The sequence below is a fragment of the Heterodontus francisci genome, unplaced genomic scaffold, assembly GCF_036365525.1.
Source record: "Heterodontus francisci isolate sHetFra1 unplaced genomic scaffold, sHetFra1.hap1 HAP1_SCAFFOLD_545, whole genome shotgun sequence".
Classification (NCBI taxonomy): domain Eukaryota; kingdom Metazoa; phylum Chordata; class Chondrichthyes; order Heterodontiformes; family Heterodontidae; genus Heterodontus; species Heterodontus francisci.
In genome coordinates, this window is record NW_027141258.1 from 301828 (window position 1) to 373916 (window position 72089).

At 41.9% G+C, this 72089-nt stretch overlaps 1 protein-coding gene across 1 annotated transcript; it reads right to left on the reverse strand.

The window, feature by feature from the left end:
• Positions 1-4573: 4573 nt before the first annotated feature.
• LOC137362548 (serine protease 33-like) lies at positions 4574-59197 on the reverse strand. The gene is made up of 6 exons (XM_068026936.1): positions 59155-59197; positions 23156-23182; positions 21656-21818; positions 13195-13463; positions 11330-11499; positions 4574-4876 (listed from the first exon to the last, which is right to left on the reverse strand). The coding sequence occupies exons 1-6, from the start codon at positions 59195-59197 to the stop codon at positions 4574-4576; spliced, it is 975 nt and encodes a 324-aa protein (XP_067883037.1).
• Positions 59198-72089: the final 12892 nt, after the last annotated feature.

The following is a 72089-nucleotide window of genomic DNA, read 5'->3' on the forward strand; positions in this document are numbered from 1 at the left end:
ACGAATGCTTCCTTTTTCTTTTTGACTAGGTTCACAATATCCCGCGTTATCCAAGGTTCCCGAAACTTGCCAAACTTATCCTTCTTCCTCACAGGAACATGCTGGTCCTGGATTCTGATCAACTGACATTTGAAAGACTCCCACATGTCAGATGTTGATTTACCCTCAAACAGCCACCCCCAATCTAAATTCTTCAGTTCCTGCCTAATATTGTTATAATTAGCCTTCCCCCAATTTAGCACCTTCACCCGAGGACTACTCTTATCCTTATCCACAAGTACCTTAAAATTTATGGAATTATGGCCACTGTTCCCGAAATGCTCCCCTACTGAAACTTCGACCACCTGGCCGGGCTCATTCCCCAATACCAGGTCCAGTACGGCCCCATCCCTAGTTGGACTATCTACATATTGTTTCAAGAAGCCCTCCTGGATGCTCCTTACAAATTCTGTCCCATCCAAGCCCCTAGCACTAAGTGAGTCCCAGTCAATATAGGGAAAGTTAAAATCACCCACCACTACAACCCTGTTACCTTTACATCTTTCCAAAATCTGTCTACATATCTGCTCCTCTACCTCCCGCTGGCTGTTGGGAGGCCTGTAGTAAACCCCCAACATCGCGACTGCACCCTTCCTATTCCTGAGCTCCACCCATATTGCCTCGCTGCATGACCCCTCCGAGGTGTCCTCCCGCAGTACAGCTGTGATATTCTCCTTAACCAGTAATGCAACACCCCCACCCCTTTTACATCCCCCTCTATCCCGCCTGAAGCTTCTAAATCCTGGAACATTTAGCTGACAATCCTGTCCTTCCCTCAACCAAGTCTCTGTAATAGCAACAACATCATAGTTCCAAGCTCTAAGTTCATCTGCCTTACCTGTTATACTTCTTGCATTGAAACAAATGCACTTCAGACCACCAGTCCCGCTGTTCTCCGCAACATCTCCCTGCCTGCTCTTCCTCTTAGTCTTACTGGCCTTATTTACTAGTTCCCCTTCATTTATTTCACTTGCTGTTCCACTGCTCTGGTTCCCACCCCCCTGCCACACTAGTTTAAACCTTCCCGAGTGACGCTAGCAAACCTCGCAGCCAGGATATTTGTGCCTCTCCAGTTTAGATTCAACCCGTCCTTCTTGTACAGGTCCCATCTGTCCCTGAAGAGATTCCAATGGTCCAGATATCTGAATCCCTCCCTTCTACACCAGCTGTTCAGCCACGTGTTTAGCTGCACTATCTTCCTATTTCTAGCTTCACTGGCAGGTGGCACACGGAGAAATCCCGAGATTACAACCCTAGAGGTCCTGTTTTTTAACTTTCTTCCTAACTCCCTAAGCAGGACCTCATCACTCTTCCTGCCTATGTCGTTGGTACCGATGTGTACCACAACCTCTGGCTGTTCACCCTCCCCCTTCAGAATGCCCCCTGTCTGTTCAGAGACATCCTTGACCCTGGCACCAGGGAGGCAACATACCATCCTGGAGTCTCTTTCACATCCACAGAAGTGCCTATCTGTGCCCCTGACTATAGAGTCCCCTATAACTATTGCTCTTCTGTGCTTTGTCCCTCCCTGCTGAACAACAGTGCCAGCCGTGGTGCCACTGCTCTGGCTGCTGCTGTTTTCCCCTGATAGGCCATCCCCCCCCAACAGTATCCAAAACGGTATACTTGTTAGAGAGGGGGATAGCCACAGGGGATTCCTGCACTGACTGCCTGCCCCTTCTAGCGGTCACCCATCTATCTGCCTGCACCTTGGGTGTAACCACTTCTCTAAAACTCCTGTCTAGGACTCTTCCTGCCACCTGCATGCTCCTAAGTGCATCCAGTTGCCGCTCCAACCGATCCATGCGGTCTGTGAGGAGCTGCAACTGGGTACACCTCCTGCAGATGTAGTCATCCGGAACGCTGGAAGCGTCACGGACCTCCCACATCTCACAGGTGAAGCACTTCACCCCTCTAACTGTCATTTCTAGCACTAATTAGTTAATTAATATAAAATAAATAAAGACTTATTAAATCCTCACCAAATTGTTATAATTAACTATATGGTCCCTACTGCTAGATTTCTACTATAAATTTTAAATGCTAACTAAATACAGTAATCTCCTCCCTCTGGTTTAGTTACTCTACTTATTAATTAGTTAATTAAGGGTTTTAATCAATTTTTATCAGTTTTATTTTCAAATTCAGTACAAATTCCCTACCAGCCTACACAGCTTTCCTGTGACGTCACTTTTCAGTTTTTTTTTACCATTAATACATATCAAGAAAAGCCAGAGTCCGAACACTGATTCCTGGGGAACTCCACTACAAACCTTCCACCAGCCTGAAAAACATCCACTAACCACTACTCTTTGTTTCCTGTCCCTCAGCCAATTCCGTATCCATGTTGCTACTGATCCTTTTATTCAATGAGCTGTAACTTTGCACACAAGTGCAACTGTATCAAATGCCTTGTGAAAGTCCATGTACACCACATCAACTGCATTGCTCGCATCAACCCCCTCTGTTACCTCCTCAAAAAACTCCAGCAAGTTAGTTAAACATGATTTCCCCTAAAGAAACCCAAGCTGGCTTTCTTTAGTTAATCCCCATTTCTCCATGTGACGATTAATTTTGTCTCAATTATTTTTTCCAGAAGATTCCCCAACACCGAAGTTAAACTGACTGGCCTGTCGTTGCTGGGCTTGTCTTTACACCCTTTTTGAACAAGGGTGTAACATTTGCAATTCTCCAGTCCTCTGGCACCACCCCCGAGTCTAAGGAAGACTAAAAAATTATGGCCGTTGCTTCCACCATTTCCACCCTCACTTCCCTCAGTATCCGTCGATGCATCTCATCTGCTCCTGGTGCTTTATCTACTTTAAGTACAGACAGCCTATCTAATACGTCCTCCTTATCAATTTTAAACCCTTCTAGTGGCTGAATTACCTCCTCTTTCTCCATTGCCTGGATGACATCTTCTTCCTCGGTAAAGACAGATGCAAAGTATTCATTTAATATCTCAGCCGTGCCCTATCCCTCCATGTGTAAATCCCCTTTATGGTCCCTAATCGACCCAACTCTTCCTTTTATTGCCTTTTTACTATTTATATGCAAATAGAAAGCTTTGGGATTTCCTTTAATGTTAGCTGCCAGTCTCTTTTCATGCTCTCTCTTTGCTTCTCTTATTTGCTTTTTCACCTCCCCTCTGGACCTTCTATATTCAACCTGTTTCTCAATGGTATTTCCCACCTGGCATCTGTCATAAACATACATTTTCTTTATCTTAATCTCTACCTCCTTTGTCATCCACGGAGCTCTGGATTTGTTTACCCTACCTTTCCCCTTTGAGGGAACATACCTTGACTGTCCCCAAACTATCTCTTCGTTGACGGTAGCTCATTGTTCAGCTACCGGTTTTTCTGCCAATTTCTGACTCCAGTTTATTTGCCCCAGCTCCGTTCTTACTCCATTGAATTTGGCTTTCCCCCAGTTAATTATTCTTACTCTGGATTGTTCTTTGTCCTTTTCCATAGTCATCCTAAACCTTATGATACAATGATCACCGTCCCCTAAATGATCTCCTGCTGATTCTTGATCCACTTGACCCACCTCATTCTCAAGAACCAGGTCTATCAGTGCCTCCTTTCTTGTTGGACTGGAAACATACTGATGTAGAAAATTTTCCTGAACACACTCTAGGAACTCTTGCCCCTCACTACCCTTTACACAATGACTATCCCAGTCTATGTAAACCTACTCCTGCCTCCATTTCTGATCTTCCAGCTTTCTTGGGACTTTATACAAGGGTGGATCGTACAAGAACCAAACGGAGTAAAGCAGAACGGAACAATCAAACAGCGTTTTTATTAATACAAGTAAACTCGTCATCAATTGCAACGTGCAGCAAGGACGGGGAAATTATTCTCCTGCGTCACCACTTCAGAGATTAGGGAGTTTGGCGAAGGCAAAGGAGCAGGGGGCGAGTTTGTACACAGGCTGCGCAGTCCCCTACGCGAGCCACACGCAGCCTCCTGAGAACCCAGATGTAGCTTCCCTGTGATTCCGATCGAGTGATAAGACATGTCGACTGTTGCTGGCCTCGTGGTCACCAGGACTGTGTGCACGTGCGAGCCATTAACTCCTGTGCGTTTATGGGGAAAAGCCAGCACATGGCCTGTTGGCTCTGCTTTCCTTCCAGTCACCAAAAGGCAAGACTTTGAAGCAAATGTACACGTGTGACAAGCATGTTAACCCGTGTCACGTGACGGGCATGTAAGGGAGTTAGGATTAAGCAGGCGCGCAGAATTAAAACAAACAGCTGCCACGCCCAGTCGGCCATTTCCTATTGGACAACGATGGTACGAGGTTACTGAGGCCATTCTGGCTCGGAGGGTTTCCCAGTATTCAGTCTGTCTGATGGCGTTGCACGGCTTCCCGAATCGATTCTCATCCAAACCTTTACACTTCGGCTCAATTTCACTCGCTCCCAGTTACAATTTGCAATCTATTTTACCCCTACCCCTTGTACATTTTTCAGCTACCCACTCTCCCAGCACCCACCTTCCCCCCACCGCCTCCCCATCCCCAGCAATTACTGGGTCAGCAGGAGGACACAGAGCAGTAAGGAGAGGAGGCTGCCCCCGTGTTGTGGGAGCCCCCTCATGCTTCCCGGACGAGCCCCGCTCAGGCAACCGTCCTCTGTCCTTTTCGACACCACCGTCGGCGAGATGTATTGCAGGTCGGGGACTCTCTCGCTGATCCATTTCTGGAAAACCGCTATGTCCGTGTAGATACCGGGGCGATTAACCTGTCCACAGTTCTCGGCTAAGCTCACGATGCCCATCTGCACCCAGACGCCATTGTGCAGGTAGACCAGGGGCCCACCCGAGTCCCCCTGTCAATCAAAACAGAGAACACAGTTAGAACAGACCCATCAAACACTCCCCAGGACAGGTACAGCACGGGGGTTAGATACAGAGTAAAGCTCCCTCTACACTGTGCCCCATCAAACACTCCCAGGACAGGTACAGCACAGGATTGGCTGGGCAATTTGGAGCACTTCCTGTGTGCGATTAGTCGAACCAGCTGTACCTGAGCAGGCTGTGGGAGCTGCAACTGGAGAGGAGACAGCAGAGTGGAGAGAGTTGCATTTACTGCTTCAACTGTGTAACAATGTACTTTTTACAAGGACAAAGGAGACCTGCAATTCATTTTGGAGAGGTGCGTGTTGGAGCACCAGAGAACTGTTTGAACTGTTGAGGGAGGGAGGAGGCATCGGAAGATCCAGGGGTGGGGCTGCCAAATTCTATAGGGAGCCCCTGTACTTGCTCTTGTGTTTACCTTCCGTCCTGCACAAAAGGGGCTCCCTCCCCACCCCCAACTGTGTGGCTCGGGACAGCTGGAGCTGCCCGGCTGAAGAAAGTCTTCACAGTCTTTACAGAACAGCGGAGAGGAGAGAACCGGGCGGCTCCAGCCGACCCGGGCGAAGAGCCCTCCCCTAACTGGAAGACAGGACTGTGAACTCTGAAGTAAGGTGCTCCAACCACCGAATCACAGCAACATCCTCGCAGCTCATTTCTCCCTTCCAACACTCGGCTGTCTATCCTCTCTCCTTGTCCTTTTCCTTTGCACCCCTATTCTCCTCTACCCCCACCACTCCCATCACATTGCTTTAGTTTAAAAACTGTTATTTCTTAAGGGTGGGCGTGGCTCTCAGACCCCATGGCAAGTCCTTTCCCGTACATATGCTGCTGCAGCTACTGCAGCTGTTACCCCATCAATGTTTGCACGAATAACATCAAAGCATGGGGTCAAGAGCTACGTCCATCCGAACATGACGATAGAAGTATGTGTTTAGGCAATGGCCGAGGTTGTCAGCCCTTCGGCCATTGTTGCAGCCTCTGAAATGTACGGGAAGGCAGTGTTCTTCCTGAGGACCAAGCAGGCGGTGTCCCTGGCTCTGAGCAAGGGGCTCACCGTGGGCGGGACGTTTCTGCCAGTGGACCCCCTGGAGGCCACTGCACAACGAATCATTTTGTCAAATGTCCCGCCCTTCATTCCTGGTGAGCTCCTCCTTCCCCGCCTGCACCATCTGGGGGAAGTAAAGACGGGGCTCACCCCAGTCCCGCTCGGTCTTCGGGAGAACAGCCTCCGACACGTGTACTCCTTCCGCCGCCAGCTATTCATGCAGCTGGCGCGGGAGGAGGTTACAGAGGGCCATTTCAATGTAGAGTTCCAGGGGACGGTGTCATCTCGACCTTGGACGGGGCATGGTGCCATGGCTGCAAGGGGGTGGGGCATGTTCGTAAGAACTGCCCCAACCTCCCGGCTGCCAATTCCACCTCGGCGGCCCAGGGTGGCACCCTCCTCCCACCCCCCCTCTACACCTCCACCAGATCGCGTTCAGTCGTTGATGGAGGCTGTGATTTTCACGGCCTCCGGCAGAGAGGGGAGGTGCCCGTCCAAGTGGAAGGAAGGTGCGGAGGAGAAATAAACATCGAGAGGCACATCCCCAAGACACGGTGACACAACCCGAGTCTGAGCTCGGCCCAAGGCCCGATCTCGGGGAATCCACCTGCCCCAGGGCTGGGCTCAGGCCCTGGGTAACCAGGCAAAAGGTGGGTGCGGAGGCAGAGGCCCCTGATGACATGGAGGTCTCTGAGTCTCCGCGTCCCTCCTCTGACCAAGGCCCTGAACCACGGGGTCCATCTCCTGGCGTGGGTCCTCAGGCTCCCCCTGCCAGCAGCACGATCAGGGCCTCGAGCCCTGGGCGGGAGCCCTCCACCCCTCGGAACGAAGGTGCGGGAGATGCCCCTATGATCTTGTCAACTCCTGAGGTGGGGGGCCTGCCCTTGGTAGGAGAATCTTTAGACCACACGGGAGAAATCACTCTTTGGCCGATGGGTCGGTTGTCCTCGGTGAGAGCGTGACCTGTGAGGGGCCGTCCTCCCAACAGCCTGACATTGCCGCCCGGGATGTGCCCGACCCAGAGACCAATCTGTGTTATTCCCTATCTGCTGGGCCTGTGGGTGCTGGCGGAGCGGGAGATGGCCTCCTCTCTCCGCCTCCGTTCTCGGCTCCGGCTGGATTTCCGGAGTCAGGAACTTCTGTCTCCCCTGGGCCGCTCATTGGCCTGGGGACGGAGGTGGGGGGGGGTCCTGAACCGCTGGAGCCCACAGTCTCCAGTTCCACCCCAGAACCCAGAGAGGACTCCTCCGCCATCGATCCTGGGGGTGGGATCGTGACGGAGGCGGGATCAGCTGACGCGGCCGGGACGTCCACCCCACAGTGTGTGGTGGGTATGTCGGCCGCTGGTGGTGATGACCCGGAGGATGATGGGGATTCGGTGTGGGGCACGGAGGGCGCCCTTGATTCCATCACCAGTGAGGTGGTGGAGTCCCTCATGCCTCCCACCGAGTCTTCTCTCATTCCCACGGCGGAACTCCAGGATTTCCTCGCGGTTTGCAGGGGTTGCCACAATAAAGTTCAGCTGGCCCTCGGCCATTGATCTAGTCTGGCACTGATCATCCAGTCCGTCCATGCCGCCCTCAAGAAAGCGGGCAAGGGTGTGGGCGTGAAACTGGTTGAGAGGCGCCGATTTAATGTGTTCCTCAATGGGTTGCTGGGGGAGTGGAAGGCCAGGTGCACTTCTGCTCCCTCCTCACAGTGAGGTGTTGGTGACAGTTTTTAAGTACCTTTGACATGAAGATAACCATAGCAAGCCTCAACATCAACGGGAGCAGGGGGTCTCACCGCAGGTTTCACAATATCTCAGTTCTCAGGGAAGGGAGATACGCGGTGAGCTTTCTGGAGGAAACCCACCCCGTTCCGGGAGACGAAGCCACCTGGCTCCTGGAGTGGCAGGGTGGGGTCTACATGAGTCACCTCACCCCTATTTCTAGTGGGGTGGCTATCTTGTTGGCCATGACTTTTCAGCCAGAGATCTTGGGGGTCAAGAAGCTAATGCCGGGCCGCTTGCTCCACCTCGCCGTTCGCCTGGGTAGCGTGCCGCTAGCGTGAATGTGTACGCGCCCAGGCCCAGCGCGTTGCAAGCACGCTTCTTTGAAGAAGTGTCCGCTCCCTTGAGCTCCATCAATAGCAGCGAGTGCATCATCCTCGGGGGGGATTTTAACTGGACCCTCGAGATGGGGGATTGCTCCGGTACCCAGCACGGCCAAGCGTCGGAGAAGTTGAGGGAACTAATCAGCTCCCTCAACTTGGTGGACGTCTGGCGGAATCTCCATCCCGCCTCCAGCGCCTTCACGTGGAGGTCTGGAGGAGGAGGGTCCCGAATCGACCGCCTCTACTTTTTGCTGGCGTACGTCTCCCGTGTCTCGGCGGCGTCCATGTACTGGCACTTTAACAACCGGCTGCTGGAGGACGAGCGATTCCGGGACTTGTTCCGCCAATTCTGGGCCAACTGGAGAAGGAAGTGGAGGGCTTCCCTCCTTGAGGCTATGGCGGGACGCGGGCAAGACTCACATCTGTGTCTTCTGTCAGGAGTACGCAAAGGGGTCGACAAGAGGCAGGAAGCTGAGATCGGGTGCCTAGAGGGGGAAGTGCTCGACTTGGAGTCCCGCCTCGGTCATGCCGTCATAGACCCGGCCCTGTGGCAGGCGTATAAAGAGAAGAAGGGCGCGCTGAGGGACCTGCAGCTTATAGGGTCCCGAGGCGCGTACGTGAGGTCGCAGATCCAGATCCTGGAAGTTTTGGACCGTGCCTCACCCTTCTTCTACTCGCTGGAAAAATGGCGTGGGGTCCGTAAGCAGCTCATCGAGCTGCTGGCCGACGACGGATCCTCCATCACGGATCCGGACAGAATGGTCTGGTCCGTACTTATTGCAGTGCGTTGTTCTCTCCGGATCCGTCCAGCAAGGACGCGTGCAGAGTTTTGTGGGAGGACCTGCCGCAGGTCAGCCCGGAGGGCGCCGAAGGATTGGAGGCTCCGCTCACGTTGGCGGAGCTGACTGGTGCCCTCCACCAGCTCTCGAGGGGCAAAATCCCCAGGGCTGGAAGGGTTGACTGTGGAGTTCCTCAAGGCGTTCTGGGACGTCCTGGGGGACGATTATGCGCGGGTCCTGGGGGAAAGCCTGGCAACCGGGGAGATGCCCCTCTTGTGGCGCACGGCGGTCATCGTCCTGCTGCCAAAGAGGGGCGATCTCCGCCTGCTTAAAAACTAGCGTCCAGTCTCCCTCCTCAGCACGGATTATAAGATCTTTGCCCGGGCTATGTCTACCCGCCTGGGCTCTGTGCTGGCCCACATGATTTCCCCGACCAGTCCTACACGGTCCCAGGCCGATCCATCCAGGACAACATCCACCTGGTCCGGGACCTGATCCATCTTTCCCAGAGGACTGGTCAGTCAGTCGCCTTTCTCTCCCTCGATCAGGAGAAGGCGTTTGACGGGGTGGATCACGAATACCTTTTTGGGACGCTGCGCGCTATCGGACTCTGGCTGCATTTCGTGGCCCGGGTCCAACTTTTATACGCCGCCGCAGAGTGTCTAATCAAAGTTAACGGGTCCTTGACGGCGCCCCTTCACTTTGGGAGAGGAGTGCGTCAGGGATGCCCCATGTCCGGCCAATTGTACACCATCTGCGTGGAGCCCTTCCTGTGCTTGCTTCGTAGGAGGTTGACTGGATTGGCTCTGCGCAAGCCGGCCATGCGGGTCGTCCTCTCTGCTTACGCCGACGACGTGCTCCTCGCGGTCACAGATCCCGTTGACTTGCAGAGGATGCGCAACTGCCAGCAGACCTTTTCTGCCGCATCCTCCGCGAGGATCAATTGGGAGAAATGTTCCGGTCTCCTGGTGGGTCAGTGGTGGGTGGACTCCCTGCCGGAGGAGTTGACACCTTTTGCGTGGAGCACCACGCACCTCCTCTATCTGGGAGTCCTCGCTGAGGAAGCCTGGCCGGCAAACTGGCAGGAGTTGGCGGCAAAAGTCACCACTTGGCTGGGGCGCTGGACAGGACTGCTCCGAGTGCTTTCCTACAGGGGCCGAGCGCTGGTCATAAACCAACTGGTGGCCTCCATGCTGTGGTACCGGTTGGTCACTTTGGTCCCACCCCGTGCATTTGCCAGCAAGATCCAGAAGAAACTCGTCGATTTCTTCTGGGGCAAGAGGAAACACTGGGTCTCTGCCGCGGTCCTGAGTCTTGCGATCGAGGAGGGCGGCCAGTCACTGGTGTGCATCCGCACCCAGGCTGCGACTCTCCGCCTTCGGACCCTGCAGAGATACCTGTACGTCGAGCGTCCTCCCAGATGGTGTGCGCTGGCGACATTTTTTCCACCAGTGTCACTGCCTTCAAGACGACACGCAGCTCCTGGAGGAGACCATTAGCCGTGCCTCTCTGAGGGAGTTGCCTGTCTTTACCGGGATCTGTTCCGAGTCTGGAACATAGTCGCCTCCAGTCAGGGCGCTCGCCCGCCGGTGGAGGAGAGCGCCTCAGCTGTCCGGGCGGCCGACTCCGGGATGGACCAGCGGGTGGAGGAGCAGCCGAAGCCCCCAGGATGCCCCTCACTGTGAGTGGCAAGGGGGCTCGGGAGAGCAGAGTGTTCCCGGCCGAGCTGACTCCCGCTCGGCCGGAACTGCTCATCGGACCCAGGCCCCGAAAACCTCCTTGGGAGCCAGTCCTGCACAACCCAAGTCGCCTCTCGGAAATGCCCTCCATGCCATTCCAACCGGCATGGAGGGGTTTCCTGTCCAGGCTGCTCCTGCACACTCTCCACTTCCTCGCCCTCGTCAGCCGGCCGGACACGTCCTTGCGGTCCGCGTTGCTATCTGGCGGTGAGGGGAATCTCCACTGGAGCTCTCTCGACACGGGAGTCCTCCCCCTTTACATCGGGTCCTGGGATGGAGGGTGTTGCACAGGGCGGTCCCTTGCAATAGACTTTTAAGTAGGTTCACAGACTCCCAGGCCGCCTGTACTTTCTGCGGCCTGGACGAGTCCGTGTGCCATGTATATAGGGAGTGTGCGAGGTTGCAGCCCCTGTTTGAGTATTTGAAGGGGCTGCTCATCAAGTTCTGGCTGCACTTCAGTCCCACGCTCCTGATCTTTGGGTGCGGAGGGGCGTGGGCCGGGAGGAGGATCTCCTCGTCGGTCTGCTCCTGGGCCCGGCCAAGGTGGCAATTCACAGGTCCAGGCTGCGGGCCGTCGGGGGGTCCGTCCTCCCCGATTGCCTGTCTAAGGTGCTTTAACCTCAGAACAGTGTCCCCGTTACTGCACCCGTTTCCAATTCCCTCCTGGCTTCTCGGAGAGATGTGTAGAGTCCGTTTCCAGGACTGAATCCACCTCCATGTTCTACCTCCCCCCATGCACCCATTCACTGTCCCTCACTCTCGTCTTACCTTGCAGGCATCCTTCTCGCCCTGCGGGAGACCGGCGCACAGCATCTTGTCAGTAATCTCGATCTCTCTTGTGGCTGGGTGAACTTCTGTTTCATACATCTTTCTACAAGTCGTGCGTTTCAGCACTTCCACCTCCACCTCTTGGAGCTTCCCCGGTGCCATCGGGCTGACTGTAAAAAGGAAAGAGGTGTCAGGTGTGGCGGAGAGAGCTGAAACCGTCAGCGGACAGAGAGAGTCTGCAACCGAATAAATCCTCCGTAACCTCGGTGCAGTTAACGGACTCGGGTGACCCCTCACATTGCAGTCTGCTGCTCCCCGACTCCGTCGCAAAACAAGGAGCTGGAAGATCCGCACTACTTCGCGAGGGAGAGCGAGAGAATCAGAGTTAACATACCGAGCGTCGCTGCTTTGATTGAATGCTGCGAGAGAATAGAGGAGCTGAATGGCCTCGTCCTTTTCCTAACACACTGTGACACCCGGTCCCAGAGGGGGAAAGGACAGTGTATGTAACACACTGTGACACCCGGTCCCAGAGTGGGGAAAGGACAGTGTATCTAACACACTGTGACACCCGGTCCCAGAGGGGGAAAGGACAGTGTATCTAACACACTGTGACACCCGGTCCCAGAGGGGGAAAGGACAGTGTATCTAACACACTGTGACACCCGGTCCCAGAGGGGGAAAGGACAGTGTATCTAACGCACTGTGACACCCGGTCTCAGAGGGGGAAAGGACAGTGTATCTAACGCACTGTGACACCCGGTCTCAGAGGGGGAAAGGACAGTGTATCTAACACACTGTGACACCCAGTCCCAGAGGGGGAAAGGACAGTGTATCTAACGCACTGTGACACCCGGTCTCAGAGGGGGAAAGGACAGTGTATCTAACGCACTGTGACACCCGGTCTCAGAGGGGGAAAGGACAGTGTATCTAACGCACTGTGACACCCGGTCTCAGAGGGGGAAAGGACAGTGTATCTAACACACTGTGACACCCAGTCCCAGAGGGGGAAAGGACAGTGTATCTAACACACTGTGATGCCTGGTCCCAGAGGGGGAAAGGACAGTGTACCTAACACACTGTGACACATGGTCCCAGAGGGGGAAAGAATGGTGTATCTAACGCACTGTGACGCCCGGTCCCAGAGGGGGAAAGGACAGTGTATCTAACGCACTGTGACGCCTGGTCCCAGAGGGGGAAAGGACGGTGTATCAAACGCACTGTGACACCCGGTCCCAGAGGGGGGAAAGGACAGTGTATCTAACACACTGTGACACACGGTCCCAGAGGGGGAAAGGACAGTGTATCTAACACACTGTGACACCCGGTCCCAGAGGGGGAAAGGACAGTGTATCTAACACACTGTGACACCCGGTACCAGAGGGGGAAAGGACAGTGGATCTAACACACTGTGACACCCGGTCCCAGAGGGGGAAAGTACAGTGTATCTAACGCACTGTGACACCCGGTCCCAGAGGGGGGAAAGGACAGTGTATCTAACACACTGTGACACCCGGTCCCAGAGGGGGAAAGGACAGTGTATCTAACGCACTGTGACACCCGGTCCCAGAGGGGGGAAAGGACAGTGCATCTAACACACTGTGACACCCGGTCCCAGAGGGGGAAAGGACAGTGTATCTAACGCACTGCGATACCCAGTCCCAGAGGGGGGAAAGGACAGTGTATCTAACGCACTGTTATACCTGGTCTCAGAGGAGGAATGGACAGTGTATCAAACGCACAGAGACACCCGGTCCCAGAGGAGGAATGAACAGTGTGTCTAACGCACTGTGATTCCCGGTACCAGAGGGGGGAAGGGACAGTGTATCTAATTAATAGAGTTGCAGGTTGCCGCAGTTCCTTACCACACTCCTCTGTGTCACCCCAACCAGTGACCCAAACCTTGGCACCACAGGGGACCTGGAAAGTTGAGGTCGGGAGACTGACTGGCTTGATGTAATCACTGTAGGTGATTGTCTGCATAAGTTGCAGCAATGCAATATCATAGTTATGTTGCTGTTCACCATGACTCTCATGACGAATGACTTCTTGGATATTCGCTGTTTTCTCTTCCGAATTGACTCCTTCCTGCTGATATCTTCCTAAGTAGAGGGTGTAGCTCGACTTCTTGCTTCTACACAAGGCAACAAGCATGTCAGCATTTTTATCCAGATTAACAAATTTCCAGTTTAAAGCTGCCACGGAGCACTCCCAATGAGGGTTAAACACAGAGTAAAGCTCCCTCTGCACTGTCCCCATCAAACACTCCCAGGCCAGGTACAGTACGGGGGTTAGATACAGAGTAAAGCTCCCTCTACAGTGTCCCCATCAAACACTCCCAGGACAGGTACAGTACGGGGGTTAGATACAGATTAAAGCTCCCTCTGCACTGTCCCCATCAAACACTCCCAGGACAGGTACAGTACGGGGGTTATATACAGAGTAAAGCTCCCTCTACACTGTCCCCATCAAACACTCCCAGGACAGGTACAGTATGGGGGTTAGATACAGAGTAAAGCTCCCTCTGCACTTTCCCCATCAAACACTCCCAGGACAGGTACAGTACGGGGGTTAGATACAGAGTAAAGCTCCCTCTACACTGTCCCCCATCAAACACTCCCCAGGACAGGTACAGTACGGGGGTTAGATACAGAGTAAAGCTCCCTCTACACTGTCCCCATCAAACACTCCCAGGACAGGTACAGTACGGGGGTTAGATACAGAGTAAAGCTCCCTCTACACTGTCCCCATCAAACATTCCCAGGACAGGTACAGTACGGGGGTTAGATACAGAGTAAAGCTCCCTCTACACTGTCCCCATCAAACACTCCCAGGACAGGTACAGCATGAGGTTAGATACAGAGGGAAAAAAGAAAGAAAAGAAACAGGTTCGATAAAGAGTGACGATCCCATCAGACAATTAAACAACTAACAGGAGGTGGAGGCTCCACAAATATCCCAATTCTAAATGATAGGCGAGCCCAGCACTTCAGGGCAAAAGACGAGGCTGAGCATTTATATCCATCTTCAGCCAGAAGTGCCGAGTGGATGATCCATCTCGGCCTCCGCCAGATCACAGATACATCTTCAGCCAATCTGAATCACTCGACATGATATTAAGAAATGTATTCGTTCATGGGATGTGGGCGTCGCTGGCTAGGCCAGCATTTATTGCCCATCCCTAATTTCCCCTTGAGAAGTTGGTGCTGAGCTGCTTTCTTGAACCGCTGCAGTCCATGTGGTGTAGGTACACCCACAGTGTTATTAGGGAGGGAGTTCCAGGATTTTGACCCAGCGACAGTGAAGGAACGGCCGATATAGTTCCAAGTCAGGATGGTGTGTTGTTTGAAGTGGAACTTGCAGGTGGTGGTGTTCCCATGCATCTGCTGCCTTGCCCTTCTAGGTGGTAGAGGTCGCGGGTTTGGAAGGTGCTGTCTGAGGAGTCTTGGTGAGTTGCTGTCGTGCATCGTGTAGATGGTACACACTGCTACCACAGTGCATCAGGGGGGGGGATTCACCAGGATGTTGCTTGGGCTGGAGCGTTTCAGCTATGAAGAGAGACTGAAAAAGCTAGGGTTGTTTTCCTTAGAGCAGAGAAGGCTGAGGGGGGACCTGATTGAGGTATACAAAATTATGAGAGGCATTGGTAGGTTAGATAGGAAGAAACGTTTTCCCTTAGCGCAGGGGTCAATAACCAGGGGGCATAGATTTAAGGTAAGGGGCAGGAGGTTTAGAGGGGATTTGAGGAAAACTATTTTCACCCAGAGGGTGGTTGGAATCTGGAACGCGCTGCCTGAAGAGGTGGTAGAGGCAGGAATCATCACAATATTTAAGATGTATTTAGATGAGTACTTGAAACGCCATTGCATACAAGGCTAGGGGTCAAGTGCTGGAAAATGGGATTAGAAAGGTAGGTGCTTGATGGCCGGCACAGAGCCGATGGGCCAAAGGACCTGTTTCTGTGCTGTATGACTCTCTGCGTCGGTGTGTGGAGGGAATGAATGTTTGTAGATGAGGTGCCATTTAAGCGTCCTGGATGGTGTCGAACTTGAATGTGGTTGCAACGGCACCAATCCAGGCAAGTGGAGAGTATTCCATCACAGTCTTGACTTGTGCCTTGTACTTGGTGGACAGGCTTTGAGGAGACAGGGGGTGAGTTACTTGCCTCAGAATTCCCAGCCTCTGACCTGCTCTTGTAGTCACGGTATTTATGTGGCTGGTCCAGTTCAGTTTCTGGTTAATGGTGACCCCCAGGATATTGACAGTGAGGGATTCAGCGATGGTAATGCCATTGAATGTCAAGGGGAGATGGTTGGATTCTCTCTTGTTTGAGATGACCATTGCCTGACATTTGTGTGGCGCAAATGTTACTTGCCACTTTGTCAGCCCAAGCCTGGATGTTGTCCAGGTCTTGCTGCATATTGACATGGGCTGCTTCAGTATCTGAGGAGTCACGAATGGTGCTGAACATTGTACAATCATCAGCAAACATCCCCACTTCTGACCTTAAGTTGGAGGGAAGGTCATTGATGAAGCAGCTGAAGATGGTTGGGCCTCGGACACTCCCCTGAGGAATTCCTGTAGTGACGTCCTGGAGCTGAGATGATTGACCTCTAACAACCACAACCATCTTAATTTGTGCTAGGTATGACTCCAACCAGCAGAGAGTTTTCCCCCTGGTTCCCATTGACTGCAGTTTTGCTAGGGCTCCTTGATGCCATACTCAGTCAAATGCTGTCTTGATGTCAAAGGCAGTCACTCTCACCTCACCTCTTGAGTTCAGCTCTTTTGTCTATGTTTGAACAAGACTGTAATGAGGTCAGGTGCTGAGTGGCCCTGACGGAACCCAAACAGCGTTCCTGAGCAGGTTAATGCTAAGCAAGTGCCGCTTGATAGCACTGTCATGACACCTTCCATCACTTTACTGATGATTGAGAATAGACTGATGGGGCGGTAATTGGCTGGGTTGGATTTGCCCTGTTTTTTGTGCACAGGACATACCTGGGCAATTTTCCACATTGTCGGGTAGATGCCAGTGTTGTAGCTGTACTAGAACAGCCTGGCTAGGGGCGCGGCAAGTTCTGGAGCACAAGTCTTCAGTACTATTGCCACATGTAATGACTGACAGAACGGGATACCACAAATGCTCTGGGCCCTGACAACAGAAAGGAAATTAGGAAAGCTAAGAGAGGGCAAGCAAAATCAAGGTGAACCTCACATTAAGAGTAAGAGAATAAATAAGGAGAGAGTAGGGCTCATAAAAGACCTAAACGGTAACCTATGTTTAGGGGAGGAAGATGTTGATATTATTCTTAATGAATACTTTGTATGTGTCTTCACAAAAGAGGGGTTCGATGCAGATTTGTAGTTAAGGAAGAGGAGTGTGAAGTATTGGATGTGATAATCATAGGGAGAGAGGAAGTATTAATGGGATACGGATAAATCACCAGTACTGGATGAAATGTACTCCAGGCTGTTAAAATGAAGCCAGAGAGGAAATAGCAGAAGGTACGACCATCATTTTCCAGTCCTCACTGGCTACAGGTGTGGTGCCGGAGGACTGAAGAACTGTTAACGTTGTACCTCTGTTTAAAAAGGCAGTGAAGGATAGACTGAATAATTACAGGCCAGTCAGTCTAACCTCAATAGTGGGAAAATTATTGGAATCTATTCCGAGGGACAGGGATAAACTGTCACTTAGAAAGGCACGGGTTAATCAAGGATAGTCAGTATGGATTTGTTAAGGGAAGATCTTGTTTGAACAACTCGATCAAATTTTTTGAAGAAGTAACAAGGAAGATAGATGAGGGTAATGCAGTCGATGTGATCTACATGGATTTTAATCAGTCTTTTGACAAGGTCCCACATGGCAGACTGGATAAAAAAAATAAAATCCCATGGGATCCAGGGAAATGCAGCAAGGTGGATACAAAATTGACTCAATGGCAGGAAACAAGGGGTAATTGTTGACGCAAAAACAAGAAATGCTGGATTCACTCAGCAGGTCTGGCAGCATCTGTGGAAAGAGAAGCAGAGTTAACGTTTCGGGTCAGTGACCCTTCTTCGGAAGGTTCCGAAGAAGGGTCACTGACCCGAAACGTTAACTCTGCTTCTCTTTCCACAGATGCTGCCAGACCTGCTGAGTGAATCCAGCATTTCTTGTTTTTGTTTCAGATTTCCAGCATCCGCAGTATTTTGCTTTTATTTTAGGTAATTGTTGACGGGTGTTTTCGCGACTGGAGGGCTGTTTCCAGTGGCGTTCCACAGGGCTCAGTACTGGGTCCCCTGCTTTTTGTGGTGTATATTAACAATTTGGATGTAAACGTAAAGGGCATGATCAAGAAGCTTGCAGGTGACACAAAGATTGGCCGTGTGGTTGATAGCAAAGAGGATAGCTGTCGGCTGCAGGAAGATATTGATGGTCTGATCAGGTAGACAGAAAGGTGGCAAATGGAATTCAACTTTGAGAAGTGTGAGGTGATGCATTTGGGGAGGTCAAACAAGGCAAAGGAATAGATGATTAATGGGAGAATACTGAGAACGGCAGAGGAAGTGAGGGACCTTGGAGTGAATGTCCACAGATCCCTGAAGGTAGCAGGACAGGTCGATAAGGTGGTTAAGAAGGCATATGGAATCCTCTCCTTTATTAACCGAGGTAGAGAATATAAGAGCAGGGAGGTTATGCTGGAACTGTATAAATCATTGGTTAGGCCACTACTTGAGTACTGTGTGCAGTTCTGGTCACCTCATTACAGAAAGGATGTAATTGCACTGGAGAGTGTACAGAGGATATTTAAGAAGATGTTCCTGGTACTGGAAAAATGCAGTGATGAGGAAAGATTGGATCGGCTGGGGTTGTTCTCGTTGGAACAGAGGAGGCTGAGGGGAGATCTGATTGAAATGTCCAAAATTGTCGGGAGCCTGGTTAGAGCGGAGGTGAAGGGCCTCTTTACCTTAGCAGAGAGGTCAGTGACTAGGGGCGTAGATTTAAAGCGATAGGTTAAAAAATTAGTGGGGAGATGAGGAAAATATTTTTCACCCAGATGGTGGTGGGGGGCTGGAACTCACTGTCTGAAAGGGTAGTTGAGGCAGAAAACCTCAACTCAGTCTGGATATGCACCTCAAGTGCCATAACTGCAGGGCTACGGACCAAATGCTGGAAGGTGGGATTAGAATGGGTGTCTTGTTTTTCGGCCGGCACAGACATGGTGGGTCAAGTGGCCTCTTTCTGTGCCGTAAACCTTCGATGACTTCTAACATCCCAGCTGTAGTACTGAAGACTTGTGCTCCAGAACTAGCTGCACACCTAGCTGTTCCAGTACAGCTACAATTCTGGCATCTACCCAGCACTGTGGAAAATTGCCCAGGTATATCCTGTCTTCAAACAGCAGGACAAATCCAACCCGGCCAATTACCGCCCCATCAGTCTACTCCCGATCATCAGTAAAGTGATGGAAGGAGTTGTCAACAGTGCTATCAAGCATCATTTGCTTAGCAGTAACCTGCTCAGTAACGCTCTGTTTGGGTTCTGACAGGGCCACTCAGCTCCTGACCACATTACAGCCTTGCCTCAAACATGTACAAAAGAGCTGAACTCCAGAGGTAAGGTGAGAGTGACTGCCCTTGACATCAAGGCAGCATTTGACCGAGTGTGGCATCAAGGAGCCCTCACAAAACTGGAATTGGGGGAAAACCCTCCGCTGGTTGGAGTCATACCTAGCGCAAAGGAAGATGGTTGTGGTTGTTGGAGGTCAATCATCTGAGCTCCAGGACATCACTGCAGGAGTTCCTCAGAGTAGTGTCCTCGGCCCAACCATCTTCAGCTGCTTCATCAATGACCTTCCTTCAATCATAAGGTCAGAAGTGGGGATGTTCACTGATGATTACACAATGATCAGCACCATTTGTGACTTCTCAGATACTGAAGCAGTCCGTGTAGAAATGCAGCAAGACCTGGACAATATCCAGGCTTGGGCTGATAAGTGGCAAGTAACATTTGCGCCACACAAGTGCCAGGCAATGAACATCTCCAACAAGAGAGAATCTAACCATCTCCCCTTGACATTCAATGGCATTACCATCGCTGAATCCCCCACTATCAACATCCTAGGGGCTACCATTGAATAGAAACTGAACTGGAGTAGCCATATAATTGCCGTGGCTACAAGAGCAGGTCAGAGGCTAGGAATGCTGAGGCAAGTAACTCACCTCCTGACTCCCCAAAGCCTGTCCACCATCTACAAGGCACAAGTCAGGAGTGTGATGGAATACTCTCCACTTGCCTGGATAGGTGCAGCTCCAACAACACTCCAGAAGCTCAACACCATCCAGGACAAAGCAGCCCACTTGATTAGCACCCCATCTACAAACATTCACTCCCTCCACCACCAACACACAGTGGCAGCAGTGTGTACCATCTACACGATGCACTGCAGCAACGCACCAAGGCTCCTTAGACAGCACCGCCCAAACCCGTGACCTCTGCCAACTAGAAGGACAAGAGCAGCAAATACACGGGAACACCACCACCTGCAAGTTCCCCTCCAAGTCACACACCATCCTGACTTGGAACTATATTGGCCGTTCCTTCACTGCCGCTGGGTCAAAATCCTGGAACTCCCTTCCTAACAGCACTCTGGGTGTACCTACCCCAAATGGACTGCAGTGGTTCAAGAAGGCAGCTCACCACCATCTTCTCAAGGGCAATTAGGGATGGGTAATAAATGCAGGCCTGGCCAGCGACACCTACATCCCATGAATGAATCAAAAAAAACAATTTAAGATTGTCAGTCGGGCTTGCAGTGTGGCGTATTTGTACATACTGGAAGCTACATCTATTCATACACAGGGCCCTGTTCTTTGTAGACAGAAAGAACAAGTACACACATTGCGCCTGTTTCAGCTGAACAAAATAAGTGACAGCCATTCGCTGGTTCAGTCCTCAGGGCAATGCCTTGACCAATCAGAGTCAAGCTGCCTGGTTTAAATTTCAAACAAAACTTGGCAGTCAACTGTCAGTCACCATAAACTGGTGCATTCTCCATGGCAACGCCTCTACCAATCAGAGTCACTTGCCAACCAATCAGCACTCTCTTCTCATACAGTATAAATTTGTAGCTTTCCCTTACATTGGTATTCTTTCAGATTGTCCAGATGAGTGCAAGACGAAAAGCTTTGACAAAATGTCTCTGTTTTCAGCAATACTCAGGGTTGTGGCTGTTGGAGGTCAATCATCTCAGTCCCAGGACGTCATTGCAGAGTTCCTCAGGGTAGTGTCCTAGGTCGAAGCAACTTCCGCTGCTTCATCAATGACCTTCCTTCAGTCAGAAGGGGGGATGTTCACTGATGAGTGCATAATGTTCAGCACCATTTGCAACTCCTCAGATACTGAAGCAGTCCGTTTAGAAATGCAGCAAGATCTGGACAATATCCAGGCTTGGGCTGATAAGTGGCAAGTTAACATTCACTCCACACAAGTGCCAGGCAATGACCATCTCCAATAAGAGAGAATCTAATCATCTCCCCTTGACATTCAATGGCATTACCATCACTGAATCACCCACTATCAATATCCTGGGGGTTACCATTGACCAGAAACTGAACTGGACCAGCCACATAAATACTGTGGCTACAAGAACAGGTCAGAGGCTGAGAATTCTGCGGCAAGTAGCTCGTCTCCTGACTCCCCAAAGCCTGTCCACCATCTGCAAGCCACAAGTCAGGAGTGTGATGGAATACTCTCCACTTGCCTGGATGGGTGCAGATCCAACAACACTCAAGAAGCTCCGACACCATCCAGGACAAAGCAGCCCGCTTGATTGGCACCCCATCGACCACCTTCAACATTCACTCCCTCCACCCTCGGCGCACACTGGCAGCAGTGTGTACCATCTACAAGATGCACTGCAGCAACTCGCCAAGTCTCCTTCGACAGCACCTTCCAAACCGGCGACCTCTACCACCTAGAAGGACAAGGGCAGCAGATGCGTGGGAACACCACCGTCTGCAAGTTCTCCTCCAAGCTACACACCATCCTGACTTGCAACTACATATCGGAACTATATCGGCCGTTACTTCACCATCGCCGAGTCAAGATCCTGGAACTCCCTTCCTAACAGCACGGTGGGTGTACCTACACCACATGGACTGCAGCGGTTCAAGAAGGCAGCTCACTACCACCTTCTTAAGGGCAATTAGGGATGGGCAATAAATGCTGGCCTGGCCAGTGACACCCTCAACAAAAGAACAAATAAAAAGAGAAGCCCAGTTGCCGTGGTAACATCCTGAGACCCGAATTAAATGCTTCCCCCTGGACAAGTGACTTACGGGTCGATGCAGTGAGCAGCCGTCAAGACCCAGGTGTTTGAGATGAGCGTCCCTCCACAAATGTGTGTGGTGGCTTCATGAATGCTGACCATCCAGGGCCACTTCCCAGGCTCGGAGTCCGTTCCACCCGCTATCCGGCCCGATAACCCCAGACGGCTGCAATCTGCAAAATTAACAGGAGGAATCAGAACCATTTCACCAACAGGAGACCAGTGTTTGAGTTTCTTCCTCCTCTGGGACCGGGTGTCACAGTGCATTAGATACACTGTCCTTTCCCCCTCTGGGACCAGGTGTCACAGTGTGTTAGATACACTGTCATTTCACCATCCGGGACCGGGTGTCACAGTGTGTTAGATACACTGTCCTTTCCCCCTCTGGGACCGGGTGTCACAGTGTATTAGATACACTGTCCTTTCATCATCCGGGACCGGGTGTCACAGTGTGTTAGATACACTGTCCTTTCCTCCTCTGGGACCGGGTGTCACAGTGCATTAGATACACTGTCCTTTCCCCCTCTGGGACCGGGTGTCACAGTGTGTTAGATACACTGTCCTTTCACCATCCGGGACCGGGTGTCACAGTGTGTTAGATACACTGTCCTTTCACCATCCGGGACCGGGTGTCACAGTGTGTTAGATACACTGTCCTTTCCCCCTCTGGGACCGGGTGTCACAGTGTATTAGATACACTGTCCTTTCCCCCTCTGGGACTTGGTGTCACAGTGCGTTAGATACACTGTCCTTTCCCCCCTCTGGGACCGGGTGTCACAGTGTGTGAGATACACTGTCCTTTCCCCCTATGGGATTGGGTATCACAGTGCGTTAGATACACTGTCCTTTCTCTCTCTGGGACTGGGTGTCACAGTGCGTTAGATACACTGTCCTTTCTCTCTCTTGGACCCGGTATCACAGTGCGTCAGATACATTGTTCTTTGCCCCCTCTGGGACTGGGTGTCACAGTGCGTCAGATATACTGTCCTTTCCCCACTCTGGGACCGGGTGTCACAGTGCATTCGATACACTGTCCTTTCCCCCATCCGGGACCGGGTGTCACAGTGTGTTAGATACACTGTCATTTCCCCCTCTGGGACAGGGTGTCACAATGCATTAGATACACTTTCCTTTCGTCTCTCCGGGTATGGGTGTCACTGTGCATTCAGTGCACTGTGCTTTCCCCCTCTATGACTGGGTGTCACAATTTCTTTGTTATAGCGCCTCCAACAGTGCGGCGCCCACTCAGTACTGATCCTCCGACAGCACTGGGCTCCCACAGTACTGACCCTCCGACAGTACAGTGCTCCGTCAGGGCTGACCCTCCGACAGTGTGGCACTCCCTCGGTACTGGCCCTCTGACAGTGCGGCACTCCCTCAGTTATGACCCGACGACAGTGTGGCACTCCCTCAGTACTGACCCGACGACAGAGCGGCACTCCCTCAGTACTGACCTTCATTCAAATGAACTGAGAGATACGGAGCTGTGGATTGCAAAGTTAAGACTTACCCCGTTTACCTTGACCCCATTGGAAAGCTGCAACAGAGAAAACAGTCCAATGAATACCAAAACCAGGTCCTGAATGACAACATTTACAGCTTTATCAATGCAGTTTCCATAACTTAAAGCGTGTGTTATTATGTATAATATTTAGGAGGTTAAATACAGTAATAGACAGTGTGTTTCTCTTAGTTAAACAGTGTTATACCAAGTAATAGACAATGTGTAATTGGATAAAATATACAGTGTTATACCCAGTAATAGACAGTGTGTCATTATATAATATACAAGGTGTTATACCCAATAATAGACAGTGTTATTACATAATATATACAGTGTTATACCCAGTAAAAGACAGTGTGTTATTATATAATATACACAGTGTTATACCCAGTAATAGACCGTGTGTTATTATATAATATATACAGTGTTATACCCAGTAACAGACAGTGTGTTATTATATAATATACATGGTGTTATACCCAGTAATAGAGAGTGTTATTGCATAATATATACAGTGTTATACCCAGTAATAGACAGTGTTATTATATAATATACACAGTGTTATACCCAGTCATAGACAGTGTGTTATTATATAATATACACAGTGTTATACCCAGTCATAGACAGTGAGTTATTATATAATATACATGGTGTTATACCCAATAATAGACAGTGTTATTACATAATATATACAGTGTTATACCCAGTAAAAGACAGTGTGTTATTATATAATATACACAGTGTTATACCCAGTAATAGACAGTGTGTTATTATATAATATACATGGTGTTATACCCAGTAATAGACAGTGTTATTGCATAATATATACAGTGTTATACCCAGTAATAGACAGTGTTATTATATAATATACACAGTGTTATACCCAGTCATAGACAGTGTTATTACATAATATATACAGTGTTATACCCAGTAAAAGACAGTGTGTTATTATATAATATACACAGTGTTATACCCAGTCATAGACAGTGTTATTATATAATATACACAGTGTTATACCCAGTAATAGACAGTGTGTTATTATATAATATACATGGTGTTATACCCAGTAATAGACAGTGTTATTGCATAATATATACAGTGTTATACCCAGTAATAGACAGTGTTATTATATAATATACACAGTGTTATGCCCAGTAATAGACAGTGTGTTATTATATAATATATACAGTGTTATACCCAGTAATAGACTGTGTTTTTATATAATATACACAGTGTTATGCCCAGTAATAGACTGTGTTTTTATATAATATACACAGTGTTATACCCAGTGATAGACAGTGTTATTGCATAATATATACAGTGTTAGACTCAGTAATAGACAGTGTGTTATTATATAATATACATGGTGTTATACCCAGTAATAGACAGTGTTATTAGATAATATATACAGTGTTATACCCAGTAATAGACAGTGTGTTATTATATAATATATACAGTGTTATACCCAGTAATAGACAGTGTGTTATTATATAATATATACAGTGTTATACCCAGTAATAGACAGTGTTATTACATAATACATAGTGTTATAGACGGTAAAAGGCAGTGAGTTATTATATAATATATACAGCGTTATACCCAGTAATAGTGTTATTATATAATATATACAGTGTTATACCCAGTAATAGACAGTCTTATTATATAATATATACATTGTTATACCCAGACATAGACAGTGTTATTATATAATAAACACAGTGTTACACCCAGACATAGACAGTGTTATTATATATATACACAGTGTTACACCCAGTCATGGACAGTGTGTAATGATGTAATATACACAGTGTTACATGCAGTAATAGACAGTGTTATTAAATAATATGCAGAGTGTTAAACTCAGACATCGACAGTGTTATTATATATATACACAGTGTTACACCCAGTCATGGACAGTGTGTTATGATGTAATATACACAGTGTTATACCCAGTAACAGACATTGTTATTATATAATATACAGTGTTACACCCAGTAAATGAACAGTGTGTTATTATATAATACATACAGTGTTATACCCAGTAATAGTCAGTGTTATTGCATAATATATACAGTGTTATACCCAGTAATAGACAGTGTTATTATATAATATACACAGTGTTATAACCAGTAACAGACAGTGTGTTATTATATAATATCTACAGTGTTATACCCAGTAACAGACAGTATTTATTATATTATTTATAGAGTATTATACCCAGTAATAGAGAGTGCGTTATTATATAATATAAACAGTGTTATACCCAGTCATAGACAGTGTTATTGCATAATATATACAGTGTTATACCCAGTAATAGACAGTGTTATTATATAATATACAGTGTTACACCCAGTAAATGAACAGTGTGTTATTACATAATATACACAGTGTTATACCCAGTAATAGACAGTGTGTTATTATAGAAGATACACGGTGTTATACCCAGCAATAGGCAGTGTTATTATATAATATATACAGTGTTATACCCAGTAACAGACAGTGTTATTATATAATATATGCTGTGTTATACCCAGTAATAGACAGTGTGTTATTATATAATATATACAGTGTTATACCCAGTAATAGACAGTGTTATGAGATAATATATACAGTGTTATACCCAGTAATAGACAGTGTTATTATATAATGTATACAGTGTTATACCCAGTAATAGACAGTGTTATTACATAATATATAGTGTTATACCCGGTAATAGGCAGTGAGTTATTATATAATACATACAGCGTTATACCCAGACATAGACAATGTTATTATATAATATACACAGTGTTACACCCAATAACAGTCAGTGTGTTATTACATAATAGACACATTGTGACACCAAGACATAGACAGTGTTATTATATAATACACACAGTGTTATACCCAGTCATGGACAGTGTGTTATGATGTAATATACACAGTGTTACATGCAGTAACAGACAGTGTTATTAAATAATATGCAGTGTTACACCCAGTAATTGAACAGTGTGTTATTATATAATATATACAGTGTTATACCCAGTAATAGACAGTGTTATTATACAATATATAGAGTGTTATACCCAGTAATAGACAGTGTTGGTATATAATATATAGAGTGTTATACTCAGTAATAGACAGTGTGTTATTATATAATATACACAGTGTTATACCCGGTAATAGACATTGTTATTATATAATATACACAGTGTTATACCCAGTATTAGACAGTGTTATTACATAATATATACAGTGTTATACCCAGTAACAGACAGTGTGTTATTATATAATATATACAGTGTTATACCCAGTAATAGACAGTGTGTTATATAATATATAGAGTGTTATACCCAGTATTAGACAGTGTTATTACATAATATATACAGTGTTATACCCAGTACTAGACAGTGTTATTAAATAATATACACAGTGTTATACCCAGGACTAGACAGTGCGTTATTATATAATATAAACAGTGTTATACCCAGTAATAGACAGTGTGTTATTATATAATATAGACAGTGTTATACCCATTAATAGACAGTGTGTTATTATATCATATATAGAGTGTTATACCCATTAAAAGACAGTGTTATTATATAATATACACAGTGTTATACCCAGTGTTAGACAGTGTGTTATTATATAATATATACAGTGTTATACCCAGTAATAGACAGTGTTATTGCATAATATATACAGTGTTATACCCAGTAATAGACAGTGTGTTATTATATAATACACACAGTGTTATACCCAGTAATGGACAGAGTGTTATTATATAATATATACAGTGTTACACCCAGTAATAGACATTGTGTTATTATATAATATAAACAGTGTTATACCCAGTAATAGACTGTGTTATTATATAATATACACAGTGTTTTACCCAGCAATAGACAGTGTGTTATTATATAATATACATGGTGTTATACCCAGTAATAGACAGTGTTATTGCATAATATATACAGTGTTATACCCAGTAATAGACAGTGTTATTAAATAATATACACAGTGTTATACCCAGTAATAGACAGTGCGTTATTATATAATATATACAGTTTTATACCCAGTAATAGACAGTGCGTTATTATATAATATAAACAGTGTTATACCCATTAATAGACAGTGTGTTATTATATAATATATACAGCGTTACACCCAGTAATAGACAGTGTGTTATTATATAATATACATGGTGTTATACCCAGGAATAGACAGTGTTATTGCATAATATATACAGTGTTATACCCAGTAATAGACAGTATGTTATTATATAATATACACAGTGTTATACCCAGTAATAGACAGTGTTATTATATAATATATGCTGTGTTATACCCAGTAATAGACAGTGTGTTATTATATAATATACATGGTTTTATACCCAGTAATAGACAGTGTTATTATATAATATATACAGTGTTATAACCAGTAACAGACAGTGTGTTATTATATAATATATACAGTGTTATACCCAGTAATAGACAGTGTTATTACATAATATATACAGTGTTATACCCAGTAATATACAGTGTGTTATTATATAATATACATGGTGTTATACCCAGTAATAGACAGTGTTATTATATTATATATGCTGTGTTATACCCAGTAATAGACAGTGTGTTATTATATAATATACATGGTTTTATACCCAGTAATAGACAGTGTTATTATATAATATATACAGTGTTATACCCAGTAATAGACAGTGTGTTATTATATAATATACTTGCTGTTATACCCAGTAATAGAAAATGTTATTATATAATATATACAGTGTTATACCCAGTAATATACAGTGTTATTATATAATGTATACAGTGTTATACCCAGTAATAGACAGTGTTATTACATAATATATAGTGTTATACCCGGTAATAGGCAATGAGTTATTATATAATACATACAGCGTTATACCCAGACATAGACAGTGTTATTATATAATAAACACAGTGTTACACCCAGACATAGACAATGTTATTATATAATATATACAGTGTTATACCCAGTAATAGACAGTGTTATTATATAATGTATACAGTGTTATACCCAGTAATAGACAGTGTTATTACATAATATATAGTGTTATACCCGGTAATAGGCAGTGAGTTATTATATAATACATACAGCGTTATACCCAGACATAGACAGTGTTATTATATAATATACACAGTGTTACACCCAGACATAGACAATGTTATTATATAATATACACAGTGTTACACCCAATAACAGTCAGTGTGTTATTACATAATAGACACATTGTGACACCAAGACATAGACAGTGTTATTATACAATACACACAGTGTTACACCCAGTCATGGACAGTGTGTTATGATGTAATATACACAGTGTTACATGCAGTAACAGACAGTGTTATTAAATAATATGCAGAGTGTTAAACCCAGACATCGACAGTGTTATTATATATATATACACAGTGTTACACCCAGTCATGGACAGTGTGTTATGATGTAATATACACAGTGTTATACCCAGTAACAGACATTGTTATTATATAATATACAGTGTTACACCCAGTAATTGAACAGTGTGTTATTATATAATATATACAGTGTTATACCCAGTAATAGACAGTGTTATTATACAATATATAGAGTGTTATACCCAGTAATAGACAGTGTTGGTATATAATATATAGAGTGTTATACCCAGTAATAGACAGTGTGTTATTATATAATATACACAGTGTTATACCCGGTAATAGACATTGTTATTATATAATATACACAGTGTTATACCCAGTATTAGACAGTGTTATTACATAATATATACAGTGTTATACCCAGTAACAGACAGTGTGTTATTATATAATATATACAGTGTTATACCCAGTAATAGACAGTGTGTTATATAATATATAGAGTGCTATACCCAGTACTAGACAGTGTTATTAAATAATATACACAGTGTTATACCCAGGAATAGACAGTGCGTTATTATATAATATATACAGTTTTATACCCAGTCATAGACAGTGAGTTATTATATAATATATACAGTGTTATACCCAGTAATAGACAATGTGTTATATAATATATAGAGTGCTATACCCAGTACTAGACAGTGTTATTAAATAATATACACAGTGTTATACCCAGTAATAGACAGTGCGTTATTATATAATATAAACAGTGTTATACCCATTAATAGACAGTGTGTTATTATATAATATATACAGTGTTATACCCAGTAATAGACAGTGTGTTATTATATAATATATACAGCGTTATACCCATTAATAGACAGTGTGTTATTATATAATATATACAGTGTTATACCCAGTAACAGACAGTGTGTTATTATATCATATATGGAGTGTTATACCCATTAAAAGACAGTGTTATTATATAATATACACAGTGTTATACCCAGTATTAGACAGTGTGTTATTATATAATATACACAGTGTTATAACCAGTAACAGACTGTGTTATTACATAATATATACAGTGTTGTACCCAGTAACAGACAGTGTGTTATTATATAATATATAGAGTGTTATACCCAGTAACAGACAGTGTGTTATTATATAATATATAGAGTGTTATACCCAGTAATAGAGAGTGTGTTATTATATACTATATACAGTGTTATACCCAGTAATAGATAGTGTGTTATTATATAATATACACAGTGTTATTCCCGATAATGGACATTGTTATTACATAATATATACAGTGTTATACCCAGTAACAGACAGTGTTATTACATAAATATACAGTGTTATCTCCAGTAATAGATAGTGTGTTATTATATAATACACACAGTGTTATACCCAGGAATAGACAGTGTGTTATTATATAATATATACAGTTTTATACCCAGCAATAGACATTGCGTTATTATATAATATAAACAGTGTTATTCCCAGTAATAGACAGTGTGTTATTATATAATATATACAGTGTTATACACAGTAACAGACAGTGTGTTATTATATAATATATACAGTGTTATACCCAGTAATAGACAGTGTGTTATTATATAATATACACAGTGTTATACCCAGTAATAGACAGTGCTATTATATAATACACACAGTGTTATACCCGGTAATAGACATTGTTATTATATAATATATACAGTGTTATACCCTCTATTAGACAGTGTTATTACATAATATATACAGTGTTATACCCAGTACCAGTGTGTTATTATATAATATACACAGTGTTATACCCAGTAATAGACAGTGTTATTATATAATATACACAGTGTTATACCAAGTAACAGACTGTTATTACATAATATATACAGTGTTGTACCCAGTAACAGACAGTGTGTTATTATATAATGTATAGAGTGTTATACCCAGTAACAGACAGTGTGTTATTATATAATATATAGAGTGTTATACCCAGTAATAGACAGTGTGTTATTATATAATATATACAGTTTTATACCCAGTAATAGAGAGTGCGTTATTGTATAATATAAACAGTGTTATCCACAGTATTAGACAGTATTATTACATAATATATACAGTGTTATACCCACTATCAGACAGTGTGTTATTATATAATATACACAGTGTTATACCCAGCAATAGACAGTGTGTTATTATATAATATATACAGTTTTATACCCAGTAATACAGAGTGCGTTATTATATAATATATACAGTGTTATACCCAGTAATAGACAGTGTGTTATTAGATAATGTATACAGTGTTATACCCAGTAATAGAGAGTGCGTTATTATATAATATATAGAGTGTTATACCCAGTAATAGAGAGTGCGTTATTATATAATATATACAGTGTTATACCCAGGAATAGACAGTGTGTTATTATACAATATATACAGTGTTATACCCAGTAACAGACAGTGTGTTATTATATAATATATACAGTTTTATACCCAGTAATAGAGAGTGCGTTATTGTATAATATAAACAGTGTTATCCACAGTATTAGACAGTGTTATTACATAATATATACAGTGTTATACCCACTATCAGACAGTGTGTTATTATATAATATACACAGTGTTATACCCAGCAATAGACAGTGTGTTATTATATAATATATACAGAGTGCGTTATTATATAATATATACAGTGTTATACCCAGTAATAGACAGTGTGTTATTAGATAATATATACAGTGTTATACCCAGTAATAGAGAGTGCGTTATTATATAATATATAGAGTGTTATACCCAGTAATAGAGAGTGCGTTATTATATAATATATACAGTGTTATACGCAGGAATAGACAGTGTGTTATTATATAATATATACAGTGTTATACCCAGTAATAGACAGTGTGTTATTATATAATATACACAGTGTTATACCCAGTAACAGACAGTGTGTTATTATATAATATATACAGTGTTATACCCAGGAATAGACAGTGTGTTATTATACAATATATACAGTGTTATACCCAGTAATAGACACTGTGTTATTATATAATACACACAGTGTTATACCCAGTAATAGACAGTGTGTTATTATATAATATAAACAGTGTTAAACCCAGTAATAGAGAGTGCGTTATTATATAATATAAACAGTGTTATACCCAGTAATAGATAGTGTGTTATTATATAATATACACAGTGTTACACCCAGTATTAGACAGTGTTTTTACATAATATATACAGTGTTATACCCAGTAACAGACAGTGTGTTATTATATACTATATACAGTGTTATACCCAGTAATAGATAGTGTGTTATTATATAATATACACAGTGTTATTCCCGATAATGGACATTGTTATTCCATAATATATACAGTGTTATACCCAGTAACAGACAGTGTGTTATTACATAATATATACAGTGTTATACCCAGTAATAGACAGTGTTATTACATAAATATACAGTGTTATCTCCAGTAATAGATAGTGTGTTATTATATAATACACACAGTGTTATACCCAGGAATAGACAGTCTTATTAAATAATATACACAGTGTTATACCCAGTAATAGACAGTGTGTTATTATATAATATATACAGTTTTATACCCAGCAATAGACATTGCGTTATTATATAATATAAACAGTGTTATTCCCAGTAATAGACAGTGTGTTATTATATAATATATACAGTGTTATACACAGTAACAGACAGTGTGTTATTATATAATATATACAGTGTTATACCCAGTAATAGACAGTGTGTTATTATATAATATATACAGTGTTATACCCAGTAATAGACAGTGTGTTATTATATAATATAAACAGTGTTAAACCCAGTAATAGAGAGTGCGTTATTATATAATATAAACAGTGTTATACCCAGTAATAGATAGTGTGTTATTATATAATACACACAGTGTTATACCCAGTAATAGACAGTGTGTTATTATATAATATATACAGTTTTATACCCAGCAATAGACATTGCGTTATTATATAATATAAACAGTGTTATTCCCAGTAATAGACAGTGTGTTATTATATAATATATACAGTGTTATACACAGTAACAGACAGTGTGTTATTATATAATATATACAGTGTTATACCCAGTAATAGACAGTGTATTATTATATAATATACACAGTGTTATACCCAGTAATAGACAGTGCTATTATATAATATACACAGTGTTATACCCAGTAACAGACACTGTGTTATTACATAATAAATACAGTGTTGTACCCAGTAACAGAGAGTGTGTTATTATATAATATATGGAGTTTTATACCCAGTAACAGACAGTGTGTTATTATATAATATATACAGCGTTATACCCAGTAATAGACAGTGTGTTATTATATAATATATAGTGTTATACCCAGTAATAGAGAGTGCGTTATTGTATAATATAAACAGTGTTATACCCAGTATTAGACAGTGTTATTATATAATATACACAGTGTTATACCCAGCAATAGACAGTGTGTTATTATATAATATATACAGTTTTATACCCAGTAATACAGAGTGCGTTATTATATAATATATACAGTGTTATACCCAGTAATAGACAGTGTGTTATTAGATAATATATACAGTGTTATACCCAGTAATAGAGAGTGCGTTATTATATAATATATAGAGTGTTATACCCAGTAATAGAGAGTGCGTTATTATATAATATATACAGTGTTATACCCAGGAATAGACAGTGTGTTATTATACAATATATACAGTGTTATACCCATTAATAGACAGTGTTATTATCTAATATACACAGTGTTTATACCCGGTAATTGACATTGTTATTATATATCTTCTTCTTCTTTTGGGCCTCCTTATCTCGAGAGACAATGAATACGCGCCTGGAGGTGGTCAGTGGTTTGTGAAGCAGTATATATAATACACAGTGTTACACCCAGTATTAGACAGTGTGTTATTATATAATATATAGAGTGTTATACCTTGCAACAGACAGTGTGTTATTACATAATATATACAGTGTTGTAGCCAGTAACAGAGAGTGTGTTATTATATAATATATGGAGTTTTTTACCCAGTAACAGACAGTGTGTTATTATATAATATATAGAGTGTTATACCCAGTAATAGAGATTGCGTTATTATATAATATAAACAGTGTTATACCCAGTAATAGACAGTGTGTTATTAGATAATATATACAGTGTTAAACCCAGTAACAGACAGTGTGTTATTATATAATAGATAGAGTGTTATACCCAGTAACAGACAGTGTGTTATTATATAATATATACAGTTTCATACCCAGTAATCCAGAGTGCGTTATTATATAATATAAACAGTGTTATACCCAGTAATAGACAGAGTGTTATTCGATAATATATACAGTGTTATACCCAGTAATAGACAGAGTGTTATTAGATAATATATACAGCGTTATACCCAGTAATAGACAGTGCGTTATTATATAATATATACAGTTTTATACCCAGTAATACAGAGTGCGTTATTATATAATATAAACAGTGTTATACCCAGTAATAGACAGTGTGTTATTAGATAATATATACAGCGTTATACCCAGTAATAGACAGTGTGTTATTATGTAATATACACAGTGTTATACCCAGTAATAGACAGTGTGTTATTATATAATATATACAGCGTTATACCCAGTAATAGACAGTGTGTTATTATATAATATATACAGTGCTATACCCAGTAATAGACATTGTTATTATATAATATACACAGTGTTATACCCAGTAATAGACAGTGCGTTATTATATAATATATACAGTTTTATACCCAGTAATACAGAGTGCGTTATTATATAATATAAACAGTGTTATACCCAGTAATAGACAGTGTGTTATTAGATAATATATACAGCGTTATACCCAGTAATAGACAGTGCGTTATTATGTAATATACACAGTGTTATACCCGGTAATAGACATTGTTATTATATAATACATACAGTGTTATACCCAGTAACAGACAGTGTGTTATTATATAATAGATAGAGTGTTATACCCAGTAACAGACAGTGTGTTATTATATAATATATACAGTTTTATACCCAGTAATAGAGTGCGTTATTATATAATATAAACAGTGTTATACCCAGTAATAGACAGAGTGTTATTAGATAATATATACAGTGTTATACCCAGTAATAGACAGAGTGTTATTAGATAATATATACAGCGTTACACCCAGTAATAGACAGTGTGTTATTATCTAATATACACAGTGTTATACCCGGTAATAGACATTGTTATTATATAATATACACAGTGTTATACCCAGTATTAGACATTGTGTTATTATATAATATACACAGTGTTATACCCGGTAATAGACATTGTTATTATATAATATACACAGTGTTATACCCAGTAATAGACAGTGTGTTATTATATAATATACACAGTGTTATACCCAGTAATAGACAGTGTGTTATTATATAATATACACAGCGTTATACCCAGTAACAGACAGTGTGTTATTATAAAATATATAGAGTATTATACCGAGTAAAACACAGTGTGTTATTACAGAATATATACAGTGTTGTACCCATTAATAGACAGTGTTATTATCTAATATACACAGTGTTATACCCGGTAATAGACATTGTTATTACATAATATATACAGTGTTATACCCAGTAACAGACAGTGTGTTATTATATAATATATACAGTTTTATACCCAGTAATAGAGTGCGTTATTATATAATATAAACAGTGTTATACCCAGTAATAGACAGAGTGTTATTATATAATATACACAGTGTTATACCCAGTAATAGACAGTGCGTTATTATATAATATATACAGTTTTATACCCAGTAATACAGAGTGCGTTATTATATAATATAAACAGTGTTATACCCAGTAATAGACAGTGTTATTATATAATATATACAGCGTTATACCCAGTAATAGACAGTGTGTTATTATATAATATATACAGTGTTATACCCATTAATAGACAGTGTGTTATTATATAATATATACAGTGTTATACCCAGTAATAGACATTGTTATTATATAATATACACAGTGTTATACCCAGTAATAGACAGTGCGTTATTATGTAATATACACAGTGTTATACCCGGTAATAGACATTGTTATTATATAATATACACAGTGTTATACCCAGTATTAGACAGTGTGTTATTATATAATATATACAGTGTTATACCCAGTAATAGACAGTGCGTTATTATGTAATATACACAGTGTTATACCCGGTAATAGACATTGTTATTATATAATATACACAGTGTTATACCCAGTATTAGACAGTGTGTTATTATATAATATATACAGTGTTATACCCAGTATTAGACGGTGTGTTATTATATAATATATACAGTGTTATACCCAGTAATAGACAGTGTGTTATGAAATAATATATAGAGTGTTATACCCAGTAACAGACAGTGTGTTATTATATAATATACACAGTGTTATACCCAGTAATAGACAGTGTGTTATTATATAATATATACAGTGTTATACCCAGTAATAGACATTGTGTTATTATATAATATATACAGTGTTATACCCAGTAATAGACATTGTTATTATATAATATACACAGTGTTATACCCAGTAACAGACAGTGTGTTATTATATAATATATACAGTGTTATTCCCAGTAATAGACAGTGTGTTATTATATAATATATAGAGTGTTATACCCAGTAACAGACAGTGTGTTATTATATAATATGTACAGCGTTACACCCAGTAATAGACAGTGTGTTATTATCTAATATATACAGTGTTATACCCGGTAATAGACATTGTTATTATATAATATACACAGTGTTATACCCAGTAATAGACAGTGTGTTATTATATAATATACACAGTGTTATACCCAGTAATAGACAGTGTGTTATTATATAATATACACAGCGTTATACCCAGTAACAGACAGTGTGTTATTATAAAATATATACAGTGTTATACCCAGTAATAGACAGTGTGTTATTATATAATATACACAGCGTTATACCCAGTAATAGACAGTGTGTTATTTTATAATATACACAGTGTTATACCCAGTAATAGACAGTGTGTTATTATATAATATATACAGTGTTATACCCAGTAATAGACAGTGTGTTATTATATAATATACACAGTGTTATACCCGGTAATAGACATTGTTACTATATAATATACACAGTGTTATACCCAGTATTAGACAGTGTGTTATTATATAATATATAGAGTGTTATACCCAGTAATAGACAGTGTTATTATATAATATACACAGTGTTATAACCAGTAACAGACTGTGTTATTACATAATATATACAGTGTTGTACCCAGTAACAGACAGTGTGTTATTATATAATATATAGTGTTATACCCAGTAACAGACAGTGTGTTATTATATAATATATAGAGTGTTATACCCAGTAATAGAGAGTGCGTTATTATATAATATAAACAGTGTTATACCCAGTAACAGACTGTGTTATTACATAATATATACAGTGTTGTACCCAGTAACAGACAGTGTGTTATTATATAATATACACAGCATTATACCCAGTAATAGACAGTGTTATTAAATAATATACACAGTGTTATACCCAGTAATAGACAGTGTGTTATTATATAATATACACAGTGTTATACCCAGTAATAGACAGTGTGTTATTATATAATATACACAGCGCTATACCCAGTAACAGACAGTGTGTTATTATATAATATATACAGCGTTATACCCAGTAACAGACAGTGTGTTATTATATAATATACACAGTGTTATACCCAGTAATAGACAGTGTGTTATTATATAATATATACAGCGTTATACCCAGTAACAGACAGTGTGATATTATATAATATATACAGCGTTATACCCTGTAATGGACAGTGTGTTATTATATAATATACACAGCGTTATACCCAGTAATAGACAGTGTGTTATTGTATAATATATACAGCATGATACCCAGTAATGGACAGTGAGTTATTATATAATATATACAGTGTTATACCCGGTAATAGACAGTGTGTTATTATATAATATATACAGCATGATACCCAGTAATGGACAGTGTGTTATTATATAATATATACAGTGTTATACCCAGTAATAGACAGTGTGTTATTATATAATATACACAGTGTTATACCCAGTAATAGACAGTGTGTTATTATATAATATATACAGCGTTATACCCAGTAATAGACAGTGTGTTATTATATAATATATACAGTGTTATACCCAGTAATAGACAGTGTGTTATTATATAATATATACAGCGTTACACCCAGTAATAGACAGTGTGTTTTTATATAATATACACAGTGTTATACCCAGTAATGGACAGTGTGTTATTATATAATATACACAGCGTTATACCCAGTAATAGACAGTGTGTTATTATATAATATATACAGCGTTATACCCAGTAATAGACAGTGTGTTATTATATAATATATACAGCATTATACCCAGTAACAGACAGTGTGTTATTATATAATATATACAGCGTTATACCCAGTAATAGACAGTGTGTTATTATATAATATACACAGCGTTATACCCAGGAATAGACAGTTTGTTATTATATAATATATACAGTGTTATACCCAGTAATAGACATTGTGTTATTATATAATATATACAGCGTTGTACCCAGTAACAGACAGTGTGTTATTATATAATATATACAGCGTTATACCCAGTAATAGACAGTGTGTTATTATATAATATATACAGCGTTATACCCAGTAACAGACAGTGTGTTATTATATAATATACACAGCGTTATACCCAGTAATAGACAGTTTGTTATTATATAATATATACAGTGTTATACCCAGTAATAGACAGTGTGTTATTATATAATATATACAGTGTTATCCCCAGTAATAGACAGTGTGTTATTATATAATATACATAGTGTTATACCCAGTAATAGACAGTGTGTTATTATATAATATATACAGTGTTATACCCAGTAATGGACACAGTGTTATTATATAATATACACAGCGTTATACCCAGTAACAGACATTGTGTTATTATATAATATACACAGCGTTATACCCAGTAACAGACAGTGTGTTATTATACACACAGTGTTATACCCAGTAACAGACAGTGTGTTATTATATAATATATACAGTGTTATACCCAGTAATAGACACAGTGTTATTATATAATATACACAGCGTTATACCCAGTAACAGACATTGTGTTATTATATAATATACACAGCGTTATACCCAGTAACAGACACTGTGTTATTATATAATACACACAGTGTTATACCCAGTAACAGACAGTTTGTTATTATATAATATATACAGTGTTATACCCAGTAATAGACACAGTGTTATTATATAATAAACACAGCGTTATACCCAGTAACAGACATTGTGTTATTATATAATATACACAGCGTTATACCCAGTAACAGACATTGTGTTATTATATAATATACACAGCGTTATACCCAGTAACAGACAGTGTGTTATTATATAATATATACAGTGTTATACCCAGTAATAGACACAGTGTTATTATATAATATATACAGCATTATACCCAGTAATAGACAGTGTGTTATTATATAATATACACAGCGTTATACCCAGTAACAGACATTGTGTTATTATATAATATACACAGTGTTATACACAGTAATAGACAGTGTATTATTATATAATATACACAGTGTTCTACCCAGTAATAGACAGTGTGTTATTACATTATATATACAGTGTTATACCCAGTAATAGACAGTGTATTATTATATAATATACACAGTGTTATACCCTGAAATAGACAGTGTGTTATTATATAATATACACAGTGTTATACCCAGTAATAGACATTGTCTTATTACATAATATATACAGTGTTATACCCAGTAATAGACAGTGTATTATTATATAATATACACAGTGTTATACCCAGTAATAGACAGTGTGTTATTATATAATATACACAGTGTTACACCCAGTAATAGACAGTGTGTGATTATATAATATACACAGTGTTCTACCCAGTAATAGACAGTGTGTTATTACATAATATATACAGTGTTATACCCAGTAATAGACAGTGTGTTATTATATAATATACACAGTATTATACCCGGTAATAGACAGTGTGTTATTATATAATATACACAGCGTTATACCCAGTAATGGACAGTGTGTTATTATATAATATATACAGTGTTATACCCTGCAATAGACAGTGTGTTATTATATAATATATACCGCGTTATACCCAGTAAAAGACAGTGTGTTATTACATAATATACACAGCGTTATACCCAGTAACAGACAGTGTGTTATTATATACTATATACAGTGTTATACCCAGTAATAGACAGTGTGTTATTACATAATATACACAGCGTTATACCCAGTAACAGACAGTGTGTTATTATATACTATATGCAGTGTTATACCCAGTAAAAGACAGTGTGTTATTACATAATATACACAGCGTTATACCCAATAACAGACAGTGTGTTATTATATACTATATACAGTGTTATACCCAGTTATAGACAGTGTGTTATTATATAATATACACAGTGTTATACCCAGTAACAGACAGTGTGTTATTATATAATATACACAGCGTTATACCCAGTAATAGACAGTATGTTATTACATAATATACACAGCGTTATACCCATTAACAGACAGTGTGTGATTATATAATATATACAGTGTTATACCCAGTAATAGACAGTGTGTTATTATATAATATATACAGTCTTATACCCAGTAATAGACAGTGTGTTATTATATAATATACACAGTGTTATACCCAGTAACAGACAGTGTGTTATTATATAATATACACAGCGTTATACCCTGAAATAGACAGTGTGTTATTATATAATATACACAGTGTTATACCCAGTAATAGACAGTGTGTTATTACATAATATACACAGCGTTATACCCAGTAACAGACAGTGTGTTATTATATACTATATACAGTGTTATACCCAGTAATAGACAGTGTGTTATTATATAATATACACAGTGCTTTCCCCAGTAACAGACAGTGTTATTATATAATATATACAGTGTTATACCCAGTAATAGACAGTGTGTTATTAAATAATATACACAGTGTTATACCCAGTAATAGACAGTGTGTTATTATATAATATATACAGTGTTATACCCAGTAACAGACAGTGTGTTATTATATAATATACACAGTGTTATACCCAGTAACAGACAGTGTGTTATTATATATTATATACAGTGTTATACCCAGTAATAGACAGTGTGTTATTGTATAATATACACAGCGATATACCCAGTAATAGACAGTATGTTATATAATATATACAGTGTTATACCCGGTAATAGACAGTGTGTTATTATATAGTATATACAGCGTTATACCCAGTAATAGACAGTGTTATTATATAATATATACAGTGTTATACCCAGTAACAGACAGTGTGTTATTATATAATATACACAGTGATATACCCAGTAATAGACAGTGTGTTATTATATAGTATATACAGTGTTATACCCAGTAATAGACAGTGTGTTATTATATAGTATATACAGCGTTATACCCAGTAATAGACAGTGTGTTATGATATAATATATACAGTGTTATACCCGGTAATAGACAGTGTGTTATTATATAGTATATACAGCGTTATACCCAGTAATAGAAAGTGTTATTATATAATATATACAGTGTTATACCCAGTAACAGACAGTGTGTTATTATATAATATACACAGTGTTATACCCAGTAATAGACAGTGTGTTATTGTATAATATACACAGCGTTATACCCAGTAATAGACAGTCTGTTATTACATAATATATACAGTGTTATACCCAGTAATGGACAGTGTGTCATTATATAATATATACAGCGTTATACCCAGTAATAGACAGTGTTATTGTATAATATATACAGCGTTACACCCAGTAATAGACAGTGTCTTATTATATAATATACACAGTGTTATACCCAGTAATAGACAGTGTTATTATATGATGTACGCAGCGTTATACCCAGTAATAGACAGTGTGTTATTATATAATATACACAGTGTTTTACCCAGTAATAGACACTGTGTTATTATATAATATATACAGTGTTATACCCAGTAATAGACAGTGTGTTATTATATAATATATACAGTGTTATACCCAGTAATAGACAGTGTGTTATTATATAATATATACAGCAGTGTTATACCCAGTAATAGACAGTGTGTTATTATATAATATATACAGTGTTATACCCAGTAATAGACAGTGTGTTATATATAATACACACTGTTATATCCAGTAATAGACAGTGTGTTATTATATAATATATACTGTGTTATACCCAGTAATAGACAGTGTGTTATTATATAATATATACAGCGTTATACCCAGTAATAGACAGTGTGTCATTATATAATATTTACAGCGTTATACCCAGTAATAGACAGTGTGTTATTATATAATATATACAGTGTTATACCCAGTAATAGACAGTGTGTTATTATATAATATATACAGCGTTATACCCAGTAATGGACAGTGTGTTATTATATAATATACACAGTGTTATACCCAGTAATGGACAGTGTGTTATTATATAATATATACAGCGATATACCCAGTAATAGACAGTGTGTTATTATATAATTTACACAGTGTTATACCCGGTAATAGACAGTGTGTTATTATATAGTATATACAGCGTTATACCCAGTAATAGACAGTGTTATTATATAATATATACAGTGTTATACCCAGTAACAGACAGTGTGTTATTATATAATATACACAGTGTTATACCCAGTAATAGACAGTGTGTTATTATATAGTATATACAGTGTTATACCCAGTAATAGACAGTGTGTTATTATATAGTATATACAGCGTTATACCCAGTAATAGACAGTGTGTTATTATATAATATATACAGTGTTATACCCGGTAATAGACAGTGTGTTATTATATAGTATATACAGCGTTATACCCAGTAATAGAAAGTGTTATTATATAATATATACAGTGTTATACCCAGGAACAGACAGTGTGTTATTATATAATATACACAGTGTTATACCCAGTAATAGACAGTGTGTTATTGTATAATATACACAGCGTTATACCCAGTAATAGACAGTCTGTTATTACATAATATATACAGTGTTATACCCAGTAATGGACAGTGTGTCATTATATAATATATACAGCGTTATACCCAGTAATAGACAGTGTTATTGTATAATATATACAGCGTTACACCCAGTAATAGACAGTGTGTTATTATATAATATACACAGTGTTATACCCAGTAATAGACAGTGAGTTATTATATAATATACACAGTGTTATACCCAGTAATAGAGAGTGTGTTATTATATAATATATACAGTGTTATACCCAGTAATAGACACTGTGTAATTATATACTATATACAGCGTTATACCCAGTAATAGACAGTGTTATTATATGATATACACAGCGTTATACCCAGTAATAGACAGTGTGTTATTATATAATATATACAGCGTTATACCCAGTAATAGACAGTGTTATTATATAATATACACAGTGTTTTACCCAGTAATAGACACTGTGTTATTATATAATATATACAGTTTGGTAGGAATATGGGATTAGTGTAGGATTAGTATAAATGGGTGGTTGATGTTCGGCACAGACTCGGTGGGCCGAAGGGCCTGTTTCAGTGCTGTATCTCTAATCTAATCTAATCTAATCTAATAATATATACTGTGTTATACCCAGTAATAGACAGTGTGTTATTATATAATATATACAGCGTTATACCCAGTAATAGACAGTGTGTCATTATATAATATATACAGCATTATGCCCAGTAATAGACAGTGTGTTATTATATAATATATACAGTGTTATACCCAGTAATGGACACTGTGTTATTATATAATATATACAGCGATATACCCAGTAATAGACAGTGTGTTATTATATAATATATACAGCGTTATACCCAGTAATAGACAGTGTGTTATTATATCATATATACAGCGTTATACCCAGTAATGGACAGTGTGTTATTATATAATATACACAGTGTTATACCCAGTAATAGACAGTGTGTTATTATATAATATATACAGCGTTACACCCGGTAATGGACAGTGTGTTATTATATAATATATACAGTGTTATACCCAGTAATGGACAGTGTGTTATTATATAATATACACAGTGTTATACCCAGTAATAGACAGTGTGTTATTATATAATATATGCAGCGTTATACCCTGTAATAGACAGTGTGTTATTATATAATATATACAGCAGTGTTATACCCAGTAATAGACAGTGTGTTATTATATATTATATACAGCGTTATACCCTGTAATAGGCAGTGTTTTATTATATAATATATACAGCGTTATACCCAGTAATAGACAGTGTGTTATTATATAATATATACAGCGTTATACCCAGTCATGGACAGTGTGTTATTATATAATATATACAGTGTTATACCCAGTAATAGACAGTGTGTTATTATATAATATATACAGCGTTATACCCAGTAATAGACAGTGTGTTATTATATAATATATACAGCGTTATACCCAGTAATAGACAGTGTGTTATTATATAATATATACAGCGTTATACCCAGTAATAGACAGTATGTTATTATATAATATATACAGTGTTATACCCAGTAATAGACAGTGTGTTATTATATAATATATACAGCGTTATACCCAGTAATGGATAGTGTGTTATTATATAATATACACAGTGTTATACCCAGTAATGGACAGTGTGTTATTATATAATATATACAGCGTTATACCCAGTAATAGACAGTGTGTTATTATATAATATATACAGTGTTATACCCAGTAATAGACAGTGTGTTATTATATAATATATACAGCGTTATACCCAGTAATAGACAGTGTGTTATTATATAATATATACAGCGTTATACCCAGTAATAGACAGTGTGTTATTATATAATATATACAGCGTTATACCCAGTAATAGACAGTGTGTTATTATATAATATATACAGTGTTATACCCAGTAATAGACAGTGTGTTATTATATAATATATACAGCGTTATACCCAGTAATGGATAGTGTGTTATTATATAATATACACAGTGTTATACCCAGTAATGGACAGTGTGTTATTATATAATATATACAGCGTTAAACCCAGTAATAGACAGTGTGTTATTATATAATATATACAGCGTTATACCCAGTAATAGGCAGTGTGTTATTACATAATATACACAGTGTTATACCCAGTAATTGACAGTGTGCTATTATATAATATACACAGTGTTATACCCAGTAATAGACAGTGTGTTATTATATAATATATACAGTGTTATACCCAGTAATAGACAGTGTGTTATTATATAATATATACAGCATTATACCCAGTAATGGACAGTGTTATTATATAATATATACAGTGTTATACCCAGTAATGGACAGTGTGTTATTATATAATATACACAGTGTTATACCCAGGAATAGACAGTGTGTTATTATATAATATATACAGCGTTATACCCTGTAATAGACAGTGTGTTATTATATAATATATACAGCAGTGTTATACCCAGTAATAGACAGTGTGTTATTATATAATATATACAGCGTTATACCCAGTAATGGACAGTGTGTTATTATATAATATATACAGCAGTGTTATACCCAGTAATAGACAGTGTGTTATTATATAATATATACAGCGTTATACCCTGTAATAGACAGTGTGTTATTATATAATATATACAGCAGTGTTATACCCTGTAATAGACAGTGTGTTATTATATAATATATACAGCAGTGTTATACCCTGTAATAGACAGTGTGTTATTATATAATATATACAGCAGTGTTATACCCTGTAATAGACAGTGTGTTATTATATAATATATACAGCAGTGTTATATCCAGTAATAGACAGTGTGTTATTATATAATATATACAGCGTTATACCCTGTAATAGACAGTGTTATTATATAATATACACAGTGTTATACCCAGTAATAGACAGTGTGTTATTATATAATATACACAGTGTTATACCCAGTAATAGACAGTGTGTTATTATATAATATATACAGCAGTGTTATATCCAGTAATAGACAGTGTGTTATTATATAATATATACAGCGTTGTTCCCAGTAATAGACAGTGTGTTATTATATAATATACACAGTGTTATACCCAGTAATAGACAGTGTGTTATTATATAATATATTCAGTGTTATACCCAGTAATAGACAGTGTGTTATTATCTAATATATACAGCGTTATACCCAGTAATGGACAGTGTGTTATTATATAATATATACAGCAGTGTTATACCCAGTAATAGACAGTGTGTTGTTCTATAATATATGCAGCGTTATACCCTGTAATAGACAGTGTGTTATTATATAATATATTCAGTGTTATACCCAGTAATAGACAGTGTGTTATTATATAATATACACAGTGTTATACCCAGTAACAGACAGTGTGTTATTATATAATATATTCAGTGTTATACCCAGTAATAGACAGTGTGTTATTATATAATATACACAGTGTTATACCCAGTAACAGACAGTGTGTTATTATATAATATATTCAGTGTTATACCCAGTAATAGACAGTGTGTTATTATATAATATATTCAGTGTTATACCCAGTAACAGACAGTGTGTTATTATATAATATAGACAGCGTTATACCCAGTAATCGACAGTGTGTTATTATATAATATATACAGCAGTGTTATACCCAGTAATCGACAGTGTGTTATTATATAATATACACAGTGTTATACCCTGTAATAGACAGTGTGTTATTATATAATATATACAGCCGTGTTATATCCAGTAATAGACAGTGTGTTATTATATAATATATACAGCGTTGTACCCAGTAATAGACAGTGTGTTATTATATAATATACACAGTGTTATACCCAGTAATAGACAGTGTGTTATTATATAATATACACAGTGTTATACCCAGTAATAGACAGTGTGTTATTATATAATATATAGAGTGTTATACCCAGTAACAGACAGTGTGTTATTATATAATATGTACAGCGTTATACCCAGTAACAGACAGTGTGTTATTATATAATATACACAGTGTTTTACCCAGTAATGGACAGTGTGTTATTATATAATATATACAGCGTTATACCCAGTAAAAGACAGTGTGTTATTATATAATATATACAGCGTTATACCCTGTAATAGACAGTGTGTTATTATATAATTTATACAGCAGTGTTTTACCCAGTAATAGACAGTGTGTTATTATATAATATACACAGTGTTATAACCAGTAATGGACTATGTGTTATAATATAATATACACAGTGTTTTACCCAGTAATAGACAGTGTGTTATTATATAATATATACAGTGTTATACCCAGTAATAGACAGTGTGTTATTATATAATATATACAGCAGTGTTATACCCAGTAATGGACAGTGTGTTATTATATAATATATACAGCGTTATACCCAGTAATAGACAGTGTGTTATTATAAAATATATACAGCGTTATACCCAGTAATAGACAGTGTGTTATTATATAATATATACAGCGTTATACCCAGTAATAGACAGTGTGTTATTATATAATATATACAGTGTTATACCCAGTAATAGACAGTGTGTTATTATATAATATATACAGTGTTATACCCAGTAATAGACAGTGTGTTATTATATAATATGTACAGCGTTATACCCAGTAATGGACAGTGTGTTATTATATAATATGCACAGTGTTATACCCAGTAATGGACAGTGTGTTATTATATAATATATACAGCGTTATACCCAGTCATCGACAGTGTGTTATTATATAATATACACAGTGTTATACCCAGTAATATACAGTGTGTTATTATATAATATACACAGTGTTTTACCCAGTAATCGACACTGTGTTATTATATAATATATACAGTGTTATACCCAGTAATAGACAGTGTGTTATTATATAATATATACAGTGTTATACCCAGTAATAGATAGTGTGTTATTATATAATATATACAGCAGTGTTATACCCAGTAATAGACAGTGTGTTATTATATAATATACACAGTGTTATACCCAGTAATAGACAGTGTGTTATTATATAATATACACAGTGTTATACCCAGTAATAGACAGTGTGTTATTATATAATATATAGAGTGTTATACCCAGTAACAGACAGTGTGTTATTATATAATATGTACAGCGTTATACCCAGTAACAGACAGTGTGTTATTATATAATATACACAATGTTTTACCCAGTAATGGACAGTGTGTTATTATATAATATATACAGCGTTATACCCAGTAAAAGACAGTGTGTTATTATATAATATATACAGCGTTATACCCTGTAATAGACAGTGTGTTATTATATAATTTATACAGCAGTGTTTTACCCAGTAATAGACAGTGTGTTATATAATATACACAGTGTTATACCCAGTAATGGACTATGTGTTATAATATAATATACACAGTGTTTTACCCAGTAATAGACAGTGTGTTATTATATAATATATACAGTGTTATACCCAGTAATAGACAGTGTGTTATTATATAATATATACAGCAGTGTTATACCCAGTAATGGACAGTGTGTTATTATATAATATATACAGCGTTATACCCAGTAATAGACAGTGTGTTATTATAAAATATATACAGCGTTATACCCAGTAATAGACAGTGTGTTATTATATAATATATACAGCGTTATACCCAGTAATAGACAGTGTGTTATTATATAATATATACAGTGTTATACCCAGTAATAGACAGTGTGTTATTATATAATATGTACAGCGTTATACCCAGTAATGGACAGTGTGTTATTATATAATATGCACAGTGTTATACCCAGTAATGGACAGTGTGTTATTATATAATATATACAGCGTTATACCCAGTCATCGACAGTGTGTTATTATATAATATACACAGTGTTATACCCAGTAATATACAGTGTGTTATTATATAATATACACAGTGTTTTACCCAGTAATCGACACTGTGTTATTATATAATATATACAGTGTTATACCCAGTAATAGACAGTGTGTTATTATATAATATATACAGTGTTATACCCAGTAATAGATAGTGTGTTATTATATAATATATACAGCAGTGTTATACCCAGTAATAGACAGTGTGTTATTATATAATATACACAGTGTTATACCCAGTAATAGACAGTGTGTTATTATATAATATACACAGTGTTATATCCAGTAATAGACAGTGTGTTATTATATAATATATACTGTGTTATACCCAGTAATAGACAGTGTGTTATTATATAATATATACAGCGTTATACCCAGTAATAGACAGTGTGTCATTATATAATATATACAGCGTTATACCCAGTAATAGACAGTGTGTTATTATATAATATATACAGTGTTATACCCAGTAATAGACAGTGTGTTATTATATAATATATGCAGCGTTATACCCAGTAATAGACAGTGTGTCATTATATAATATATACAGCCGTGTTATATCCAGTAATAGACAGTGTGTTATTATATAATATATACAGTGTTATACCCAGTAATGGACAGTGTGTTATTATATAATATACACAGTGTTATACCCAGTAATGGACAGTGTGTTATTATATAATATTCTTTTGGGCCTCCTTATCTCGAGAGACAATGGATACGCGCCTGGAGGTGGTCAGTGGTTTGTGAAGCAGCGCCTGGAGTGGCTATAAAGGCCAATTCTGGAGTGACAGGCTCTTCCACAGGTGCTGCAGAGAAATTTGTTTGTTGGGGCTGTTGCACAGTTGGCTCTCCCCTTGCGCCTCTGTCTTTTTTCCTGCCAACTACTAAGTCTCTTCGACTCGCCACAATTTAGCCCTGTCTTTATGGCTGCCCGCCAGCTCTGGCGAATGCTGGCAACTGACTCCCACGACTTGTGATCAATGTCACACGATTTCATGTCGCGTTTGCAGACGTCTTTATAACGGAGACATGGACGGCCGGTGGGTCTGATACCAGTGGCGAGCTCGCTGTACAATGTGTCTTTGGGGATCCTGCCATCTTCCATGCGGCTCACATGGCCAAGCCATCTCAAGCGCCGCTGACTCAGTAGTGTGTATAAGCTGGGGATGTTGGCCGCTTCAAGGACTTCTGTGTTGGAGATATAGTCCTGCCACCTGATGCCAAGTATTCTCCGAAGGCAGCGAAGATGGAATGAATTGAGACGTCGCTCTTGGCTGGCATACGTTGTCCAGGCCTCGCTGCCGTAGAGCAAGGTATTGAGGACACAGGCCTGATACACTCGGACTTTTGTGTTCCGTGTCAGTGCGCCATTTTCCCACACTCTCTTGGCCAGTCTGAACATAGCAGTGGAAGCCTTACCCATGCGCTTGTTGATTTCTGCATCTAGAGACAGGTTACTGGTGATAGTTGAGCCTAGGTAGGTGAACTCTTGAACCACTTCCAGAGCGTGGTCGCCAATATTGATGGATGGAGCATTTCTGACATCCTGCCCCATGATGTTCGTTTTCTTGAGGCTGATGGTTAGGCCAAATTCATTGCAGGCAGACGCAAACCTGTCGATGAGACTCTGCAGGCATTCTTCAGTGTGAGATGTTAAAGCAGCATCGTCAGCAAAGAGGAGTTCTCTGATGAGGACTTTCCGTACTTTGGACTTCGCTCTTAGACGGGCAAAGTTGAACAACCTGCCCCCTGATCTTGTGTGGAGGAAAATTCCTTCTTCAGAGGATTTGAACGCATGTGAAAGCAGCATGGAGAAGAAAATCCCAAAAAGTGTGGGTGCGAGAACACAGCCCTGTTTCACACCACTCAGGATAGGAAAGGGCTCTGATGAGGAGCCACCATGTTGAATTGTGCCTTTCATATTGTCATGGAATGAGGTGATGATACTTAGTAGCTTTGGTGGACATCCGATCTTTTCTAGTAGTCTGAAGAGACCACGTCTGCTGACGAGGTCAAAGGCTTTGGTGAGATCAATGAAAGCAATGTAGAGGGGCATCTGCTGTTCACGGCATTTCTCCTGTATCTGACGAAGGGAGAACAGCATGTCAATAGTCGATCTCTCTGCACGAAAGCCACACTGTGCCTCAGGGTAGACGCGCTCGGCCAGCTTCTGGAGCCTGTTCAGAGCGACTCGAGCAAAGACTTTCCCCACTATGCTGAGCAGGGAGATTCCACGGTAGTTGTTGCAGTCACCGCGGTCACCTTTGTTTTTATAGAGGGTGATGATGTTGGCATCGCGCATGTCCTGGGGTACTGCTCCCTCGTCCCAGCACAGGCATAGCAGTTCATGTAGTGCTGAGAGTATAGCAGGCTTGGCACTCTTGATTATTTCAGGGGTAATGCTGTCCTTCCCAGGGGCTTTTCCGCTGGCTAGAGAATCAATGGCATCACTGAGTTCCGATTTGGTTGGCTGTACGTCCAGCTCATCCATGACTGGTAGAGGCTGGGCTGCATTGAGGGCAGTCTCAGTGACAGCATTCTCCCTGGAGTACAGTTCTAGGTAGTGCTCAACCCAGCGGTCCATCTGTTTGCGTTGGTCAGTGATTATGTCCCCCGATTTAGATTTGAGGGGGGTGATCTTCTTGATGGTTGGCCCAAGAGCTCTCTTCATGCCATCATACATTCCTCTGATGTTTCCGGTGTCTGAGGCCAGCTGAATATGACTGCATAGGTGTTGCCAGTAGTCGTTTGCGCAACGCCTAGCTGTTCTTTGTGCAGTACTTCTGGCTGCTTTAAGTGCTGCGGATGTTAAATCGCTGGGGGCTTTCTTGTAGTTCAAAAGTGCAATGCGCTTAGCGGCTATGACAGGTTCCAGCTCTTCATTATGAGATTGAAACCAGTCTGCATTTCTCTTCGCACTTTTGCCGTAGGTGGTCAAAGCTGACTCATAGATGGCGTCTCTGATGTGGGCCCACTTGGTCTCAGCATCCCCTGTGGGAGTGTTTTGAAGGGCTGTTACAAGTGAATTTAGAAATTTTTGTAACAGCTGTGGGTGAGAAATTCTGCTCGTGTTGATGCGCGGGTGGCCCTTCTGCTTGGAATGATGCAACTTCTTTGGTCTGAGTCTAACCTTGCTGCACACCAGGGAGTGGTCGGTGTCGCAGTCCGCACTGTGGAAGCTGCGTGTGATTTGAACACTGTTTAAGGCGGCTCGCCTTGTGACAATGAGGTCTAGCTGGTGCCAACGACGTGATCTTGGGTGCCTCCATGAAACCTGGTGACAGGGTTTAGTGTGAAAGAACGAGTTGGTGATGCAGAGGTTATGATAGGTACACAACTCAAGCAGTCTCTGCCCGTTCTCATTCATCCTTCCAACGCCATAGCGCCCAAGGCAGGAGGGCCATGAGTCATGGTCGGCCCCAACCCTGGCATTAAAGTCCCCCAGCAGGAATAGGTGTTCGGTGTTGGGGATGCTGCTAATGATGTTATGGAGTTGTTCATAGAACTGGTCTTTAGCTTCAGGTGCGGAACAGAGTGTTGGAGCATAGATGCTGAGTAGGTGTACTGGACCAGAGGTGGTGAGCAGTCGGATGGACAGTATGCGTTCCGAGCCATTTGAGGGAGGCTCTATCATGCTGAGCAAGGAGTTTCTGATGGCGAAGCCCACTCCATGCTGTCTTGGTTCTTCAGGATCCCTGCCCTGCCAGAAGAAGGTGTAGTCTTGCTCTGCTAGAGAGCCACTCGCGGGGAGGCGAGTCTCCTGAAGTGCTGCAATGTCCACATTGAGTCTACTGAGCTCGTTGTTAATGATGGCGGTCTTCCGAGAATCGTTGATTTGTGTAAGGTCTTCCGACAGGCCAGGACACATAGTTCTGACGTTCCAGCTTGCAAAGCGAAGGGCTGGTACCTTCTTTCCTTTTTTCATGTTGTTTGGTGCGGTGTATCAGTCCACCTTTCGGGCAATGACCCTGAGCTCCAAGCACCCATTGAAGCAGGCAGACTGTGGCGGGACAGAACCTTATTGACCGGGGGCTGCCCGGTTTGAGGCGGGCGGTAGCTGTCCAGTGAGGTGCAATGACCTCTCCCACCGACAAAGGCAACCCGTGGCGCCCAGTTTCTACGCCAATTTATCTGGACTTATAACCCGTAACTGCTGCCTTCCGTGTTGTTTCAGTCGCTGTGAGGCAACTATGGAGTGACCTCTCCATGGCGCATGCCTGGGCAAATTTATGGAGGTTGAGAGTTGCCCAGTCGTCAAAACCCCCCTCTCGGCCTTTCTGGTGGGGTCCAAAGGAGTGCAGGACACGACGTTTGGCACCAGTATGGCTGCAGGAACTGCCGGAAACATGCCAAAGGTGACACATGACCGCCTACGGGGTTCCGCTCCAGATTTTCTGTTAGGGTTTACTCCCTTAGCCTTGGTCTCTCCCGAGACGCCCACAAGGCAGTGGGGTTATATAATATATACAGCGTTATACCCAGTAATGGACAGTGTGTTATTATATAATATACACAGTGTTATACCCAGTAATAGACAGTGTGTTATTATATAATATATACAGCGTTACACCCGGTAATGGACAGTGTGTTATTATATAATATATACAGTGTTATACCCAGTAATGGACAGTGTGTTATTATATAATATACACAGTGTTATACCCAGTAATAGACAGTGTGTTATTATATAATATATACAGCGTTATACCCTGTAATAGACAGTGTGTTATTATATCATATATACAGCAGTGTTATACCCAGTAATAGACAGTGTGTTATTATATATTATATACAGCGTTATATCCTGTAATAGGCAGTGTTTTATTATATAATATATACAGTGTTATACCCAGTAATAGACAGTGTGTTATTATATAATATATACAGTGTTATACCCAGTAATAGACAGTGTGTTATTATATAATATATACAGCGTTATACCCAGTAATAGACAGTGTGTTATTATATAATATATACAGCGTTATACCCAGTAATAGACAGTGTGTTATTATATAATATATACAGTGTTATACCCAGTAATAGACAGTGTGTTATTATATAATATATACAGCGTTATACCCAGTAATGGATAGTGTGTTATTATATAATATACACAGTGTTATACCCAGTAATGGACAGTGTGTTATTATATAATATATACAGCGTTATACCCAGTAATAGACAGTGTGTTATTATATAATATATACAGCGTTATATCCAGTAATAGACAGTGTGTTATTATATAATATATACAGCGTTATACCCAGTAATAGACAGTGTGTTATTATGTAATATATACAGTGTTATACCCAGTAATAGACAGTGTGTTATTATATAATATATTCAGTGTTATACCCAGTAATAGACAGTGTGTTATTATATAATATACACAGTGTTATACCCAGTAAAAGACAGTGTGTTATTATATAATATGTACAGTGTTATACCCAGTAACAGACAGTGTGTTATTATATAATATGTACAGCGTTATACCCAGTAACAGACAGTGTGTTATTATATAATATACACAGTGTTTTACCCAGTAATGGACACTGTGTTATTATATAATATATACAGCGTTATACCCAGTAATAGACAGTGTGTTATTATATAATATATACAGCGTTATACCCTGTAATAGACAGTGTGTTATTATATAATTTATACAGCAGTGTTTTACCCAGTAATAGACAGTGTGTTATTATATAATATACACAGTGTTATACCCAGTAATGGACTGTGTGTTATAATATAATATACACAGTGTTTTACCCAGTAATAGACAGTGTGTTATTATATAATATATACAGTGTTATACCCAGTAATAGACAGTGTGTTATTATATAATATATACAGCAGTGTTATACCCAGTAATGGACAGTGTGTTATTATATAATATATACAGTGTTAAACCCAGTAATAGACAGTGTGTTATTATATAATATATACAGCGTTATACCCAGTAATGGACAGTGTGTTATTATATAATATATACAGTGTTGTACCCAGTAATAGACAGTGTGTTATTATATAATATATACAGCGTTATACCCAGTAATAGACAGTGTGTTATTATAAAATATATACAGCGTTATACCCAGTAATAGACAGTGTGTTATTATATAATATATACAGCGTTATACCCAGTAATAGACAGTGTGTTATTATATAATATATACAGTGTTATACCCAGTAATAGACAGTGTTATTATATAATATGTACAGCGTTATACCCAGTAATGGACAGTGTGTTATTATATAATATACACAGTGTTATACCCAGTAATGGACAGTGTGTTATTATATAATATATACAGCGTTATACCCAGTCATCGACAGTGTGTTATTATATAATATATACAGCGTTATACCCAGTAATAGACAGTGTGTTATTATATAATATACACAGTGTTATACCCAGTAATATACAGTGTGTTATTATATAATATACACAGTGTTTTACCCAGTAATAGACACTGTGTTATTATATAATATATACAGTGTTATACCCAGTAATAGACAGTGTGTTATTATATAATATATACAGTGTTATACCCAGTAATAGATAGTGTGTTATTATATAATATATACAGCAGTGTTATACCCAGTAATAGACAGTGTGTTATTATATAATATATACAGTGTTATACCCAGTAATAGACAGTGTTATTATATAATATACACAGTGTTATACCCAGTAATAGACTGTGTGGTATACTATAATATACACAGTGTTATATCCAGTAATAGACAGTGTGTTATTATATAATATATACAGTGTTATACCCAGTAATAGACAGTGTGTTATTATATAATATATACAGCGTTATACCCAGTAATAGACAGTGTGTCATTATATAATATACACAGTGTTATATCCAGTAATAGACAGTGTGTTATTATATAATATATACTGTGTTATACCCAGTAATAGACAGTGTGTTATTATATAATATATACAGCGTTATACCCAGTAATAGACAGTGTGTCATTATATAATATATACAGCGTTATACCCAGTAATAGACAGTGTGTTATTATATAATATATACAGCGTTATACCCAGTAATGGACAGTGTGTTATTATATAATATACACAGTGTTATACCCAGTAATGGACAGTGTGTTATTATATAATATATACAGCGATATACCCAGTAATAGACAGTGTGTTATTATATAATATATACAGCGTTATACCCAGTAATAGACAGTGTGTTATTATATAATATATACAGCGTTATACCCAGTAATAGACAGTGTGTTATTATATAATATATACAGCGTTATACCCAGTAATGGACAGTGTGTTATTATATAATATACACAGTGTTATACCCAGTAATAGACAGTGTGTTATTATATAATATATACAGCGTTATACCCTGTAATAGACAGTGTGTTATTATATAATATATACAGCAGTGTTATACCCAGTAATAGACAGTGTGTTATTATGTATTATATACAGCGTTATACCCTGTAACAGGCAGTGTTTTATTATATAATATATACAGTGTTATACCCAGTAATAGACAGTGTGTTATTATATAATATATACAGTGTTATACCCAGTCATAGACAGTGTGTTATTATATAATATATACAGCGTTATACCCAGTAATAGACAGTGTGTTATTATATAATATATACAGTGTTATACCCAGTAATAGACAGTGTGTTATTATATAATATACACAGTGTTATACCCAGTAATGGACAGTGTGTTATTATATAATATATACAGTGTTATACCCAGTAATGGACAGTGTGTTATTATATAATATACACAGTGTTATACCCAGTAATACACAGTGTGTTATTATATAATATATACAGCGTTATACCCTGTAATAGACAGTGTGTTATTATATAATATATACAGCAATGTTATACCCAGTAATAGACAGTGTGTTATTATATAATATATACAGCGTTATACCCTGTAATAGACAGTGTGTTATTATATAATATATACAGCAGTGTTATACCCTGTAATAGACAGTGTGTTATTATATAATATATACAGCAGTGTTATACCCAGTAATAGACAGTGTGTTATTATATAATATATACAGCAGTGTTATACCCTGTAATAGACAGTGTGTTATTATATAATATATACAGCGTTATACCCTGTAATAGACAGTGTGTTATTATATAATATATACAGCAGTGTTATACCCTGTAATAGACAGTGTGTTATTATATAATATATACAGCAGTGTTATATCCAGTAATAGACAGTGTGTTATTATATAATATATACAGCGTTATACCCTGTAATAGACAGTGTTATTATATAATATACACAGTGTTATACCCAGTAATAGACAGTGTGTTATTATATAATATACACAGTGTTATACCCAGTAATAGACAGTGTGTTATTATATAATATACACAGTGTTATACCCAGTAATAGACAGTGTGTTATTATATAATATATACAGCATTATACCCAGTAATAGACAGTGTGTTATTATATAATATATCCAGCAGTGTTATACCCAGTAATAGACAGTGTGTTATTATATAATATACACAGTGTTATACCCTGTAATAGACAGTGTGTTATTATATAATATATACAGCAGTGTTATATCCAGTAATAGACAGTGTGTTATTATATAATATGTACAGCGTTATACCCAGTAATAGACAGTGTGTTATTATATAATATACACAGTGTTATACCCAGTAATAGACAGTGTGTTATTATATAATATATACAGTGTTATACCCAGTAATAGACAGTGTGTTATTATATAATATATACAGTGTTATACCCAGTAATAGACAGTGTGTTATTATATAATATATACAGCGTTATACCCAGTAATAGACAGTGTGTTATTATATAATATATACAGCGTTATACCCAGTAATAGACAGTGTGTTATTATATAATATATACAGTGTTATACCCAGTAATAGACAGTGTGTTATTATATAATATATACAGTGTTATACCCAGTAATAGACAGTGTGTTATTATATAATATATACAGCGTTATACCCAGTAATAGACAGTGTGTTATTATATAATATATACAGCGTTATACCCAGTAACAGACAGTGTGTTATTATATAATATACACAGTGTTTTACCCAGTAATGGACAGTGTGTTATAATATATACAGCGTTATACCCAGTAATAGACAGTGTGTTATTATATAATATATACAGCGTTATACCCAGTAATAGACAGTGTGTTATTATATAATATATACAGCGTTATACCCAGTAACAGACAGTGTGTTATTATATAATATACACAGTGTTATACCCAGTAATAGACAGTGTGTTATTATATAATATATACAGTGTTTTACCCAGTAACAGACAGTGTGTTATTATATAATTTATACAGCTGTGTTTCACCCACTAACAGACAGTGTGTTATTATATAATATATACAGTGTTATACCCTGTAATAGACAGTGTGTTATTATATAATTTATACAGCTGTGTTTCACCCACTAACAGACAGTGTGTTATTATATAATATACACAGTGTTATACCCAGTAATGGACAGTGTGTTATTATATAATTTATACAGCAGTGTTTTACCCAGTAACAGACAGTGTGTTATTATATAATATATACAGCGTTATACCCTGTAATAGACAGTGTGTTATTATATAATATACACAGTGTTATACCCTGTAATAGACAGTGTGTTATTATATAATATATACAGCGTTATACCCTGTAATAGACAGTGTATTATTATGTAATATATACAGCAGTGTACACCCAGTAGTAAATGTTGGCCCTGCTATCGATGTCCATATCCCATGAATGATTGAAAAAAATCATGTTGGCTATAGAAAGTACGTAAAGGCAATAAGGGGAACAAAGAGAGGCTATGGGACTGTGTTTGCAGTAACATCAATCGGAACTCAATCATCCTTTCCAATCACATCAATGGGTGAAGGGAGGTCAAATGAAGGGTAATAGGGACTGAAGAGGAGGCAGAGGGCAGGGCCGGGTACCTAATGAGCATTTTGCATTGTCATCACGTGAGAAGAGGATGTGACCAGAGTCGCAGGAATGAAGGAGTCCGCAGGGCTATTGACTTGGCTGAAAATTGATCCAAGAGGAGGTGCCTCAAACATTGGCGGCCCTCAAAGTAGGGAAGTCACCCGGAGCGGATGGGATGTATCCTCGGTTTCTGAGGGAAGGAAGCGTGGAAATTGCGGAGGCTCCTGGCCACAATCTTGCAATCCTCCTTTGACCTGGGGATGTTGCCAGAGGACTGTGGAATTGCAAATATTACAGCCCTGTTTATTTCAGGGAAGAGGGGTAAACCAGGCAACAACAGGCCAGTCAGCCTGACGTCAGTGAGGGGGGGAAACTTTTCGGGACAATCATTAGGACAATATTAATTGGCATCCTGGAGAACACAGACAGACTGGTGAAATGGGCAGATACAGTTTAATGTGTCAAGTTGTGGGCGCCACACTTTGGGAGAGATGTCAAGACCTTTCCGGAAAACAATTTGAAAGGAAGAGCACCAGACTTCTCGTACTGTCCCCTCCCCTCCCCCAACCACGGCATTGTCGGAAATGAAACACTCACCGCTCAGGAAGATGATCGCTAGCAAACCATGCCCTGGGTCCATACCGTCAATGCACAGTGTTCCCTCTCAGTCCTGACACTCCGCTCAACCTCGTTTGTTCTCATGGGTGTGTAGACGGAGGAATTGGTGGTAGAGGGCGAGGAATGCGAGGTGGGGAGAAGAGAGCAGCAGGTAAGAGGTGTAAAAATCCAGATTAGCAGTTACAATCCAATAACCCGAAGGATCACACAGGACAGGAGGAGGCCATTCTGTCCATCACCACTACCCCCCACCCCCCGCTCTTTCCCCATAACCCTGTAAATTTCTCCCCTTCAAGTATTTCTCCGATTCCCCTTTGGAAAGTTTCTATTGAATCTGCTTCCACCGCACTTTCTTTCAGGCAATGTGTTCCAGATCACAACCAGATCCCGATTCCAGATTTTGAACAACGCCTCGATTAAATTTCCTCTTAACCTGCTCTGCTCTAAGGAGAACAACCCCAGCTTCTCCAGCCTCTCCACATTAACTGCCTTTAACAAATTCACGCTATCATTTATCGGCACAAAGACACACGGCCGAGTGAGGAGAAGGCAAAAGCTCTGGAGATGTGGAGAGGTTGTTCACCCCCGGCTGGAGAGTCTAGAACACGGGGGGTCACAGTCTCAGGGACAAGGGCTCGGCCATTTCAGACTGAGATGAGGAGAAATCTCTTCACTCGGAGGGTTGGGAATCTTCGGAATTCTCCACCCCCGGAGATCTGTGGATACTCAGTCTTGAGTATATTAAGACTGCGATCGATAGAGTGTTGGGCAGTAAGGGAATCAATGGGGGAGGGGGGACAGCAGGGAAGTGGAGTTGAAGTAGAATTTCAGCCATGATCTTATTGAGAGGCGGAACAGGCTCGACGGGCCAAATGGCCTACTCCTGCTCCCATTTCTTATGTTCATACTGGTTCCTGGTCCGGGAATGCCTCAATTTTAGAAACGTAGTAACAGGAGTAGGCCGTTACTCTTTCCCGACTTAAATACTTGTAGAAACTCTTACTCTCTCTTTTTATATTATCATCGAGATTTCTCTCATACTCTTAATTTCTCCCTCTTTCTTGTGTTTTCAGTCGCTCTTTGCTGGTTCTGAAAATCTGTCCAATCTTCTGACTGACCATTAATCTTTGCAGATTTGTACGTGTTTCTTTCAATTTGATATGATCCTGAACTTTCTTATTTAGCCAGAGATACATCCTGTTCAAAGAATCTCTCTTTCTCACTGGGGTAAATCTTTACTGAGAGTTATTAAATTCCACAGTAAAATTCTGACACTGCATCTCGACTCTCCGACCTTTTATCCCAGTTTCCCAGTTCACTTTCGACAACTCTGCCTCTAACCTTGTAATTACCTTTCAGACCCTCATCCTTATTTCCAAATCCCTCTCCGTCTCCCTCCCTCCTCCGAGGCGCTCCCTGTAACCTACCTCCTTGATCGAGCTTTCGTACCCGGCTGCTGAACCAGCCTCTGCCGTGCCCAGGAATCAAGACTCTTTTGTTCAAAGAGAAAGTGGTGTCTGGAACACCTGCCGATTTCACTCAGTTACAACAGTGGACACATTGTAAAAGACCACATGGCAGTAGGTGTCCCCAAGGCAGGGACAAGATCCAAGACAAGGTGGGGGGTTGGTGCAGCTGGAGGTCACGTCAAACACCTGCGGGTGTTAGGTTGTGTGGGGCCACTGACGGAGAATGAGGGACGTCTCAGTCAATCCTGGGCAGGATTTGTCGGAATCCATCCCTGACGAGTCGCTGTCTCCGAGGGGGCGGCTCCGAGATTACACAATCACAGGATTGTTATAATGCAGAATGAGGCCATTCAGCCCATCGTGTCTGCACTGGCTCTCCGAATGAGCAATTCACCTAGTGCCACTCCCCCGCTTTCTCCCCGTAACCCTGCACATTCTTCCTTTCAGATAACAGTCTGATTCCCCTTTCGAATGCTTCAATTGAACCTGCCTCCACCACACTCTCAGGCAGCGCATTCCAGACCCTAACCACTCGCTGCATGAAAACGTTTTTCCTCATGTCGCTTTTGCTTCCCTTACCCATTACTTTAAATCAGTACCCTGTCGTTCTCGATCCTTTCACCAGTGGGAACAGTTTCTCCCTATCTACTCTGTCCAGACCCCTCGTGATGTTGAAGACCTCTATCAAATCACCTCTCAGCCTTTCCTTCTTCAAGGAAAACAGTCCCAAATTCTCCAATCTATCTTCGTAACTGAAGTTCCTCATCCCTGGAACAATTCTCGTGAATCTTTTCTCTACTCTCTCTAATGCCCTCACGTCTTTCCTAAAGTGTGGTGCCCAATCCAGCAGAGGCCAAACTAGTGTTTGGGCGGCACAGTGGCGCAGTGGTTAGCACTGCAGCCTCACAGCTGCAGGGACCCGGGTTCGATTCTGGGTACTGCCTGTGTGGAGTTTGCAAGTTCTCCCTGTGTCTGCGTGGGTTTTCTCCGGGTGCTCCAGTTTCCTCCCACAAGCCAAAGACTTGCAGGTTGGTAGGTAAATTGGCCATTATAAATTGTCACTCGTATAGGTAGGTGGTAGGGAAATATAGGGACAGGTGGGGATGTTTGGTAGGAATATGTGATTAGTGTAGGATTAGTATAAATGGGTGGTTGATGGTCGGCACAGACTCGGTGAGCCGAAGGGCCTGTTTCAGTGCTGTATCTCTAATCTAATCTAATCTAATCTAGTGTCTTATACAAGTTCAACAGACTTCCTTCCTCTTGTACTCTATACCCCTATTAATAAAGCCCAGGATACTGTATGCTTTATTAACCGCTCTGTCAACCTGTCCTGCCACCTTCAATGATATATGCACATATACCCTCAGGTCCCTCTGCTTTTGCACCCCCTTTGGAATTGTACCCTTTGTATTATGTTGTCTCTCCATGTTCTTCCTTCCAAAATGAATCACTTCACATTGAACTTCATCTGCCACCTGTCTGCCCACTCCACCAACTTGTCTATGTCCTTTTAAAGTTCTACACTATCCTCCTCACAGTTCACAATGATTCCAAGTTTCATATCGTCCGCAAACTTTGAAATTGTACACCGAGGTCTAAGTCATTAATACATATCAGGAATAGCAAGGGTCCCAACACTGACCCCTGGGGAACTCCACTACAAACCTTCTTCCAGCCCAAAAAACATCCATTAACCACTACTCTTTGTTTCCTGTCCCTCAGCCAACTCCATATCCATGTTGTTACCGTCCCTTTTATTCAATGAGCTAGAACTTTGCTCACGGGTCTGTTGTGTGGCACTGTATCAGCATTGCCCTCATCAACCCCCTCTGTTTCCCTTAAGAAATCCATGCTGGCTTTCTTTAATTAAACCCGCATTTAATTATTGATTTTGTCCTGATTTATTTTTTCTGGAAGATTTCCCACCACTGAAGTTAAACTGACTGGCCTGTAGTTACTGGGCTTGTCTTTACACAATTTTTTGAACAAAGGTGTGACATTTGCAGTTCTCCTGTCATCTGGCACCAGCCCCGAGTCTAAGGAAGACTAAAAAATTATGGCCGTTGCTTCCACCATTTCCACCCTCACTTCCCTCAGTATCCGTCGATGCATCTCATCTGCTCCTGGTGCTTTATCCACATTATGTACAGACAGCCTATCTAATATATCCTCGTTATCAATTTTAAACCCTTCTAGTGTCTGAATTACCTCCTCTTTCACCATTGCCTGGGTTGCATCATCTTTCTCGGTAAAGACAGATGTAAAGTATTCATTTAATGCCTTAGCCATGACCTCTGCCTCCATGTGTAAAGCCCATTTATGGTCCCTAATTGGCCCAACTCCTCCTTTTACCACCTTTTTGCTATTTATATGTCTATAGAAGACTTTGGGATTCCCTTTAATTTTAGCTGCCAGTCTCTATTCATGTTCTCTCTTTGCTTCTCTTATCTGCTTCTTCACCTTCCCTCATCATCTTCTGCTCCTTCTTCTTTGGCTTCATTGTCTCAAGAGACAATGGGTAAGTGCCTAGAGGTGGTCAGTGGTTTGTGAAGTCGTGCCTGGAATGGCTAGAAAGGCCAATTCTAGAGTGACAGACTCTTCCATAGGCGCTGCAGATAAACTGGTTGTCGGGGCTGTTACACAGTTGGCTCTCTCCTTGCGCTTCTGTCTTTTTTCCTGCCAACTGCTAAGCCTTTCCGACTCACCAACTCTTTAACCCCGCCTTTATGGCTGTCCGCTCTGGACCTTCTATATTCAGCCTGTTTCTCAATAGTATTTTCTACCTGCCATTTGTCATAAGCACAATTTTTCTTCTTTATCTTAATCTTTACCTCTTTTGTCATCCAGGGAGCTCTGGATTTGTTTACCCTACCTTTCCCCTTCGAGGAAACATACCTTAACAGTGCCCAAATTATCTCTTCTTTGAAGGTAGCCCATTGTTCAGCTACCATTTTTCCTGCCAACCTTTGACTCCTTATTCGTCCCAGCTTCATTCTTACCCCCATTGAATTTGGCTTTCCCCCAGTTAATTATTATTACTCTGGATTGTTCTTTGTCCTTTTCCATAATCATCCTAAACCATATGATACAATGATCACCGTCCCCTAAATGATCTCCTACTGATACTTGATCCACTTGGCCCACCTCATTCCCAAGAACCAGGTCTAGCAGTGCCTCCTTTCTCGTTGGACTGGAAACATACCGATGTAGAAAATTTTCCTGAACACACTCTAGGAACTCTTGCCCCTCACTACCCTTTACACAATGACTATCCCAGTCTATGTAAACCTACTCCTGGCTCTATTTCTGATCTTCCAGCTTTCTTGGGACTTTATACAAGGATGGGTCGTACAAGAACCAAACAGAGTAAAGCAAAATGGAACAATCAAACAGCGTTTTTATTAATACAAGTAAACTCGTCATCGATTGCAACGTGCAGCAAGGACAGGGAAATTATTCTCCTGCGTCACCACTTCAGAGATTAGGGAGTTTGGCGAAAGCAAAGGAGCAGGGGGCAAGTTTGTACACAGGCTGCGCAGTCCCCTACGCGAGCCACACGCAGCCTCCTGAGAACCCAGATGTAGCTTCCCTGTGATTCTGATCGAGTGATAAGACATGTCGACTGTTGCTGGCCTCGTGGTCACCAGGACTGTGTGCACGTGCGAGCCATTAACTCCTGTGCGTTTATGGGGAAAAGCCTGCACATGGCCTGTTGGCTCTGCTTTCCTTCCAGTCACCGAAAGGCAGGACTTTGAAGCAAATGTACACGGGTGACAAGCATGTTAACCCGTGTAACGTGACGAGCGTATAAGGGAGTTAGGATTAAGTGGGCGCACCGGTTTGAAAAAACAGCCACCACGCCCAGTCGGCCATTTCCTATTGGATCACGATGGTTCGAGGTGACTGAGGCCGTTCTGGCTCAGAGAGTTTCCCAGTCTTCAGTCCGTCCGATGGTGTCAGCGTGGCTTCACCAATCGATTCTCATCCACACCTTTAAACTTTGGCTCAAGTTCCCTTGCTCCATGTTTCAGTTAGCTATCTGTTTTACCCCTACCCCTTCTATTTTTTTTGTCTACAAAACCACAGCTCCCAGCCCCCGCCTCCCGCCTCCCCCCACCCCCCACCCTCATGCCCGCTGATTACTAGGTCAGCAGGGTGACACAGAGCAGAAGGGAGACAAGATTTCCCACGTGTTGTGGGAGCCCCCTCATGCCTCCCGGACGAGCCCCGCTCCGGCAACCGTCCGGGTTCCTTTTCGACACCACCGTCGGCGAGACATACTGAAGCCTGGCGACTCTTGCTCTGATCCAGCTCTGGAAAACCGCCAGTTCCGTGTAGATGCCGGGCCGATTAGTGCGCCCACAGCTCTCGGCAAAGATCACGATGCCCACCTGCACCCAGACGCCATTGTACAAGTAGAGCAGGGGCCCACCCGAGTCCCCCTGTCGACCAAAACAGAGAACACAGTTAGAACAGACCCATCAAACACTCCCAGGGCAGGTACAGCACTGGGTGGACTGCTGACTGATTGGAGCTGCTGACTTCATCAATGAGCAACAGCTGACTGCTGCAGCCAGTTGGAGGTTGCACAGCTGAGGAGAGAGAGCTACAGCTTTTTACAACAACTGTTACTGAAAGGAATGGACAACACAAGGCTGTGTTTGGAGCAGATGTAGATCACCAGACATTTATTTGATTTGGACTGTTGCGAGAGGTGGAAGAGGCTGGACGAACAATGTCTGGGTGCTGTACAATTCTGCAAGGGGTTGTGCAGTTGCATTAAGCACACAGGGAAGCTCCCTCCCCACCCCAACTGCCCAGCCTGGGTCAGCTGAAGCTGCCCGGCTGAAAAGTGAGCCCAAGGCAGTTAGTGCCTGGGCAGCTTTCGGCTGACCCAGGTGAAGACGCCTCCCCCCAACCAGAAGAATGAATACCAGGAGTGCTAGCAAAGACTGTTTAAAGTGTTTTGTGTTTACTGCCTCTTAGAAGGAAAGTCATCGCTTTCAACCTGTCTTTCCCTTTTTTACATTCCCTCAGCCTCTCCCCTAACTTATTCTTTACTTACATATTATTTTTCCTTCAAACTTTTTTTTGTTTGTAATTTGCGTGCCTACAATTCAGGGTGGAGTTTAGCTCTTGAACTCATAGTGAGTCTATCTGTGCCAGTGGCCTAAGTGGCTGCAGCCTCTGTGACTGCCCATATGGCTGCCCATGTGGCCCTGTCACCATTCAAATCACTCACTTCCAAGCATGTGGTGAGGAGCTATGTCTATTGAGGCTGTGTAAAGGCAATGGCCGAGGTTGTCGGCCCCTTGGCCATTGTTTTGCAGCCTCACACCATGTACGGGATGGCTGTGTTCTTCCTGAAGTCCAAGCGGGCAGTGTCCCTGACGCTGAGCAAGATCCTCATCGTGGGCAGGACTTTCCTGCCAGTGGACCCCTGGAGGCCACTGCACAGCGCATAATGTTATCAAACGTTCCGCCCTTTATTCCCAGTGAGCTCCTCCTCCCTCACCTGCACCATCTGGGGGAAGGTGAGGTTGGGGCGGGGAGGGGTCACCCCAGTCCTGCTCGGTCTTCGGGAAAGCAGCCTCCAGCATGTCTACTCCTTCTGCCGCCAGTTATTCATGCAGCTAGTGTGGGAGGAGGTCACGGAAGGCCACATCAATGTGGAGTTCCAAAGGGCGGCCAACCGCGTCTTCTGGACCTCAAACAGGAGTCGGGGTGGGGCGGTGAATTACAGGGTTCATCTCCTGGCACGGGTCCTTGGGCTCCCCCACTGCCACCAGCACCATCAGGGCCTAGAGCCCTGGGTGGAAACCCTCTATCCTTCAGGACGGTGTGGGGAGAGGAGCCCTTGTAAATTTGGCAACTTCCAAGGAGGAAGGAGGGAGCCCGCCTGTGGTGGGGGCAGCTTGTGGACCCAACAGGAGAAAACTCTCCATCAGCCACTGGGTCGGGTGTCCTGGGTGGGGGCGACACCTGTGAGGGTCAATCCTCCCAGCAGCCTGTTATTGCCGCCCAGGATGTAACCAATCCTGCGACCATTTGCATAGTTCGCCGTCTGCCATCGAACCTGGGGGTGGGATCATGACGGTGGTGAAACCAGCTGGCACGGCCGGGACATCCGTCCCACAATGTGTGGTGGGTGGTCGGCCACTAGTGGTGACGACCTGGAGGAGGACGGGGACTCTGTGTGTGGCACGGAGGACGACCTTGAATCCATCGCCAGTGAGGTGGTGGACTCCCTCGTGTCTCCCACCGAGTCTCCTCTTATTCCCACAGCAGAACTCTGGGAATTCCTCACGGCATGCAGTGCTGCCGCAATAAAGTTCAGCTGGTCCTCGGCCGGTGGTCAAGTTTGGCACTGATCATCCAGTCTGTCCGTGCCGCCTTTAAGAAGGGGGGAAGGGTGCGGGCATGAAACTGGTTGAGAGGCGCCGGATTAAAGCGTTCCTCAATGGGTTGCTGGGGGAGTGGAAGGCCAGGTGCACTCCCACTCCCTCCTCACAGTGAGATGTTGGTGACAGTTTTTAAGTACCTTTGACATGAAGATAACCATAGCCAGCCTCAACATCAACGGGAGCAGGGGGTCTCACCGCAGATTTCACAATCTCTCAGTCCTCAGGGAAGGGAGATACGCGGTGAGCTTTCTGCAGGAAACCCACACCGTTCCGGGAGACGAAGCCACCTGGCTCCTGGAGTGGCAGGGTGGAGTCGACATGAGTCACCTCACCCCTATTTCTGGTGGGGTGGCTATCTTGTTGTCTTGTTGGCCCCGGCATTTCAGCCAGAGATCTTGGGGGTCAAGGAGCATATGCCAGGCCACTTGCTCCACCTTGCCGTTCGCCTGGGTAGCGTGAATGTGTAAGCGCCCAGGCCCGGCGCGTTGCAAGCACACTTCTTTGAAGAAGTGTCCGCTTTCTTGAGCTCCATCGATAGTGGCGAGTGCATCAACCTCAGGGGGGATTTTAACTGTACCCTCGAAGTGGGGGATCGCTCCGGTCCCCAGCGCAGCCCAGCGTCGGTGGAGAAGTTGAGGGAACTGATCAGCTCCCTCAACTTGGTGGACGTCTGGTGGAATCTCCATCCCGACTCCAGCACCTTCACCTGGAGGTCGAGAGGAGGAGGGTCCCGAATTGACCGCCTCTACATTTCTCTGGTGCCGTGCTCGGACCACCACCTAGTGTGGGCGGAGTTCGTGTTCTGGCACTTTAACAACCGGCTGCTGGAGGACGAGCGATTCCGGGACTCGTTCTGTCAATTCTGGGCCGACTGGAGAAGGAAGCAGGGGGCTTCCCCTCCTTGAGGCGATGGTGGGATGTGGGCAAGACTCACATCCGCGTCTTCTGTCAGGAGTACGTGAAGGGGTCAACCAAGAGGCGGGAAGCAGAGATCGGGCGCCTAGAGAGGGAGGTGCTCGACTTGGAGTCCCGCCTCGGTCATGCCGTCGCGGACCCGGCCCTGTGGCAGGCGTACAAAGAGAAGAAGGGAGCGCTGAGGGACCTGCAGCTCATAGGGTCCCGAGGCGCGTACATGAGGTCGTGGATCCAGATCCTGGAAGATTTGGACCGCGCCTCACCTTTCTTCTACTCGCTGGAAAAATGGCGGGGGGTCCGTAAGCAGCTCGTTGAGCTGCTGGCCGACGACGGACCCTCCATCACGGATCCAGAGGGAATGGGCCTCCTGGTCCGTACCTATTACAGTGCGTTGTTCTCTCCAGATCCATCCAGCGAGGATGCGTGCAGAGTTTTGTGGGAGCACCTGCTGAAGGTCAGCCCAGAGGGCGCCGAAGGATTGGAGGCTCCGCTCACGTAGGCAGAGCTGACTGACCCCTCCACCAGCTCTCGAGGGGCAAATCCCCGGGGTTGGACGGGCTGACCGTGGAGTTCCTTACGGTATTCTGGGATGTCCTGGGGGACGATTACGCGCGGGTCATGGGGGAAAGCCTGGCGACCGGGGAGATGCCCCTCTCGTGGCGCAGGGCGGTCATCGTCCTGCTGCCGAAGAGGGGCGATCTCCGCCTGCTTAAAAACTGGCGTCCGGTCTCCCTCCTCAGCACGGATTATAAGATCTTTGCCCGGGCTGTCTACCCGCCTGGGCTCCGTGCTGGCCCACATGATCCACCCCGACCAGACCTACACGGTCCCGGGCCGATCCATCCAGGACAACATCCACCTGGTCCGGGACCTGATCCATCTTTCCCAAAGGACTGGTCAGTGGGTCACCTTTCTCTCCCTCGATCAGGAGAAGGCATTCGACAGGGTGGATCACGAATACCTTTTCGGGACTCTGCGCGCTTTCGGACACGGGCCGAATTTCATGGCCCGGGTCCGACTTTTGTACACCGCCACAGAGTGTCTAGTCAAGGTTAACGGGTCCTTGACGGTGCCCCTTCGCTTTGGGAGAGGAGTGCGTCAGGGATGCCCCATGTCCAGCTAATTGTATACCATCTGCTTGGAGCTGGTCCTGTGCCTGCTTCGCAGGTGATTGACAGAGGCGGCACAGTGGTGCAGTGGTTAGCACCGCAGCCTCACAGCTCCAGGGACCCGGGTTCGATTCTGGGTGCTGCCTGTGCGGAGTTTGCAAGTTCTCCATGTGACCGCGTGGGTTTTCACCGGGTGCTCCGGTTTCCTCCCACAGCCAAAGACTTGCAGGTTGATAGGTAAATTGGCCATTATAAATTGCCCCTAGTATAGGTAGGGGAATTGAGGGAAGGTGGGGATGTGAGGGGGAATAGGATTAGTATAAATGGGTGGTTGATGGTCGGCACAGACTCGGTGGGCCGAAGGGCCTGTTTCAGTGCTGTATCTCTAAATAAAAAATAAAATAAAAAAAATCTGCGTGGAGCCCTTCCTGTGCCTGCTTCGCAGGAGGTTGACGGGATTGACTCTGCGCGAGCCGGCCATGCGGGCTGTCCTCTCGGCTTATGCCGATGACGTGCTCCTCGCGGTCACAGTTCACGTTGACTTGCGGAGGATGCGCGACTGCCAGCAGACCTTTTCTGCCGCATCCTCCACGAGGATCAATTGGGAGAAATGTTCCGGACTCCTGGTGGGTCAGTGGCGGGTGGACTCCCTGCCAGAGGAGTTGACACCTTTTGCGTTGAGCACCACGCACCTCCTCTATCTGGGAGTCCACCTTCGCCCCGCTGAGGAAGCCTGGCCGGCAAACTGGCAGGAGTTGGAGGCGAAAGTCACCGCTCGGCTGGGGCGCTGGACAGGACTGCTCCGAGTGCTTTCCTACAGGGGCCGAGTGTTGGTCATAAACCAACTGGTGGCCTCCATGTTGTGGGACCGGTTGGTCACTTTGGCCCCACCCCCTGTATTTGCCACCAAGATCCAGAAGATACTCCTCGATTTCATCTGGGGCAAGAGGAAACACTGGGTCTCTGCCGCGTTCCTGAGTCTCCCGATTGAGGAGGGCGGCCAGTCACTGGTGTGCGTCCGCACCCAGGCTGCGACTCTCCGCCTTCGGACCCTGCAGAGATACTTGTACGTCGAGCGTCCTCCCAGATGGTGTGCGCTGGCGACGTGTTTTTTCCGCCAGTGTCACTGCCTTCAAGACGACACGCAGCTCCGGGCGGAAAACGTCAGCCGCGCCTCTCTGAGGGAGTTGCCTGTCTTTTACCGGGATCTATTCTGAGTCTGGAACATGGTTGCCTCCAGTCAGGGCGTTCCCCGCCGGCGGAGGTGAGCACCTCGGCTATCCGGGCGGCCGACTCTGGGGACGGATCGATGGGCGGAGGAGCAGCCGAAGCCCCTGGGCACCCCTCACTGCGGGTGGCGAGAGGGCTCGAGAGTGCGGAGCGATCCCGGCTGAGCTGACCCCAACTCGGCCGGAACTGCTCAACGGACCCAGGCCCCGAAACCCTCCTCAGCAGCCGGTCCCGCACAACCCGAGCCGCCTCTCAGAAATGCCCTCCGTGCCATTCCAATTGTTGCGGAGGGGTTTCCTGTACGGGCTGCTCCTGCACACTCTCCACTTCCTCGCCCTCATCAGCCGGCCGGACACGCCCTGGCGGTCCGCGTTGCCATCTGGCGGCGAGGGGAAACCCCAATGGAGGTCTCTCTACACGGGAGTCTTCCTCTTTACATCGGGGACCTGGGGTGGAGGGTGTTGCACAGGGCAGTCCTGTGCAATAGACTTTTAAGTAGGTTCACGGACTCCCAGGCCGCCTGTACTTTCTGCAGCCTGGACGAGTCCGTGTTCCACGTATATATGGAGTGTGCGAGGTTGCAGCCCCTCTTTGAGTTTCTGAAGGGGCTGCTCCTCAAATTCTGGCTGCACTTCAGTCCCACGCTCCTGATCTTTGGGCACCCGGTGCAGAGGGGCGTGGGCCGGGAGGAGGATCTCCTCGTCAGTCTGCTCCTGGGCCTGGCCAAGGTGGCAATTCACAGGTCCAGGTTGCGGGCCGTCGGGGGGTCCGTCCTCCCCGATTGCCTGCCCCTCTTCCGCGGTTACGTTCGCACCCGGGTGTCCCTGGAGAGGGAGCATGCGGTGTCCGCCAGTACGCTCGAGGCCTTCCGTGACCGGTGGGCACCGCAGGGACTGGAGTGCATTGTCGACGCCGAGAATGGCATTTTAATTTTCAGTTTTTGTTTATTCCTGTTTTTAATAAAGTTATTTTCAAAATATAAGTATGTATATAAAGGGGGCCTGATGAATAAAGGCCCCCTCGACATAAAATATATAAAAGGGGCCTGGGGTATAAAGGCCACCTTAAAAAAAAAAGAAAAAAAAACGGGGGTTAGATACAGAGTAAATCTCCGAAAAAAAAGAGAAGAAAATAAAGAAATAAAGATGGGGTTAGATACAGAGTAAAGCTCCGTTAATGCTGCCTGTCTAAGGTGCTTTAACCTCAGTACAACCTCCCTGCTGCTGTACCAGTTTCCTATTCCCTCCTGGCCTCTCTGAGAGGCTTGTAGAGTCTGGTTGCAGGAATGATCCCATCTCCATGTTCTTCCTCCCCCATCCATCCATTCACCGTCCCTCCCCCTTGTCTCACCTGACAGGCATCCTTCCCGCCCTTCTGCAAACCGGCGCACAGCATTTTGTCAGTGATGTTGGGCTTTCTTGTGTCCAGGGTAACCTGTGTTTGATACAACACTTTACAAGTCGTGCGTTTTAGCAGTTCCACCTCCACCTCTTGGAGTGTTCCTGGTGCGATCAGGCTGACTGCAAAATGGAAAGAGGTGTGAGGCATGGTGGAGAGTTTAAACCCTCACCGGACAGAGAGTCACTGAGATCGCACGGCATCCGCAATCTAATAAATCCCCCGTAATCTCAGGGCAGTTAATGGGCTGCGGTGACACCCCCCTCCACAGTGCAGTCTGCTGACCCACAACCACCACCACCCCCCGCCCCCCCCCCCCCAAAACAAGGCCTGAGAGCTGGGAGATCCACCCTGCCTCGCAAGGGTTAGCGAGAGAATCGGAGTTA

Coding starts and splice junctions, on each gene's coding strand:
- LOC137362548 (XM_068026936.1), bottom strand. CDS start 59,197: ATGGACCCAGGGCATGGTTTGCTAGCGATCATCTTCCTGAGCG. Junction 23,183..59,154: donor AGCGATCATCTTCCTGAGCG/GTGAGTGTTTCA, acceptor TCTCTGTTGCAG/CTTTCCAATGGGGTCAAGGT. Junction 21,819..23,155: donor ATGGGGTCAAGGTAAACGGG/GTAAGTCTTAAC, acceptor TTAATTTTGCAG/ATTGCAGCCGTCTGGGGTTA.